The following is a 72,089-nucleotide window of genomic DNA, read 5'->3' on the forward strand; positions in this document are numbered from 1 at the left end:
GACAGTATTGCCATACCACCTGATACTTGACACACTGCAGGTCTTCCAGTACTGAGTGTGAGTTATGCACATCCATGTATGTATAAATGTCCCCGTATTATGTCCACACACAACTAATAGTAAACTAATAGTGAGCTCATTCTCTGAGTGGGGGTCCGTATGTATGGCACCATCCGCACACAAGACAGAGGTAGTGGTGGGCATGGGAAAATCCCAAAGTGTCCAGAAGTACAAATGATCTTTGGGGAAAACCCTAAGGAGGTGAGGTAATCCCACCCACCCCCCAAAAAACAGCCAAGTGATGATGGAGCATGCTCAGTAGCCATGGAATGCTGACTTTGTATTGGGGAAAACTGGGAGGTGCAGAGGGAAAATGGAATGGAATATTGAACAGGAACACTTGTAAATACAGGTGCAAATTAGAATCCTCACTGTCCCTATAACCCTGCACTTTTATAAAGCTTCAGCCATGTTACCTGTGATAGCTGATGGCTAAAGATTTAAACTTTGGTTTGGATTTGTTTTTTTAAAAGGTTATTTATTTGCAACCTGAGCCCTGGTGTACAACTGAATTTCGTGAAAAAAATGTATCCAACAGGAGTGTACAATTCGCCAAGGCCACCACATGTAGGAGAAAGTCCCTGCTTTCCTCCATCCTGACTCAGAAGTATGGGACCTATGACCCTCCAGATGCTATTGGACACCAACTCCCATTAGCTTCAGTCAGCAAAGTTAACAGATAGGCTGATGGGAGTTGGAGTCCAACAACTTTGGTAGAGACATGGGTTTGCCATCCCTGTGACAGTGACACACAGTATTGTGCAGGGGCAGAAAATATATGATGATATGTTCAGTGCTCCTTAACTACAATTGGCAAAGAAATTGACACAGGATTGTCATTATCAGCACTACATCCAGTTAATACCTAAATATCCTTCGGATTGCAGACATTACAAGACTCCAGGCTACCATTTGCAATGTTTTGCCCTGCCTATGATTGAAACTGAACTGTTCTGAGTAACAGCTGATCTATAAAAAGAGCAACATGGCGTGTGTGTTTCTCATTGACGCAATTCCATGAAAAACGTTCAAAGCAGCCACCTAAGGTAGATATGTCTGTAAATGTAGGCGCTCAGTTTCCACCCAGTGTTGCAAAACTGTGTGGCATGTTGCAACTTTGTTTGAAACAGTCGACTTTTGCAAAACATGTATTGAGTAACCAGAGTATATCTTTATCCTTGTGTGTACATAGCAACCTTGCCAGTCTGGTTCATTTGGGGGGGGGGGGGAGGATGAAGAATTTGCCCTTGGACAGGAGTTTAGCAAGACACCAAAGTGAGGGGAAAGAAATTGTGAACACAAATTGGCAGTTCACAGAAGTGTAAGATTCCTGAGCTGGAAGGTGCTTTGATTGACGTTGTGTACAGCTGTTTCCAATTGGGGTTCTTGCAGATGTATAACTCTGATTGCAAAATCGAATAAAAATAAAATAACCTAGAAATTAACTGAAGTTTTTAGAAAGCAACAACAAAGCAATGGTTGGGTGCTGTTGCAGAACATGCGGTTTATAAATGTAGAATATTTCACAGAAGCAAAATGACAACTTTCATCACACCCAGTTCAAAGCTAATGGATCTAGTCCCAGGAGTAGGTCTGTTTTCTTACACGCACACGCAGTTGAGACCTGCAGCATCAAGTAATGACTTGCACATGTGAACGAGAAATCCCAGGACAAACTCCATAAACAAAACTCTCACATTGCCCCAGAAACACTGCTTTCAGTGCAGTCAACTGAGAGGCAATATTCAGCCTTCAGGCATTGAATTATCAAGTGATACATAGGCAGCTCTAAAGCAATTCGTATCATTTGGCAAGGACCCATGTCACATGTCGCAATGTGAATGGGCACATATTGCAGACCAAGAATAAAATCATGTTGTTGAGAATCAGTTCCCACGGTGCACATCATGGGAACATGCTGTGAGAAGAGAACTACTCTCCAGTTCATGTTTCCCAATATAAGGTGTTTTCAAATATGGGTAGTGTGTAATTTTGAGAGATGTGGTGGCTCTAACTGGTACGCAATCCAGGTCTATAGCATATATCTGTTAAAGAAGCATCATGCAATAAAAACTGCTGCCTACTAGATGCATAACAGATAGTTAAAGGTTTTCTACTGCTAGGGCATCAAGTGAGACACATTATTGTGTTGTTTCATTCACCCAGGTGGTAACTTTCTTAGTGGATATAGGTAGGCAATTATTATTTTTATTATTATTTACCCCACCCATAGGCTCCCAACAGAGGACTAAAAACAGAATAAAACTTCAAACATTAAAAACTTCCCTAAACAGGGCTGCCTTCAGATGTCTTCTAAAAGTCAGGTGGTTGTTTATTTGCTTGACATCTGATGGAAGGGCGTTCCACAGGGAGGGTGCCACTATCAAGAAAGCCCTCTGCCTGGTTCCCTGTAACCTCACTTCTCACAGTGAGAAAACCACCAGAAGGCCCTTGGTGCTGGACCTCAGTGTCTGGGCTGAACAATGGGGGTGGAGACACTCCTTCAGCTGTACTGGGCCAAGGCCATTTAGGGATTTAAAGGTCAACACCAACACTTTGAATTGTGCTCAGAAACGTACTGGGAGGCAATGTAGGTCTGACTGACTTGGGCTCAAAGCTTTCCTCAGAATTTTCTCACAGTGTTTGGTGGTTGTTGTTCGTCAAGAAATACCTGAAGTTACAGATCTAAAACACTCTTTAGCTTTGCATGCTGGAGGTCCCAGCTTCAACCCCTGACATCTGCAGTAAAGGGATCTCAAGCAGCAGGTGATGTGAAAGGCCTTTGCCACAGATCCCAGAGAGCTCCTACTGGCCAGAGAAGACAATGGAATTGTAGTACTCCATTTTGGTTTGAAGGTATGGGGCTATAACGTCCATAATTTTTCTCCAAATTCAATAAGCCGAGGATTCCAAAATGATTCAAAGATACTGGCAATGCAATCAAATGATGGGGCAAAATTACAAATTTTGCTGGAATACGAAATAAACTTCTGTTGAGGTGTAGAAGTTGTAAGCCTGGTGTGTCCATCATTTTTTGAATCATGTATTAGCTTTGGGTGTGCATTTGCCTGGCACTCTGCAGCCTCCCTGGCTGCTTTTGCTTTCTGATCTGCGAAAGACCCATGGAAGGCATTGCTTCATTGCATCTTCCCATGAGCTTTAATTGAAGTATGGTAAGACAGGAATACAGTGTTCTCGAAGCTATGAACATGAGTTTGACCAAGCTGCGGCAGGCAGTGGAAGACAGGAGTGCCTGGCGTGCTCTGGTCCATGGGGTCACGAAGAGTCGGACATGACTAAACGACTAAACAACAACAACAAAGACAGGAATAACTGAGATCAGTGTACTTAGCGATTTTGGCTGCACACACACCCTACATTTAAAGCAGATTTTGCTCCAAAGTATCCCAGGCCCTTACAGAGCTACAATTCCCAAAACCCTTAACAAACTAAAGATCTCGGGATTCTTTTGGAAGAGGTGCATTAAATGTGTGGTGTGTGTGCAAACTAAAATACAGCGTTACCTCGGGTTAAGAACTTAATTCGTTCTGGAGGTCCGTTCTTAACCTGAAACTGATCTTAACCTGAGGTACCACTTTAGCTAATGGGGCCTCCCACTGTCGCCACGCCGCCACCACGCGAATTCTGTTCTCATCCTGAAGCAAAGTTCCTAACCCAAGGTACTATTTCGGGGTTAGCGGAGTCTATAACCTGAAGCATCTGTAACCTGAAGCATCTGTAACCTGAGGTACCACTGTATAAAATTATCAACTAACTACCATAGTTATACCAAAAAAGGGAAATTCTGGAAATTTGTTTCCTTGATGTGCTATAACTTAATTAAGCTGTTATGTGGTCCCAATTTGTTTCCTTGATGTGCTATAACTTAATTAAGCTCTTATGTGGTCCCATCACACAATTAATCCATTCCCGTCTGGGTCACTGCAACCCCTGGCCATTATTTTCAGTGGAACATCTTGTGAAGGATGAGCAATTTACTCATGCCACCACTGTAATTATTCTCCTCCTTTCATATGTCTGCTAAGTGCCTATAGCTAGATAATCTCTCGACATGAAGCTATTACATTAACAGCTGATGTGGGCAGGAAACTTTGTACTCTCACAAAAGAGGGATTGACCTCCTGAACGTTGTGGGAGGCAAAGCACACATTAAATATGTCCAACTTAGCTCTTATTCCTGCTTCCCTCTTGCTTGGTCAAACCTTGGGCCATGGCAAACCTTATGCCACTTTATTATTATTTCTGAAAGCAGCCCTGTATAGGAACGTTTTTAATGTTTAATATTTTTATGTTTTTGTAAATTCTGGAAGCCGCCCAGAGTGGCAGGGGCAACCCAGTCAGATGGGCAGGGCACAAGTAATAAAATTATTAATATTATTATTACCTCTAAGAAAGCACGTACAGCCCTTCGTTTATAGAAATTCTGCTCTCTCCAAATTGTTTTTAATTTCTATCAATTAGCCTATGAATTTAACTCAGCCACATTTAATAGAGGTGATAGTTTTGCTGTCACAAATGTTTGATTAATATGGGGTTTTCTTGAGCAACAGAGGGGTTTTTTTTGCTCAAGACAGTTGTTACTATGGATGAGTACTAATGGATGTTTTTGATACAACTTTGTGAGGTTCTTCCTACCTACTGCCCACTGCATTGTGGGAGGCAATGACTTGCTGGGAGCAGCATGTGGGCTGGAGGCATGGTGTGTCAAGTGTGGATGTTATTGTCATGTTTTGTTATTATGTGTTGTATTTTGCATTTTTATACTGTGATCTTCAGATGAAGAGCAGTACAGTGGTACCTCGCAAGACGAATGCCTCACAAGACAAAAAACTCGCTAGACGAAAGGGTTTTTTGTTTTTTGAGCTGCTTCGCAAGACGATTTTCCCTATGGGCTTGCTTTGCAAGACGGAAACGTCTTGCAAGTTTGTTTCCTTTTTCTTAACATCGTTAATACAGTTGCGACTTGACTTCGAGGAGCAACTCATAGAACGCAGTGTGGTAGCCTTTTTTGAGGTTTTTAAAGACTTTGGTGATTTTTTAAGCTTTTCCAAAACTTTCCCGACACCGTGCTTCTCAAGACGAAAAAAATCGCAAGACGACAAAACTCGCGGAACAAATTAATTTCATCTTGCGAGGCACCACTGTATACTTCATGATGATTATCATGATAGTGATGCAAAGAACCATATGTGCACAACTCAAATCATACATGTTAAGTTGTGGGTGAACATATCAGACGACACAGCGATTCTTCAAACAGCTCTTGTTTATTCAAAGGCCAGAACAGAACTGAACTGAGGAGCTCAGTCAGCCTGCTTATATAGAGCTCCAGAACAATGTAACTGTAGCAACTTTCTAAAACTATCCAATCACTGAACGTCACTTTCGATCCTTCATTTGCATACAAACTATCCAATCACTGAATGTCACTTTCGATCCTTCATTTGCATAACTATCTACAGTATCCCCCTGCTGGCCCAGGGTGAGAACTTGAATACATAACAAGACATATGTGGCTGATGGCGCCCAGCCTTTCTTTCAGAAGACAACAAATGTTCTGTGGGTGGGACCTCTGGCAGAGGGCCTTTTAAGTCTCTACATTCTGCCCTCTCCTGCAGTTCAGTTCAGTGTAGAGTAGAGATCCCACATGAGGCCTCTCCCCTTCATGTAGAACAAGACACAGGTAGCGTCGTGGTCTAAACCACTGAGCCTCTTGGGCCTGCCAATTGGAAGGTTGGCGATTCAAATCCATGTGATGGGGTTAACTCCCATTGCTCACAGCTTCTGCCAACCTAGCAGTTCAAAAGCATACCAGTGCAGGTAGATAAATAGGTACCACTGTGGAGGGAAGATAAATGGCATTTCCTTGCACTCTGGCACTTGTCACAGTGTCCCATTGAGCCAGAAGCGGTTTAGTCATGCTGGCCACATGACCTGGAAAGCTGTCTGTGGACAAACGTCGTATCCCTTGGCCATACCCCATAGTCGCCTTTGACTGGACTTAACCATCCACGGGTCCTTTACCTTTACCTTTTACCTTTAGAACAAGAAACCTATTGAGGAAAGCCGTGACGTAGTCAACGCCTGTATCTTTGGCTTCTGCAATCTCTAACACAGACTAAGTGACCTGTGTCATTCTGAGTTTTGAAGGGACACAGCACTATAGATCGAACCCTGTTTGGCTGATAAGCGTTTCAGGTTGTGGGAAGAGATAAGCCCATTTATCACATGTTAAAACAAACAGTGAAAGGCTTACCTGCCTTTGAACCACACGATAAGCTATCTCCAATGGGAGCATTATGAAACCTGAGTTTCCATTACACGCACAATTCTGTGAATCACAGAGCATTCGAGCATTCCTGGAAAGGCTGCCTTTCTTTGCAAATCTCGGGCAAGAGTGACAGGTGGTTAAGGAAAGAGCTGGAAGCAAAACAAAGAGAAGGTCTTGAAAGCTTTAAGCCATAGTAGTGCACAACATAATTGAATTAAATGGTGGCAGCAACAGATACCTATATATCTAAATAGAGAGGGTTGGATCCAAGACTTAGTCATGCATAGAACAAAACCTTATCATATCAATGGTACTGATATTAGTCATAACTAGTGTAAGTCCCACCGATTTCAGTGAGTCTAAGTCAAAGCATGACTACAGCCAAATCCTAACCACGTCTAGGTAAAGGTAAAGGTAAAGGGACCCCTGACCATTAGGTCCAGTCGTGACCGACTCTAGGGCTGCGGCGCTCATCTCGCTTTATTGACCGAGGGAGCCGGTGTACAGCTTCCGGGTCATGTGGCCAGCATGACTAAGCCGCTTCTGGCAAACCAGAGCAGCGCACGGAAATGCCGTTTACCTTCCCGCAGGAGCGGTACCTATTTATCTACTTGCACTTTGATGTGCTTTCGAACTGCTAGGTTGGCAGGAGCAGGGACAGAGCAACGGGAGCTCACCCCCTTGTGGGGATTTGAACCACCGACCTTCTGATCAGCAAGTCCTAGGCTCTGTGGTTTAACCCACAGTGCCACCCGCGTCCCACGTCTACTCAGAAGTAAATCTTATTTAATTAAATGAGGTGTATTCCCAGTTCATGACTGCAGCCAAGGCTGGGATCAAGCCCAGAACATTCTGGGCAACAATTCTGATTATGGTTTGCTATGGCAAAGTTCAGTACAACCATGGGGTTTTCCAAAGAGTAACCCTGGGCTTCATAGCTGAGTGAGGATTTGAACCTACCTTTCCCATCTCCAAATTCAATATTAAATGATGATGATTATGATGATGATGATGATGACGACGATGATGATGATATCCCCCCTTTCCCCCCAAGGAGCTCAAAGTGGCATACAAGGTTCTCCCTCTTTCCATTTTATCATCAAAACAACCTTGTGAGGTAGCTTAGGCTGAGAGACAATGACTGGCCCAGACTCATCTAGCGATCTTCATGGCCGTGTGGTTCCTTGAACTGTGACCTCCCAGGTCATAACCTTTCACTCTGGGTCTCTCATTCTGTCATTTGTGACTCTGTTTATGCTGGACTCCTTTGGGAGGAAGGGTGGGATCTAAATGCAATAACTAATTAACCAACTAAATAAAATTATACTTATAACCTGCTCTTCTTCCTTGGAGCATTTTGCACTTCCTTACAAGGCCAGATTTGTTTCAGAGTAGAGCTGTGTTGTGTATTCAGACAATCTTCTGGGTCGTCTTAGCATACTCATTTTATACACTGCTATAAAATTACCTTTCTGGGCAATTCTCCTTGTGTCTGAAGTCGCTAATCTCCTCCAACACCCTTCCCCGCTCCCCAGGTTTCAATCACATAGAAATGTATGTGCAAATAGCACTCAGCAAAGGTTATTCTAGAAGCTCCCTGCTGTGTGGAATGATAATTCCGAAAGCAACACTTCTCAGAGCAATGACAGACAAGTGGTGCCAGGTCAATATTATGGGGCTCGCAGAGTAGGAGGAGAACTGTCAGTAGAAAGTGATATGTAAAGAGGAAATCAAAATGGCCTTGAAAGCTCAATAGTGACTTCTTTAGCTACCTTCAACTTGACTGGGTAAATGTGAATGTTGGGCGTGAGAAAGAGACCACAATTCCAGATTCAATCATGATTATGCCACAAAACAATGTTAGGACCCCATCTGCACTATGCATTTAAAACAATACCATACCACTTTAAACAGTCATAGAAGCAGCCTTTCTCAACCTGTGGGTCCCCTGATGTTGTTGAACTACAACTCCCATCACCCCTAGCTAGCAAGACCAGAGCTCAGGAATGATGGGAGTTGTAGTCCAACAATATCTGGGGACCCACAGGTTGAGAACCGCTGCCCTAAGGAATCCTGGGAACTACGGGAACTATGGTTTGTTAAGTGTGCTGAGAGTTCCCTTCACTGTGTTGCAGTTAAAAATTAATGGAATAGTTACTGGAGGATAATAATTAGTATATTTTGGAAAGCAGTGGTATGGTAGTGAGCTAGAAAGTTCCCAAGTCTTACCTTAGCCATAACATCAGCAGGTGCCATTATAGATTCAGTTCCTTGCCCATTTATAACATGGGTCTAATAACAGGGGAGTGATTTTGTGAGGCTGTTGTAAAATTAGGGCTGAGGAGCCTGTGGTCTTCCAGAGGTTTCTGGACTGCAGCTCCTCTCATCCTTGGCCATTGGCCATGCTGGCTGAGGCTGATGGGAGTGGAGGTCCAACAACATCAGGAGGGCCATGGGTTTTCCATTGCTTTTATAAAGGTTACCAGGACAATATCTGGGAACCCTTTCACACCTGAAAGTACTGCATCATGAACTACGAAGGATCAGCACAACTCCAGCAGAACCCCACAAGTCACTCCAGGAGGTACATTAGCCATAGGTGTCAACGTTTCCCTTTTTTTAAGGGAAATTCCCTTGTTCCGAATAGGATTCCTCTCAAGAAAAGGGAAAAGTTATGATATTAGCCCTGAGTTTTGGTCACCTCCTGTTGAAGGTGATTGATAAATTATCAATCATATGAAAAACTTATCATTAGTTTGGTGCTCCTTTTTTAAAAAAAATGTAATTTTAATTCGTGTCTTTCTTTGCTGACTGGGAAAAGGGGAGTGGGATAGTTAATAAATGACAAGTTACTTCAAGTTACTTCATGGTAGCAAATGACAAGTTACTTCCTGGTCATTGCTTGAAATCTAGTTCATGCAAAGTCCTTGCACATCTGAGCACTGGCAGAGGCACCATTACCCCCCACAGTTTTCATTCATTTTTCTTCAAGTTGGCTGATTTTGAAAAGTCGTAACAACAATTTGTTGCCTGTAATGTATAGGCTAGAATATAAACAGATGCTCCTTCTTCAACTATATACAAACACACCATGAACATTAAATAGAAAGTCGCTATCTAACATCACCACTTACTCTGAGTAAAGTCTGACCTTACAAAAGATTTTCTCTCTTCATTGAATGCCATTAGCTCCCCCCCTACCCACAAGGATGTGGCCCACTTAATAATTTTGTGGTGCTGTGGTCTAAACCACTGGACCTAGGGCTTGCTGATCGGAAGGTCGACGGTTCAAATCCCCGCAACGAGGTGAGCGCCTGTTGTTTGGTCCCTGCTCCTGCCCACCTAGCAGTTCGAAAGCAGGTCAAAGTGCAAGTAGATTAATAGGTACTGCTCCGGCGGGAAGGTAAACAGCATTTCCATGCGCTGCTCTGGTTTTGCCAGAAGCGGCTTAGTCATGCTGGCCACATGACCCAGAAAAACTGTCTGTGGACAAATGTTGGCTCCCTCAGCCAGTAAAGTGAGATGAGTGCTGCAACCACAGAGTCGTTCACAACTGGATTTAACTGTCAGGGGTCCTTTACCTTTGTTGTTGTTGTTTAGTCGTTTAGTCGTGTCCGACTCTTTGTGACCCCATGGACCAGAGCACGCCAGGCACTCCTGTCTTCCACCGCCTCCCGCAGTTTGGTCAGGCTCATGTTTGTAGCTTCGAGAACACTATCCAACCATCTCATCCTCTGTCGTCCCCTTCTCCTTGTGCCCTCCATCTTTCCCAACATCAGGGTCTTTTCCAGGGAGTCTTCTCTTCTCATGAGGTGGCCAAAGTATTGGAGCCTCAACTTCACGATCTGTCCTTCCAGTGAGCACTCAGGTCTGATTTCCTTAAGAATGGATGTGTTTGATCTTCTTGCAGTCCATGGGACTCTCAAGAGTCTCCTCCAGCACCATAATTCAAAAGCATCAATTCTTCGGCGATCAGCCTTCTTTATGGTCCAGCTCTCACTTCCATACATCACTCCTGGGAAAACCATGGCTTTAACTATACGGACCTTTGTTGGTAAGGTGATGTCTCTACTTTTTAAGATGTTGTCTAGATTTGCCATCGCCTTTCTCCCAAGGAGCAGGCGTCTTTTAATTTCGTGGCTGCTGTCACCATCTGCAGTGATCATGGAGCCCAAGAAAATAAAATCTCTCACTGCCTCCATTTCTTCCCCTTCTATTTGCCAGGAGGTGATGGGACCAGTGGCCATGATCTTTGTTTTTTTGATGTTGAGCTTCAGACCATATTTTGCGCTCTCCTCTTTCACCCTCATTAAAAGGTTCTTTAATTCCTCCTCACTTTCTGCCATCAAGGTTGTGTCATCTGCATATCTGAGGTTGTTGATATTTCTTCCGGCTATCTTAATTCCGGCTTGGGATTCATCCAGCCCAGCCTTTCGCATGATGAATTCTGCATATAAATTAAATAAGCAGGGGGACAATATACAGCCTTGCCTTTACCTTTACCTTTACCTTTACCTTTACCGGGGAAAGAGAGTCTTTCAACTTACCACTTATGCAACTGGCCTTATTAGGACAGCATGGCAATACTTTCAGTACCTGTGAATTTGACATTGCAAAGACATCACCATAGCCACAAGAAAACCAAGTCTCACACATCTAGAACTAATGGATAATATTATCACAAAGACAAAAATGATTATATAATTGAAGTCTATGAATCAGAAATAAAACCAAACCTTTCAGAATTGCTAGTTAAGGCTACAGTCCTGAGCATGGTTACTGGAGAGTTAGTTTCTCTGAAGTTTGTCAGAATTTTGTGAGAATTGTGAGAAATAAAGAAATTTAATTCAATTCGCCTTTTAATGAGAAACTACCTCATCCACAGGATGAACTGAAACACAGCTGCCTTTCAAAATTTGCACTTCTCCGAATTTTTCAGTGCAGTTCTCCTACAACCCAATGTATGCAGAAATGCATATATTAGAGGAAAGTTTACATGAAAATGCATTTGTTAGTGAAAGTATGCAAAAATGCTCTATATATGGGGGGATTGCTTGCAAAAATGTGTACATTCATACTGAAATGCTGATGAATTTTCATGATGATTTTTTTTTTAAAAAAAATGGCAAATTGGTGTGAAAATGTGGAGAACTGAATTTAAAATGGGAAGATGGGAAGCTGAAGAAACCAAAAATGACAGGCTCATCCATTCCCACTTCAGAGTAAATATACTTGGAATATAATGTTATATATTTAAATAAATTACTTACATTTCAACATCTTCAGGAAAACATCAGCATGACAAATAAGATCACAGAAATAGATTCAAGTTTAGATTCTAAGACGATTCAAATAACACCCAATAGTTATTTTCATCCCATTCCTAACATGAGATATTAGTACACTTCTGAGAATGTAAAATAAAACTTTGCAGTGATTTAATCATGTTGCATTATACTTTGAACTATGTAAAAGTCATGTCCTCAGATGCAGAGAATCTCATTTCTCCTGTCCTTAATTCAGACCAATGACTTTCTTCTTTCTGGTTCCAGAGAGAGAGAGAGAGAGAGAGAGAGAGAGAGAGATCCTAAGCAACTTGCTTGTTCATCACAGTAGAACTTTGCCGCTCCTGCTCCTGCTGTCTTCACCAACTGACTAAGAGGTTGAGTTCTCAGGTTTCATCTCCTGCTTTGAGAGATCTCTGCTTGGGCTTCTAGGATGCGTCATCATTTAACCTGAAATGGAAACATCCACCCTTTCTTTGCCACATTTACGTAGAGGCAAGCTTCCTAACTAATACAAACCAACCTGCAAAGCATTTCTCAAAATAATGCATTCAAACATCATTTTAAACTTATATCTTTAACACATCCTGGTTCCTGGTGATGACGCCCAAATGAAGAATTTGGGGGAAGGGGGCAGATTGTTAGGAAATTAATTCCTTCAGATCAGAAAACAACATGGCAGTATGAGATTAGACTAAATTTTCCCAGTGTTTGTGCCATGGCACCAAAACTCCCTGATGTTGGTCTCACCCACTCCTTGCTCAAAATAACATGGTAGAAGGAAGGCAATAAAGATGACAACTATGAGATTCCTCAAGCAATTCTTATGAAAAGCTTGAGATCCGCTAAGAAAGATGAAGCCTCCCAACCCTACCTACCAACCCCACCTTTCCCCAGATGTGGAGGCAAAGGCATAGTGGTCACATCCCACTGCCTTCAGGACAATGTTTTGATAGCCAAATGAATTCCCAGGTGGGCAGGGCACCACTCGACTACTGGCTTGAGTAGATGCTTTGTGAAATTCCACCCTGTGTTATTGATGGGAGAGCCCATCACTCAGTGGCAGCGCACACATTTTGCATGCAGAAGGTCCCAAGTATCAGGCAGCGTAGGGGTGGGGAACCTACAGATATGGCTGAACTACAACTCCAGCATGGCCAATGATCAGGGATGATGGGAGTCCCACAGCCCCTGGAGGACCAGAGATTCCCCATTCCTGAGGTTGTAGGTGGTAAGAAAAAGCCCTCTCTGCCTGAAAGCCACAGTAGGGAAGAACGGAAAGTATTAAGCTATGTGAACAAGCTGTTTGACCTTCTATAAGGCAGCTGCTGTTGCTTCATACGGAACCTGTTTGTGTAACACCTCCCTTAAGAAACAGGTCTGGAGAGACAAATGGGATGCCTCGGGAGGTCAAGGCAATGCAATGGTGGGGAAATATTTATCACTTGGATATCTTGGTGTTGTGCCACTGTTTAAAGGCAGAGGGGCCCTGCAGGGAGCTGATCGGGTGGGAGGGGGGAGCCAAGGAGTTCAACACTGTGTTTGGCAAAGGGAAATATCTAACCTTCCTCCACATTTTTATTTTCTTAGCTCTCCCACATGAGGAACAGCACCAAAATATCATCTCCCAACAAACGCAGCCTTAGAAAGGTTTCCAAAGAACAGGTGGTCGAGAGAGCTAAGAAGCCAATATCCCAGTACCCCACACAAACTGGCTGGGTTCCTAAACAAATGTTACGAGTCATTTCGGTGGGGCTCCATGGCTGAAAGTGCAATTATAGGATCACATCCTTTAAAGGAGTTTTGTGGAATTTTATGGCCTGGGCAAAATCCCAGTTTAAAAAAAGGAAGAAAAGAAAAACATGTTGATGACACCCAAAGGATTTAGTCTTTCGAGCAACATTCTCTCCCCCACCCCAGGACTTTCTGAAAAGAGATTCAAACAATCCTTTAAAATTTATGTTTTATTTCGCTTGCATTAATATTACTAGCCAACTCCTGACCCCCAATCTCCACCAGCAGTTCCCCCTTCCATTGAGTCCCTGATTCCATTTCATTTCTTACTTCAAATTACATCTTTTGCTCCTCCTAACTTTCTCCCTCGCCCTAGCCTTCAAAATATTCTAGGGCACAAAAGCTGATATGCATTTAGTATTGTCACTTTTTAACTAGCCTGACTCCTGAGTAGGGATAAGGGAGAACTTCAGTTCACATTTAAAAGCAATCATACTTGATTCGTAATTTCTGAACAACACGCAAATCAAAACACAGCTATCCCTTGACATTGGCACTTTCCCAAATCCTCCAGTGTCCTTCTCCAGCCATGTAATGTGTAAAAAAAGAAAAAAGCATTTACTGAGGTAAAGTGTGTATTTGAATGCATATATTAGTGAAAACAGCGTACGGAAATGCATTATATCAGGGGAGATTGCTTTGTAAAAAAAATGTGTGAATTGGGCAAAATTGCATGCAAAAATGTGTACATTGGGAGCATTTCTCACTAAAATGATGGTGGATTTTCATGAGGACTTTTTTTGTAAAAAAAAATAATGCAGACTGATGTGGAAATGTGGAGAACTCAACTTCAGATTGGAAAATGAGAAATTTAGAGAAACTGAAATGGACAGGTATGCCCTTCCTACTCTTGGGGCTTTAACAGCAAAATGGCATACAAAAAATGAGTGAGAAAATCTTTGCCCATCTCTTGCCCAGAGCTAATAATTTACAAAGCACCAATTGAAAATTGTGGGCACTACAATTTAAGAAGGATGTTGACAAGCTGAAACGTGTGTTGAGGAGGGCAATCAAGGGTATGGAAACCAAGGCTTATGAGGAACAGTTGAAGGAGCTAGATATGTTTAGCCTGGAAAAGGGGAGACTGAGAGGAGATATGATAGCCATCTTCTAATATCTCAAGGGCTGTCCTATGGAAGAAGGAACAAGTTTATTTCCTCCTGCTCTGGTGGGCAGGTCTCGAACCAATGGCTTCAAGTTACAAAAAAGGAGATTCCGACTAAACATCAGGAAAAAAACTTTCTGACAGTAAGAGCTGTTCCACGGTGGAGCGGTCTCCCTCAAGAGGTTGTGGACTCTTCTTCCTTGGAGGTTTTTAAGCAGAGGTTGGATGGCCATCTGTCATGGAGGCTTCAGCTGAGATTCCTTTGTTGTAGATGACCCTTGGGATCTCTTCCAACTCTACAATTCTGCGATTCTATTATTCTAAAAGGGGTTTCTTCTCAGCGGCCCAAGTTTACTTCTGTGCTCTCAACAACAGCTTGTCAGCAGACATGATGTTACTTATCTCCATGTAATGAAATTAGCTTCGCTTTCTCATGGCTTCTGAATGACCAGGTTGCTGCTAAAGGTTAACCTTTCTCTGACCAGTGGGTGACCTGATTTGCAACACAGAGACTATAAGGGGACTCCCCATAGCACTAAAACCCAAACTCCTTGATGCTTCTTCTTCAGTTATTGGCACTGCAGAGGAGTCACCACTGCCTTCTGAGGAAAATCTTTTATCCCTATAGTCCCTTTTCTGCTTTCCTTCCAAATTTGTTGTCCTAGAGGGAATGTAAAGCAAGCAACAGCAAGATGAACTAATATCGTACCCCCTAGGATGGCAGGAAATTAAACATGGGGGATAACTCCACTTGGTGCTGGTGTACAGCTCTTGTCAACAGTTCAAAAGGAAAACAGAACCTCACAAGGCTTTTACAGCTATCTCCTGAGGGAACATTCTTCCTCTGCTTGAATAATCCTTAAAGGAGAATTACTAAAATGTATGCCAGATGCACTGGACGGGCTTTGAAAGGGATGGTGTGATTTTTTGGGGGGGAGGGGAAAACCAAACCTCACCCTCTGCAATAAATTGAGGCTGGGTATGTTGGACATGGTCATCTTATTTCTAGTAAGTTTTGTTTTACTGTTGGGCCAAGCTTTCAGTTCCTAGGCAAAAATCTTTTGACCTCTATATACTAACTTGATAGAGTTACCATCATTTCATCCCACAGCATTGTCTGTATCAGTGTTTCCTAGGCATAATGGTTTAGCAGCTTTCTCCCTTGGTGACATTGTAAACTAGAAAATGGTGCTCAGATGTTATTCCTGCCTGTCAGGCCACTTGGCATGTTGGGGGGGGGGGGAGGATGCAGACTAAATAGGACATTTTTGCAAGCTGAATAGTTTGCAAATATGGCATCTTTAGCAGCAACACAACAGACAGAATTTCAGTAGGTGACCCTTCTAGCAGCATGGAAGCTCAACAATTGTGAAAGCTGCACTTGTTGAATTTCTACCTTTCAAACAACTAGTTTGTTAAGAGTAACTGCAGCGCTCTGAGCAAATAAAATACAGATTATTATTTTTGCCTGGGGGGGAGTCATGACTGTAAACATGGTAGAGCTTAAAACTTATGGTAAACCAAGACAATCATGCAGTATATTGAACAGGTGAATAGCCAATTTGGTGCAGTAGTTAAGAGCAGTGGACTCGTTATCTGGTGAACCGGGTTTGCTTCCCTGCTCCTCCACATGCAGCTGCTGGGTGACCTTGGGCCAGTCACACTTCTCTGAAGTCTCTGAGCCTCACTCACCTCACAGAGTGTTTGTTGTGAGGGAGGAAGGGAAAGGAGATTGTTAGCTGCTTTGAGACTCCTTAGGGTAGTGAAAGGCGGGATATCAAGTCCAAACTACTCCTCCTCCTCTTCTTCTTCTTCTTCTTCTTCTTCTTCTTCTTCTTCTTCTTCTGTCATGAGAACTGAATGAAATTCTAAAATTCAAGCATTCAAAAAAAAAAAAAAATACAAGGGCTTAAATGGGAGGGAGGATTCCCACTCTAACCACCACCTCTGCACTCACCTTTCCACAGTCAGCAGAAAGGTCTAAAGAGAGCTTGCAAGAGCATTCAGCTGAACACACAAGTTTCCTCACATCCAGGAACTCTCCTTATCATGGTTTTGGGGTCACAAGACTTGTAGACTTGTTCAGCTGAATGAAAGCATAATACCTCTCTGGGCATTCCCCCAGGAAGGTCAGGGATGGAGCATGCATGAGTAGGGAACCTGGGAATGAGGGCTGGTATGCAAGTGTCCACACTCCCTCCCTAGTGAAGTCCTCACAGGTTATTTGACTGCTTGGATAGGGCTGAGAACTACACAGGGTTTGTTTTGTAGAGCCAGAGAAAGCCAGCCCAAAACATTTGGCTGCCTAGAAAAAAATGGTGTCTCTCCCCACATCAAGACACACAAGGCAGGAAAAAACCCACAAGCACGTTCGTGTGGCAGTTAATATACAATAAACATTAACAGACAGATTGCCATTCTTTCAAGGCTCCCACAATCGGCTGCCTGAGGCAGCCATCTCTCTTTGCCCAATGGTAGGATCAATGCTGCAAATTGACAGCAATTGTTCTGACTGCTGATGACCAGAGAAAGAGCCAGTTGCAAACTTGCTACATGCCAAGCTTGCATAAAGTTCAGTATTCAGACTTAAATGGGAACTTGAGAGGGCCAATGAAAAGAGGTGGTTTCTCATCCTCTAGTTTAGATGGGATGCCAATCAAAGAATGGGTGAAAGGTTGAGTTGTGGCTATTTGAGCACGTAGCAAGTTAGCAAAGTTATGGAAAGTTTTCTTCTTCAATACCCTCTCAGCATTTCCTGTCTTCTCCAGGCGTATCACTGCAATGACAGCTTTGGATGTTGAATGCCGTAAATATATAGGATTTAGTACTGTCAACCATTTTCTTGGGCAGGGTTGTGTGGTATGAAAGGAAGAAATCTAAAGCACAACATTAGGAGACCAAAATGTTGAATTCAGTGGAATCAAGTTAGATAGGCCAAACTCTACATAGAATGGAAGCCTTAGAAAATGAAGCTTTTCCTGTCATTCCACTACTTTTCCAGGAAAAGCAACTGTAGCTTGCTTTGAGCACTCACCGTTTCAATACCTTCAACCTCTCTTATTTTCAGTCACTTTTTGCCCATCACTGTACCAATGCCTTCACTCCATTTGTTCCTGATGGAAGGAATCTTCCCATTAAATTGAAACTGTCAAAATTTATCTGAAATGTTCTCAACTTATATAATACAAAATCTGTCTCTCTTTCTGAAAAGCAATATTTTAAGATGTGCTCCCCGCCCCCCAGCTATAGTAAGTTTATGTTCTGCACAGATATAGTGGGCACAGCACAATTTTGTTGTTGGTGGGTTTTAATTTTTATTTTTTTAAAAAAATCACCCCTTAGTCTAGACAGCCAGCTCACATGGCATTAATGCAATTCAAATTAAATAAATATTGTTGAGAATTCTCAACGCAGCCCTAGTTAATGTTTGGCTCCACCAAAACATAAATTACAATGTGCATTTTACATTTGGTGAGTGATGGTGACTTCAGTGCAACTAATTCCAGTAAAAATTCTGTGTGATGTTTTACAGAGCTGGGTCTTAGGGAAATAATTCTTTCTGTTCTAATTTTGCATCTTTTGGCTTGATAAATGTTATAGGACATCATTTCCTCATGAATATTCAGATTTTGTCAAAAACAAACAAACCCATTTTCATAAAATGATTGAAACTGTTTTCAGTTTTTTTCTGGCAAACAAGCTGCCAACAGATGTCTGGTGAAGATCTTTGTGTTAACTTAGGTAATCTGAGCCTCTGGGAGACTTGGGTTCAAATCCCCACTCAGCCATGAAGTTCGCTGGGTGCCCTTGGGCCAATCACAGTTCCTCCGCTGTGAGGATAACATGAAGAAGGGACTGGGACATGAATTTCTCAGAGGAGAGGTAGGATATAGAAGTAAAAAATAAACCATCCAAAATTTTAATTATGAACTGTTTTCAAACTCCTCCTATTGGTTGCTCAAATGTTTGGTATCTGAAGAGTCTAAAACTGACATGACAGTGCTACAGTCTATTTATATTAAAATGTGTTTGCTACTTTTGGAGCCTGAATGTTGTAGAACCATCATAAAATATAATACACATACATAATCCTTATGTGTTATTGCCTTTTCTCTGAAACCGACTACAGTGGTTAAGTACTTAATTTGTTCTGGAGGTCCGCTCTTTAGGTCCACTTTAGCTAATGGGGCCTCCCTCTGCCGCCACGCCGCCAGAGCACAATTTCTGTTCTCATCCTGAAGCAAAGTTCTTAACCCAAGGTATTATTTCTGGGTTAATGAAGTCTGTAACCTGAAGCGTATGTAACCCGAGGTACCACTGTAATAATAATAAAAATACAAGTTTGTATTATTTAGAAGAAGCTGGCAAGTTTGACTTCCCATCATAAAACCAGAACACCTCCACTCTTTGGGTGATCCCAGATAACACACTACAAATGGAACCAATCAATTTCATGGCTTTTAAGCCCCTTGAAGACCCTCAGAACTCCAGTTTTGTTTTGTTTTTTCCTCCTATGCACCACCAATTATTCTGCCAGTCCAGCACAGACAGAATAACTTGAAAATGTGATGAAAGAGGTTATTCTATAACCACCATTATTTCTTTTGAAAGGTGTGAGGGTCATCAGTCCTAGGCTCCTCGGTTCAGTGGGTGGGGATACCATTGCTGACAATCTATGTCAGCAACTGGTGACTATTTTTATTTTATCTGCTTTCAGCACAATTGCAGGGCATGACAAGCTGTGCTTAGCCCCACTTTTGGAATAGTAATTCAGACAAGCTAAAGATACTTTGAAACTATATTGGTGCCAAATGCAATTTCATCCCAGCTTACAATTACATCTGGAATCTGAGAATGCTTGATTACTTCTGCCATTGCCAACATCCGTTCACCAGCAGTTATTAGGAGTTTCCTTATGCAGGCAAGCATAATTAGACTTCTAAATTAATAATCGTTCTACATTAGGCTTATAAGACTTCATGAGATCCGCCAAGCAGAATAAATTCCCAAAGCCATGTGCCACACCTTTCACAGCTGCCAAACAAAGGTCCAACCTTTTTACTGACTCTCTTGGACCAGTTGAGCATAAGAGACAGAGTTGGGAGTCATTAGCATACTGGTGATTCCACAATGCAAATCGTGAAATGACCTCCTCCACCAGTTTCATGTAGAACAGGTGTGGGGATCTACATGAAACTGCTGGAAGAGGTCGTTTTGAGCTCCTTTGGCTCTCCAGACTTGCATCTGATCACAGCTGGGAGTTCTACAGAGCTGGACCTACAATGCTGTATGCACAGCTCCTAGTAGAAAACAGTCCTGTGTCCAAAACATGGGGAACCACCATCAGTGGTTCCCCTGAAAACGTCCATGATCAGGCAAGGATATTAGGAACCAGTGTTAAGGAGAACTCATCAGGAGTAAATTCAACACACGCAATTTATTTCTACATAGATCCTCTTTCTATAAAAGCTCAAGATGATGTATAATTACCTTTTTCTTTTTTTAAAAAAAGTAATTAAAAAAACCATGAATGCAATACATGCAAAACTTTCAGCTAGAGCTGGCTCAAGAAATGTTGCTGCCTGAAGTGAAGGGACAAAATGGCGCCCTGACTGTCCACCAACTTGGATGGCTTGAAAAGTGGATTGGAGAAATTCATGGAGGATAAGGCTACCAGTGGCTACTAACCCTGATGACTATGTTCTCCTTTCATCATGGGAGGCATCATTCTTCTGAATACCAGTTGCTGGAAACCACAGGAGGAGAAAGCACTGTTGTGCTCACATCATGTTTGTGGGCTTCCCATAGACATCTGGTTGGTCACTGTGAGAACTGGATACTGGACTAGATCAGCCACTGGCTCTCTTTATATTATTATATTGTTCCATTTTTTACATTCAGGAAATGGCAGTGCCAGGAAGCTGTCTCTGCATCTCTGCCCCATGAGGTCTATCCATTCTTGACCATGCTGCAGAGAGCTGTGTAAGATCCCTGCCAGAGAGCTCTACAGAATCCGGTTTGATAAGCCTGTTATGTGCCAACAACTGCATGGATCCTGCATTCAGCAATGGAGTTTCCAATTGACAACACAGTGACTAAAAAATAAAAATAAAAAATTCCAAGCAAACTAGAGCTGAGCAGTTTGGGCAGGTGTTTCACAACTGTGTTTCCACTTATAGAAGTCCTCTGTCTAGAGCAGATTATCCTGGCCTATCTGGTACAAATCATACCCATCTGCGATTTGAGCTCTGTAATTTGGCACCGTCTGGATAACTTGTCACATGAACTATCAAACGGGGGGGGGGGGAGTATCTGAAACATTGAGAGAGGCATGTTTTTCACAGTCAGCCTAAAGCTGACAGCTGTAGGAGTTTGCACACAGAAGATGCACAGAGCATGCTGGCAAAAGAAAAAAGAAAAAGAAAGAAAGAAAAACAAAGCCTGAGTGAATCCATAATTGCAGAGCTTTGCTGTGGAAAAGAAAAAGAGAAAGTCTACAGTAGCTCTTATTTTAAGGAGGATTAGGAAGCTATCAAAACCAGGTGGTTTTGTTTGGCTTTAATAAGCATGAATCTTCCAACATTATTAATGGTGTTAAGGCATCGACTTTGCAGAATTTCTAGAGGAAATGGAAACCATTATTACAATTTTCATTGTGCCATGGAAAATAACACGGTAATCAAAATTGTGCAAGTGCATTACTGATATTGTTAGGGAGAGAAAAGTATTTCAAATTGGTGGCTGGGGCAGGGGGAAAGAACTTCACCTTCTTAAACTAATCACAGTACTGCCAGCTGAAATGACACATTTAATGAAGCAATGCCATTCCGATTGCTTCATATAATACATTAGAGTTTTAAGATGGCTATCTCTTTGTGGATAAAGTCAGAGCCAGCCCACCCATAAGAAAATGTGAGGTGGCCGTTTCAGATGGCAGGATCCATGGGGGCAACTGATCCTGATGTAGATTTTTATCCCATCATCCCTTGTTCCTGTTGTAGACTTTTACTCCCCCTTTCTTTCCTGGTGGGGAGGGAGGTACCATTTTATTGTTCACCTCAGATACCAAAATGTCTTAGGCCAACCCTGGATACAATGATACACCTTGAGGGAGACCTGTAAGAGTGAACACTGTGTTCTTCCCTTTTATCTCCCTCTTAATATTTATTTGCTTCTACAGTGGTACCTCGGGTTAAGTACTTAATTCGTTCCGGAGGTCGGTTCTTAACCTGAAGCATCACTTTAGCTAATGGGGCCTCCCGCTGCTGCCGCGCCGCCGGAGCATGATTTCTGTTCTCATCCTGAAGCAAAGTTCTTAACCCGAGGTACTATTTCTGGGTTAGCCGAGTCTGTAACCTGAAGCATATGTAACCTGAAGCGTATGTAACCCGAGGTACCACTGTACTTTAAAATTTCATACCCTACTTTTCAGCTGCCCCATTTGAAGGGAGACCCCCATGTGATGCAGTTGCAAAAGAAGTGGGGGGATATTCTGGCTACAGTGTTTCCTGTAAGGCAGAGTTAGGGAACCTGTAACTTTCCCATCGTCGTTGAACTCCCATCAGCTCCCGACAGCCTGGCCAGTGGCTCAGGGATGGTGGGAGCTGCGGTCTAACATCTTGATAAGGAAACAGGGTACAAGGCCTTTTTGAGGCCTCATTTGGAATACAGTGGTACCTCAGGTTACGAACTTAATTCATTCTGGAGGTCCGTTCTTAACCCGAAACCGTTCTTAACCTGAGGCATGCTTTCGCTAATGGGGCCTCCCACTGCCACCGCTCCACCAGCACATGATTTCTGTTCTTATCCTGAAGCAAAGTTCTCAACCCAAGGTACTACTTCCGGGTTAGCGGAGTTTGTAACCCAAAGTGTTTGTAACCCAAAGTGTTTATATCCTGAGGTACCACTGGATATTGACTGCGAACCAAAGTTTGATCTGCAGAGCCATACACGGACCCACCAGCACTTCTGAGGCTGTCCTCTCCCTGAGGTCTCCATTACTGAAGCTTCCTATATCCAAAGTCAGGGCAACAAATCCATTGATGTCCACAGATTATTCTTGGATATTGCTGGACTAGATGAACAATGGACCTGATCCAAAGGCTCTTCTTCTGTTCTTAGTCTCTCTGGAGTACGAGCAAGAGTGCATTTTTACTTTGATGCTTTACTTGTGATCTGGAGGGGCTCCCTGAATTATGATGTTGCTCTCCTTTTCCTCTGGAGCTGCCATGCAGACATGTAGAATGTGGTCTTCGAAAATCTGTTTGAGATATGCTCCACAGATTGCATTGGTGGCATTCTCAGGATTCAACCATAGCTGGAATATGGAAGAGACATTTTCTACATCACATTAGTGAGTTATCCTGGTGGTTGTGTTGCTATCTGCTGTTGATCAGAGCTTGGCTAATGTGCTTAAGGCCAAGTTGGCATGCTCAGTGGCTGGAGTGGTGATGTATATGTAGCAAGGGAGCAGGAATGTAAGGGATGCAGGTGACGCTGTGGTCTAAACCACTGAACCTCTTGGGCTTGCCAATCGGAAAGTTGGCAGTTCGAATCCGCATGACAGGGTGAGCTCCCACTGCTCTGTCCAAAAGTACACCAGTTCGAAAGCACACCAGTGCAAGTAGATAAATAGGTACTGCTTGAGTGGAAAGGTAAAATGGCATTTCTGTGCACTCTGGTTTCCGTCATGGTGTTCCGTTGCACCAAAAGGGTTTAGTCATGCTGGCCACATGAAGCAGAAAGCTGTCTGTGGACAAACACCAGTTCCCTTGCCCTGAAACGAGATGAGCATCGCACCCCATAGTCGCCTTTGACTGGACTTAACTGTCCAGGGGTCCTTTACCTTTTTACCTTACCTAGTAAGGAAGCAGATATGTATAGTTATCTGAATTACACAATCTTTCCCCCTCACAATATAAGGTGTATATAGATTGATGTGAAGAATCTTTGGCTTGAATGCACTGCCTGTCCAACAAATTACTCACAGACACATGAACAAACCAGTCTGCACCTCCATTTTGTGTGCAGGACACCCAGCTACTGAGTTTTGTAGATCAACTATGACTTATCTGGAATGATCTACTTCACCCATGCTTTAGTACAATATACTTTGCTTGCTCTCCTTCCCTGCTTTGAAGCACATTGTAATTTAATTAACTTATTGGATGCCAATGCTCTGAATATTCTGTGGTGTTCTGTGTTGTATTTTGAATGGGAGGGGAAGGGCAGTCCTATGAATCTTCACCTAAGGCAAGCCCTCCTTTGCCATTTCATCGAAACTGAGATTTGGAAAATAAAAGGCAACTCATTCAACAGGCCTTCCTCAGCCTAGCACCCTCCAGATGTTTGGACTAGATGGTTGAACACCAGGTTGACAAAGACGGCATTAAGAAATTAATCCCTCTCACGGATTTCATTACCGAATCATCCCAAAACAGAAATGCCGGGGCATGAAAATAAGGAAATTCCACACACGAATGAAGTTCCATAAAATTTGTATTCAGTTTCAATCCGCTTTGAAAATGCAGCATGCTCGAATTTGGTTGTGTGTGCTGAAATAAGCGGACCAAATTAAGGGGCCTAAATCTGTCATAACAGCTCTGGAAAGCCATTTCCTGTTTCTCGTTGGCCATTCAAGGAGGGGATTCTGGAACTGAATGGGATAATCCCTCACAATGAATGTCAAACAGGCAGGGCCGATTCAGCCATTTTCTTTCAGTTGCTAATATGATTGGCGCTAAGAGCTTATCTGCATCACTTCTAACCATTTAAATTTGAGATAGGCTGCTGCAAAATCAGGGGAGAACGGGGTTTAAATTGCATTATTAACAATAGGCTAAGTCCTGGCAAAGCTGATTAAATCAGTTACTCCCGATAAAATCATAATAGGGCCCATCTGTATCTATCTGACATGAAACATGTCATTGGTAATGTTTTGTGTTGTCTTTAATGAGTCTGATTGTCATCTTCCAGAGGGCGGGGGGGGGGACACAAAAGGCACCTGCAGGTCTGCATGAAAAGAATCACTTATCGATCGAGTTGTCAGAGCTGTCAGGCACTTAGTAACAGCAACACTGCTACATAAAATCAATGTGACAGCATGTTTATACGGCAGCTCCTTAAGACTCGTCAGAAAATGGTCTGTTTTATATATCCAATATTAGGAGGAGAAAAATAAGGTCTTGCAAGTGAAGCAAGACAACTCCTAAATAGAACCTAACATGAACACATCTGAATTGCAAATAAAATATCCGCCATGAATAACCTGGATATGGAGAAACATTGGCCTTCACTTTCTCCGAGACTGGAACATAGGAAGCGAGCCAGTCTGTTGGTCCGTCCAGGTCAGTATTGTCGACACTACACTGATGGGCAGCAGTTCTTCAGTCAATATTTTCCACCCCTAGCAAAGATGGCAAGAGATTGAACTTAGGGGTTCTTCTGCATGCAAATATAACATGGAGCTATTGTTAAGCATAATTGTTTAATTGTACACTGAAAGGGGAAATAACTATATGTGTCTGTATGTATGCTGCTGGAAGCATGCTATGGGAACTTCCATGAAGCAAAACAAAAGAGTTGTACAGTACAGAGCTGCAGTGTGCAGGGGCGTCTTACCCATAGAGGCTAGTGGCTTGGGGCGCCAAGTTCTGGAGGGCGCCAGGGAAGAGGTGAAAGCTGGACGTGGCACCTCCCGGCATCAGCTGGCTGGCCTTGTCTGGCTCTGCCATGTCGCGCCGAAGCAGCACCGCACCCGGAGCCTCCATCTGCTCTGGCCACCATGGCACGAAGCGGCCAGCTGAGCCAGGAGGCACCACGTCCAGCCTCCGCCTCTTCCCCACCGGAGGAGCTGCCCTCCAGCTGCTGCCCACCTCCTCCAGCCCCACCAGAAGCACCGTCCTCCCTAAAAAACTCTGGGAAATGGGGGGGGGGCTGGAGGGAGCTTTGCACCATGGCGCCATATATGCTTAAGATGGCCCTGGCAGAGTGCATTATGTATACTGGAAATAAAGGAAAATACTAAGGTAATTGTTTATAAGAAAAAGCTGGCATTTCTGGTTTTGCCCTCATTATTCTCTCTCTCTCTCTCTCTCTCTCTCTCTCTCTCTCTCTCTCTCTCCATCTCCCCCATCCTTCTGAAACCCATCTAGTCTTCCAGTTGCTCGTCTCTCGCCACATCTCACTTTCTCTCAGTTCTGTGCTATATTATCATCTGTGGCCACTTTTTTGTTCCTTATTTGTTCAGGATCAAGTCCATTTCTATTTTTAAAACAGTAGAACTGATAGTTTTGAAGGGGAAGGATTGCATTCAAAGAAGACAGCAACTCTGGCATTTTGTAAGTGTTCCCAATCATTTGAAAGAGCCCAAGAAGTAGCTTAAAGAGTTCAAAAATCCAGAGAGGCCAAGGCTTACAGTAATTTTGCAAAAAGTCCCAGAGACTGTGATGCTGTGCCAATTTGCTTCTTACATGTCACAACGGGATCTTCATGTGCAGAGATGTGGAACTAGATTTATCCCTTATTTTGTGTGTGTGTGTGTGTGTGTGTGTGTGTGTGTGTGTGTGTGTCCACTACAAATCACTCATACACACTTTTTTAAAAAGAAAAAAGATGTGGACATACAGTGGTACCTCGGGTTATAGACACTTCAGGTTACACGACTTCGGGTTGCGAACCGCGCAGAACCCAGAAGTACCGGAATGGGTTACTTCCGGGTTTCAGTGCTCGCGCATGCACAAAAGCACTAAATCACACTTTGCACATGTGCAGAACCATCGAATCATGACCCGCGTGTGCGCAGACGCGGCACTGCGGGTTGCGAACGGTGCTGGTTGCGAACGTGCCTCCCACAAGGATCATGTTTGCAACCCAAGGTTCCACTGTATACCAAATAATTTTGAGCTATTCACCCTAAAGCAATATAGTTTAAACTGGGCTTACCCAGCAGCAATGTAGAGTGGACCAGTGCCCAGTAACAGCCATATTTTATCTCCCACAGGGTTGTGTGAGATAGCATGGGACAGCATTTGAGATAACTTTTTCTTTTTCTTTTCTTTTCTTTTTTGTTCAAAAGTTACATTACAGCTTTGTCCACTGCCATAATATCACAGAATGATCATTCCATGCTTCAATCCCACATCACTGTCATGTTGGCTCGCTGAATATCCTCAGGAGGGACCCAGCTACCGATCTGGTTGGCTAGACGTTTTCAATCAATATATCCCCTCCACAGACACTTCTGTGATGAGGATGGCAAAATAGAAAATAATTAAAAAATGCAGCACTAGATTATAGCACTGATGCTTCTGAAGGGAGAGGTTGGTCATGGCTGCACCACCATTTTGGTGCACAAATGGACCAGGTTGGTGGGGAATTCTGCATCTTTGGCAGGGAACCTACTCAGGGGAGTCTGCCCAGGGCCCCCCAAAATCTGGATCTGAACTTGGCTCACAGTAAGTATTCTGAGCTGAAGTTGTTTTCATATGCTCAGAACTTGTGGTTCATATACCTGGGTCACAATTAGGTAACATGTCCATCATATCCCATCAATGCAGTTGCCTGAAGAGCTGAAATCAAAGCAAAAAATAGGTTAGAATTGGGTCAAGTGTATGCCTAAAGAGACCCTCACCTTTGAAGACAAGACATTCATCCTCAACAACGACTTACCCAGTACTCTCTGCAAAGCAGCTATTGTCCCCTGTGGCAACCCATACGTAAACAAATGCTCATTTTCTGAAGTTTGTATGTTGGGGGGGAAGGTAGGTGTGCTCCTCTGATTTTTTAAGCTTTCCATTTTAAAAGAGAAAGAAAATGTAAATGTGGCTGATAGGCATCCAAAAGAAGGAGCCAAGAGATTAAACTGTAGCAGAACCTTTTGCAGGAAGATGCTCTAGTGTGTTTTAACTGTTCCCCTGTCTTACTGTTTAAACAGGGGTGGGGAACCTGTGGCTTTCCAGATGTTGATAGACTGCAACTCCAATCACTTTCCCTGGCCATGCTGAAGGAGGCTGTTGAGGATTGTGATCCAGCAACATCTGGAGTGCCACATGTTCTTCATCCATGATGTAAATGTATGATATCTTGCATCCTAACATATAACGATGCCTTCTGCCCAGGTGAGGAGAAACTCCTACCTCCTTTGACCCAGGCCTGGTACTCTGTAATACACTTTGAGGTGGTGGACTCAGATGCTGCAGCCTGTGCAGGTCTCATTAGGCAAAAAGAGCAATAAGAGGGGACATTTCCCCCATCACTGTTCCTCCACCACCTCCAATAGCCTCTTTCATTGAGAGTTCTCAAATGAACAGTCCAACCATACATGCAAGATCCAATGAGGAGTGCACTGATGAATCTGTAGTGTCATTAAGAATTAAGGTGGTTAAGAATGTTTTTTAACTATTGCCTTCTTTTACTGCAGCATATAAGTATTCAAAATAAATCAACGTACACCATATTAAGAGGGCCTTGGTGAGGCTCCCTGTTGAGTATACGCCCTTTGTCAAGCATGTGCTTGTTGTTTCGTAAGGAAGAAAATACCCCTTCTAATTCTATAAAGGCAGCCTTTTGGATTAAACCAATATGAAGGCTAACTTTGGAATGGCTGGAGCTGCAATGCCAGAACAGCACAAAATATAACCTGTCATTGATGGAGTTGATTTGCTGAAGCCAAGTGTGAGTGCACGTCTCCCCTTATCGATTTTTCTTTTATCCTAATCAGTGTCATATATCCCATTATCTCCTGATCTATGAACTTGCCTCCAACTTTAGCATGAAAGCATCTATGATTAAGCACCACATTAGTTTTTGGCACAACTTCACGATCTTGTCCACTTAAGTGCAAGTGGACATAGTACCCGACTTCCTGAGTCTGCCTACCGCCATTGAGATGGTTTGTGTGTGTGTTTTGATATCTCCAACACCAAATGTCTCATGCAGGAAGCCTTCATTTGTCTCTCTAAAGCATTTGAAGTTATGCAATATAGATGAAAAGTACTGTAGAACTATTATTACAATCCATTTGGGCATATCTTGACAGATTTCATAGTTCTGAATTCTCCATCAGTGGTGAAACTCACTGGGACTCCATTAGGGCATCTTGAACATTGACTAATTTTAGTCCTGAAAATGACACATAATTCCATCAGATGGCTCTAAGATCTCTTAGTAATATCCGAGGGCTAGGCGGGTTGGGTGCCAAGCATGACTCATATCCTACAGAATTTTCAGACATGCTTCTCATTTCCTAACTAAAACGATATAGATTTATTATCACAGCAATACCACCATTTGTCCCTGCCTTGATATTATTAAATATATCTTCAATGACCTTTTGCTAAATTTCCACATGTTAAACTTCCACTGGTGGATGATATCACCAACATCACCACCATTACTTCTTTATTTAATCATTTTCTTATGTCTCCTTAAGGTCTTAAAGGGGCAATGCAAGGAATTAAAATATAACAATTTCATGCACTAGACCATAGTAAAAAAATATAAAGTAATAATGCACCCCTTCCAACAATTAGTTCTCTCATTCCCCAGGTACATTAGCATGATCACCCTTAAAAAGAGCAAAATAACAAGAACCATCAAATAGCAGGATATAAAAGGAACGATCAAATGCTTGAGAGTAGAGGAAAGTAAGTTAAGAATATTTGTCAAAACAGCCAGAACTTTTTGACTTCAAATTAAATACCTTTTAAAATAAATATCATCTCCCAACTATTTGATCAGGAAGAACGTTGCGACTTTGATGGTCATCTTGACTCACAATATTGTATTCAGCTTCTGAACAGAAATGGATCCTGCACTTGGACAGTTGATCACATTGAGAGGTTGACTGACTTGACTCGTATCCATACTTGACTCGTATCCATTGAATGCATGATGGGAAGAGTACTATAATGCCCATAGTCCCTACCCTCAATTTCCATGTGTCCCGAATCCCATTTCCCAGCATCCATATGTTCAGCTGGAGGTGAGAATGGAGTCTACGTATGAACAACAGTTGGTGTTTCTGGTTGTGAATAAGGGCCCTAGAGAATACACACATACACCTAATTCTCTACTATGGCTGAGTGTGTGCAAGCCAAGGGGTGGGCACTATCTCACTCCCTATCCTTGCCTGCATGAGAATACCGTTTTACCTTCTGTATGTTGAGAGCCACTTTGTCTTCACTGAATATGTAAGCTTACATTCAATCTTTTAAGACTAGATCAGGGACAGCTGAAAGGCCCAGAGGTTTTCTGGAATAATGTGTCTGTTCCCTACTACCTGGCCCTTCTTGGAGGCAGAGGAATTAGCAGGAAGAAGGCCCTTCCCTGTTAATAAACAACAAGGGGTTTTTCTTCTGGGTGTGCAGGACACAGCCCGTGAGACAAATGGCCCACTTTCCACCCAAGAGGGATGCCTTCCAAAGGTGCCTTTTCCTTTATATATATATAATTTTTTATTAAATGTTATTTTAAAAAATGACAAAACATCCATCTTACATATAATATATAAAAACCACTTGGTCATCTTGGCCTGAGACTTCCCTCCTCCTCAACTAATGGTCTTCCTAATTATACTCTGATATTGCATTTTGTTATTATTACTATTACCCTTAAATCCAAATCTTAAATACACCATTTAAACATCATATTGATAACAATTGATATCTATGACCTTACAAAACTTCTTGTAGCCCTACTAATGATGTCAATTGTTTACAATTGTCTCTCAAATACAATGTAAATTTATTCCAGTCTTTCAAAAAGGTCTGGTCCTGCTGGTTTTGAATTTTCCCAGTTAGTTTCGCCAACTTGGCATAGTCCATTATTTTCATCTGCCACTCTTCTTTTGTTGGGCTCTCTTCCTGTTTCCATTTTTGGGCAGATAATATTCTTGCTGCAGTTGTTGCATACAAAAACAATGTTTTATCTTGCTTATGTATTTCTCTACCTACAATACCCAATAGGAAGGCTTCTGGTTTCTTTACAAATGTATATTTCAACATTTTTTTTAAGTTCATTATGTATCATTTCCCAGAAAGCCTTCAGTTTCTTACAAACACACCACATATGATAGAAGGTACCCTCTTTTTCTTTACATTTCCAACATTGATTATTTAGTCTGTACATTTTTGCTAACTTCACTGGTGTTACATCATTTTCATTACATTTTCTTTGAGCGAACTGCAAGCTGTGAAATTTATTCAATCTTTCCAAAGTTTTCCCCAATCCTCTAATTGTATATTATAACCAATATCCTTTGCCCAATGTGTCATAACCGATTTAACTTCCTCATTTTTCACATGCCATTCTAAAAGTAATTTATACATTTTTGACAATATTTTAATTTTAGAACTCAACAAATCTACTTCAAACCTGGATTTTGTATATTCAAATCCATTGTTTTTCTTATCTCCTAAGGTACCCATGCATCTTCAGACACAAGTTGGGAGGTTGGGCTTGCACCCATATTTTCTAAAAGGTCAAACAGGAACTGTACTTCCTGCTCCTTCTTTCTGTATCCATTTTCCAGCTGTGTCTGTATCCACTCCTGATTATTTTATTCCTGGCGTGGTATCTGATCAGCTTTTGAAACGGTTGAGTCCCACAAAAGAACACAATATGGATGGACTGAATTGTCCCTACATTGTACGGGACAGAGATACGTCTCCTTTGGCACCCTCTGGATATGTGTTTTCTCTTTGGGCTATTGTTGGGTATCTCAGTGTTGGAAGCTTACACTGAGTTTGCTCATTCTGCCATCACTCATAGCTGTTTCACATGCACTGCTTTTGCAGAAGGCTATAAATTGGTTGAAGGGAGGCACGGCTGTATTCTTTATTCCCTCTCAGTAGGAGTCTGTAAATCATACTCAGCAGGTACTTTACTGTATTCAGAACACTCTGACATTCTGTTCTATCAATACTGCCATCAGTTGAAGATACCTTTTCAGCATGTGTGTGTGTGTGTGTGTTTGAGGTAATACTTCAAGATGTGTCTCTTCTATTTAAAGAAAAACTAAAATCTACAGCCAGAGAAATTGATCGCCCACATTGTCCCAACACCTTATGAAGAAACTACTGCAACCAAATGAGGATGTTGTTTTCCCCCCAGTTCAGTATGCTATTCAATCAGCATCACATTTATCATGGCTTCAGAATGCTGCACCATACATTATCTTGGTACAGTTTTCTAGAAGTGCACTAATCTGGGACGGGGGGGGGGGATTCGAATTATGTTTTTCGCCTGTCGTAATTACTTCTGTGAGAGGAGGTGTGAACAAAATTGTCTTAATCGTGTTTGTGTCCTTTGCACTTGAGTAGACAGGCAAATCCATGCCATCCAGTGCCTGTGCGGATTTCTTAGGCAAAAAAAAAAAAAAAGGACAAGCCTACTTTTACAATGGAAAAGGAAATTATAAAGCACTTATGAGGTGGTCCAAGGATTTCTATGACTCTTTTTTTTCTTTTTTGTAAACAACAACCATTTCTAGGAGTTTGAAGAGCACAGAAACCCCTATTCTTGCCATGCTGCTCAATGAAAAACTTTGAGGAGAAAGCCTCTGAAAGTAGCATTATGTTATGACATAATGAGAAAAGGATGCTGGACCAAGGTGGGGCATTGGCTTGATTCAGTCCACTCTTCCTTATTTTCTTACAATCAAATGGTCAGAAACTACTATTTCTTGAGCTAGACTAATAGATGTGAGAGTGAAGGTAGGTTAGCTGCTCAGGGCTGTCTTAAGCACATGCGGCGCCGGGGTGCAAAGATCCGCCCGGCGCCCCGCCCCCTGGGTTGCCCAGTCCCAGGCATGCAGGAGGGCAGAGCCAACCAGAGCAGTCGCCCCTGAACTCACAGCTCAGAGCCACCCACAGCAGAATAGCCTGCTGCAGCGCTCCGACCGATGGGCGGGTTCTTCCCCAGACTCAATTCTTGGGCCCCGGACTCTTGGCCTGGTGCCCCTGAGAGCCCGGCGCCCGGGTGCCCTGCACCCCTAGCACTTATGGGTAAGATGGCCCTGTAGCTGCTAATAAGAAAATAAAAATGGTGACCTTGTGGTGTTATATGTAGTTCTGAAAATGCATAATGTAGCATCATCCTAGGGTAAGGAAGGGGGAAAGTAACATGGGACTGATGGGGCTGGTAGCTGATGGTTCATTGACACAGCTAGTTCCCTCCTCAGAGGACCTGTATCAATTAATGTGAAAGTTACATTTTCAGCCTGAGCCACATTTACTCACAAGTAAAGTCTCCCTGGGCTTATTTCCATGTCAATGTGCTTAGGAATGCAGCATTGCCAAACTGAAACAAACCCTAACTAAATTAAAAGAAAGAAAAGAGCTTCTTGGGAAGATTTTTACACCTAAATTGTTAAATTGGGACATGATCTAGAGAACACTGAAGCAACTTCTATTATTCTGCATCTGCTGTTGTACACCATCTGCATGATGAGAGAGTAAAGAGGATTTATGATTACTGAAATCCATTTCACAGAGTAGCCGTGAGTGTATTTTCCCCCTTGTTCTCTATCCAGATGGGTGGAAAGCTAGTAAAACTCTGAGTTCAAACAAAAATAGCTTTGGAATTCTGGATTTTTACTGTGTGTGTGTGTGTGTGTGTGTGTGTGTGCGTGTGTGTGTGTGTGTGTAAAAGTATAGATAGCTGAATAGATTCTGCTTAATTTCTGTTATGCAATTTTAAAGGATCTGCATTTTGCACCTTTTTCAAGAGAACTGGGGGTGGGTGGGTGGGTGGGTGTGTGGGTGTGTGTTTCACCAATTCTCTTGAAAAAGATATAAAATGTAACAGAAATGCACCAGAAATCATCAAGTTTACTTAAGAACCAAGGGCAACATGATGCCCACATAACTGCAGATTCTCACTATCACAGTTAATCTGATGTTCATTTATTAAAAATGCATACAGAAATCAGAGGCAATCTTTTCTGAATCGTGACTCTTTAGGAGCAAATTAAACTTAGCAGGTCTACTCCAGCTTCTTTTGGTAGACTTCTGGGGAAAAGGGGGGTCTGTTCTAATAAAAATCCAGAGTGGATCTGGATTCTGAGGGCCTCTGGATAGTGGCAGAGCACTAGCCCGGTGTGGGGTTGCAATGGACCTCCCTCTGCATGCTATTTCTGGACCACACCCAGAACCTCATTTGGTGAGCTACAAGTGCCATATGGAGTCCCAAATGGATTGCTTCAGGTCGGCCTGACTCAGTTTGGGATCTAGGAATTGGCCAAACCATGTGTTATCAACACTTCTCTTGTGTGGAGATCTATGTATATACAGTGGTACCTCGGGTTAAGAACTTAATTCGTTCTGGAGGTCCGTTCTTAACCTGAAACTGTTCTTAACCTGAGGTACCACTTTAGCTAATGGGGCCTGCTGCCGCGCGATTTCTGTTCTCATCCTGAAGCAATGTTCTTAACCCGAGGTACTATTTCTGGGTTAGTGGCGTCTGTAACCCAAAGCGTCTGTAACCCGAGGTACCACTGTACATCACTACATGAGTAAGCTCCCTTTTCTCCGTCACTGAAAAGGTTATTGGTAGGGTGGGGACCAGCAAGGCTAACTCCTGCATTGCAGTGGTCCCATCTCCCATCATTCAAAGCATATAAGGGGGCTTATCTGAACCACCATCAATTTTTTAAAAAAACAATATTTGTTGTATTTATTTATTGCATTCATTGTGTTTAGATCCCACCTTTTCCTCCAAGTTGTTCAAGGTTGAATAGATGGTTCTCCTCCTCCTCTTTTGATCCCCACAAGGTAGGTTAGACTGAGAGGCAGTGACTGGCCCAAGTTCAACCTGTGAGCTTCACGGCCAAGTGGGAATTTGAATGCCGTTCCTAGTCCAACACTCTAACCACCATACCACGCCAGCTCTCTTAAAGGGAAACTAACTTTTAAATGGTAAATTAACTTTAAAACTAACTAAACTTGTTTTGCAGTGACTCTGTCTACTGGTGATACTCGTGGAAAAGTGACAAATTCTCGTCACCTGTGTTATTTGTGCTACTCCTGAGATGGTCAGTGGTCCCTCCAGAATCGGGTGGGATGTGTATGGTTGCTTGCCTTAATGGAGCTCTGCTCACACAAGGTACTGCCAGCTGATTTTGGCCACTTGACCATCCCACTTTGTTCTGCCAGTACCAGTACCATTTAAAAGGCAATAATGCCATATAGAGAGCTTGCGCAAAGTCCATTGCACTATAACTACAGACTAGAAATCGGATTGGTAGGAGCACTTGAGATGAGGTATGAAGGGAAAGAGAAATAAAAAATACCAGCCGCCAGGAAAACTAGTTATGCTATGAGCAAGGGTACAAGGGTAACTAACCCATTAACCAGAGGCCTTGGAAAAGGTGAGAAAGTGGTGCAACCTCAAGTTATGGATGTGAAACTAGGGAGAGGGCCTTCTGACCCTCAGGAGTGCGGTTTAGAAGGGCCATAATGGGAGAAGAAGGCAGGGGGGGCCTCAACAACCTTTCTTCGTCTCACAAATCTCAGGTTCCAAACCAATGGCCCTCCCATATCTCCATTTGCTCTCCCCTCTCCCTTCTCCTGGTTATTTTATCCATGGCAGCTGTCTCTCCATGTTTTCCATTACCAGCGTATTTTGTTGAAGCACAGAAGACCTAATTTAGACAACTAGGCTAATGGATGCTCGGATAATTGGGGCTTCGCATTTATAGCCTTGTGTCTGAAAAACCCCACTCATCTTAAATGAGCACTTTTCATGGGCATGATTAGTGCATCCACCCACAGTGTCCTCTGAGCAAATGTGTCCGGTTTCACCATCCTCTCAGAGTTGGACTTCACATCCAGTTAATAAACTTTCCCAAAAAGAAAGCTCATAACCAAGACAGAGGAAAGAGCCCTTGGAAATTACCGAGTGAGCCTTTCACTTTTGATGTTAGCCTAATTAGACATGAAATGAATGTTTTTCAGCTAATTGACATGCTTTTTAATGCTTGTCTTAATTATCACCTAAGATAACAGTTTAGTTAACATCAAACATCAACCAACGATTTTGTTGTCACTATCTGAAAAAGCCCTAAGCGCCACACTCTGGTTAGCACCAAGTTCCTAATGACTTTTTTCCTAATAAGTTTGAGTGTTTTGCTGAGTTCTTCTTCCATGCTCTGTGCAACCCAACCTGGACAAAGAGATTTCTTCCTTGTCTTTGACCCCTTCTTGAAGGCCAACTCTAGTCTGCATCTACGGTTGATACAAAGGGAAATGTGAACACTAATCCTATGATCTCTCCAATTGCTTTGTCCCTCTGTTCACTCTCCTCCAGTTTGTGGCCCAATCTTCTAGGCAAGTCCCCAGGCCAGACACACCTGCCAGCATTGCATGACTGGCCCAAGACATTTTGATGCCAGTAGTACTAAACAAGATGACAAAACCCTCTCCCACCCACCACCAGTATTATTACAAGTCAAAAATGGGGAAATGGTGTTGGGGGGGGAGCTTCCTTTCTTCCCCTCCCCCATAATAGTGAACCAGAACAAAATTATGCTTCAGTTTTCCAAATTGAAATTTGGCCTTGGACCATGAACTGAATCAGACAGCCTTCAAATCAGTTCGGTTAGGACCAAACTGGGCTGATTTTCAAAGTGTTGAATTAGAGTCTTGAACTGTGATGAATGCACACCCTGCCAGATATGAGTAGAATATGGATTTACTTTGGTTAACTGCTGTAGTTTATTTATCTGTTTACTAAAGAATGTCCATTCCACCTTTCCATTTCCAAAGAAACATCCCAGGCAGTTCGCATCAAATAAACAATAAAAAAAGCAATCTAAACAAAGCAGTCATAAAGCAATCTAAACAAAAAGCTTGAAAAGCCGCAGGTAGAACCTTCAACAACAGAGAGCCCTCAAACAATAGATTCAAGTGGCAGACAGACCAAAAGCTTGCTGTATCAGCATGGTCTTAAGCAATGCCAGAACAAAAGAGGGGCAAACCAACTTCCACATTGCCATTGTGAAGCACTGGTTTTGGAATCAAATGACTTGCATGGTAATTTGAATGGAAAATGTTTCTTTTCCTTTGTTGAAAAAATGGCTCCACATCCCTTTTGTTTTCTTTTTTACACAACCTCCCTGTCCCTCACATATAATTTATTTATTCATTTGTTTATTATATTTATATCCCACCCTTCCTTCAAGGAGCTCAAGGTGGCGTACATAGTTGTCCCCCTTCCTATATTATTTTCACAACAATCCAGTGTGGTAGGTTAGGCTGAGAGCGAGTGACTGCCCCCAGCCCCAATAATGGCTGAGGTTAATTATTGCTGAATTGTTATTGATTGGTATGTTGCCTTTTCCAGCCCTGTATGCCACTCTGAATATTTTAAACTTTAAGGGTGTTCAGATAATAAGTGTAAAAATGCTCTTCTCCTGAACCTTCTCCTGACCTGCTTCCTCTGATGTTAGGACCAAGAATGAAACATCTTGTTGATTGCTTATTTTAATTACCCTGTTTCCATTCTTCCATCGAGAGCCAGTGTGGTGTAGTGGTTAAGAGTGGTAGTCTCATAATCTGGGGAACCGGGTTCGCGTCTCCGCTCCTCCACATGCAGCTGCTGGGTGACCTTGGGCCAGTCACACTTCTCTGAAGTCTCTCAGCCTCACTCACCTCACAGAGTGTTTGTTGTGGGGGAGGAAGGGAAAGGAGAATGTTAGCCGCTTTGAGACTCCTTAGGGTAGTGATAAAGCGGGATATCAAATCCAAACTCTTCTTCTTCTTCCATTTATTGAAACTGAAATTGTTCTCTACTCAGGGTTGGGTTTAGTGGGTCTAGTCGAAGCATTGCTAAGTCTGGATCTATTTCTCAAATGTTTCTAAAGATGTACAGTACCCCCTGAAATTTGTGAATCCAAATATTCATCAAAATGGAATCCAGAACTGGCCAAGGATATACGTCAACATACAGCAACAAAATGAGCTTAAACCCATTTGAGTTGCCAGGGTGTTATTCCCTACCAGGAACAGAATGAGTTTATTTTAAGAGTGTTAGGCTGCTGTTACATATTCCTTTCCGTGATGTAAACACGAAACAGTATTTCTCAACTGAATGCAATTAAAGGTTTAGATTTCTGGCTTGGACACAATTATCTGACTGTACATTTTGCAAGTCTCATTTTTTCTCTGGAAGCAAATGAAATGGAAAAAAAACACAGCCTTCCTCCTCTTGAGCAACTCATCTTTTATCTTTCTTTTTTCCTCTCCTGTTGGTAGCTCAGTGCAGTTTGCACACAAATACCTATGATGAATGCATCCAAAACAGCGATATGCTACGTTAAATATATCTCAACTCAAATTGGGGCCGGAAATGATTTCTGCAAGAAACTCCAATGCTAATGATACAACCTCATGCATCTTAAGCAGCCTGCAGATTATTCAAAGAGCCATCCCTCCCAGGTACCCAGTCTTGACAAAATAAAATTAGACCAGATGCCCCGACAACTGCATACATTTTAATAGTAAATAAATGAGTCCCCAGTAGTTCTGCTGCTGTTAGCATGGGAGTTGGTTTCCAGCTGCTTGTTTTTGTGCTAACAGCTGAATAAATATGTTTCTGGTGCAATATGATTAGTTGGTAACTCAAACTTCAGATATATGTCACCTACAGTTGTTTATCTGGAAGCAGATGGGATATAGCTTACCTACTTTCTAGTAACTTTTAAAACTAATCCATGTGGTGAGTCAATGTCAGAACCACACACATACACAGCCGCACACTCACACATGCACACTCATGCACAGATACTCTCTGAAGAGTAACAAGTAGTGCTTCCAATCCATCTGCCAAAGCACTGACATGGGAGGAAAAAGTCCTCTAACTGAGTAATCCCTACTGAGCAAGCAGATGAATTTGATCTCCCCATCTCAGCGCTGAGCACCACAGCACTGAGATCAGGAGATAAAGGCTGGCAGGACACTTCCCCTGTCTTGGCAGACTGGATCTGGCCCATGGACCACGAGTTTGCCACCACTATCTTAGCTACTAAGCTATGTCAACCTGGATGGTATGAAGGTTGGGATGTCAAGGCACAAACTCTAGGAACTCAGGTTCTAATTCCACCCAGTTACATAGCTGTCAACTTACAGATTTGAAAATAAGGGACCAGCAGCCTCGAACATAAGGGATCAGCAGCCAAAATAAGGGATTTTAGTCAACCAGCTGAAATACAAAGTTAAAAGGGACCAGATAATTTTGGAGAGCAGCGCCGGTTTTTAGCCCTTCGTTTCCAGAGGCTGCTGCTCAAAACACCAGCTGATGAAACACTGCAATTAAATAACTACAAGCAGCAACCACTTTTCGCGCAAAACGAAGACCAAGCTACGAAGATGCTGCTGCAGTTGTGTATCTTTTCTCTCATGCTCCATCTGCAGCTCTCAGTTCCATCAGGCAGTGCGGGAGGAAGAGGGGGGGAAATAGTGCCCGAAGTAAACCCGCAGATCAGACCATCTATGCTAGCCTACCACTACAAATCTATGGGAGAAGCGCTTGCAGTCCTTCCTCCGCTTTCCCCCTCTATGGTTAGCCCTTGGAACACCTGCCCACACCTTTGCCTCCTCCTCCTCTCTCTGAACTGTTTTCTCTATGGTTGCCCTCTCCTCTCAAGGCTCCTCAGCAATTCATAGGCCACGCCAGGCTGCCTATCTCATCCTGGTCCTTCGGTGGCGCAGCCGCAGTACGGCCTAGCGAGAGTGGCGGCAGCAGGCAGAGGGGAGGCCCCAGGCAGAGATGCTCAGTTCTGCAGCCGCAAGGAGGATGGTGGCGGAAGGGCCCGAGGCTCCCGCCAGTCCCGGCAGGGAGGGGCTCCCAGGGGCTGAGGCTGGTGAGAGGAGGCCGGAGGGGGGCGGGCTGGGCAGCCAAGCAACACAGTTGGAGCCTCCCTCCTCCCTGGCTGGCAGGGAGGGAGGGAGAGGAGCTGCTTCCTTTGAAACCCGGGAAATTTAAGGGACATCATAAATAAGGGACAGCAGCACTGGGATAAGGGACTTTCCCGCCAAATAAGGGACGGTTGACAGCTATGCCCAGTTATGAAGACCCCTGGGTGACCGTAAGCCACTCACTATTTCTCCACCTGACCTGCCTCACAGGGTTGTTGTGAAGAAAACATGTGAAAGCCCTAGAGGAAAGGCAAGTAAATATATAATTGGTGGTAATCATTGGCACTCGCTTCTCAAGGAGAGGCAGTTTCTCGCACAAGCATCTGGTAGCTGGTTAAAAGAATATGTTTTGTTTAGATTTGTAGTAATTCTAATTTACTGAACAGTTAATTTTTAATGTTTTCTACCTTTCAATTTCTGCATTGTTGGTACACTTGTTGTTTTAAAAAACGTCGGTACCTTATTGCATGCTCTTTTGTTTTAATTATGTTTATAATACTTTCTGCACTGTTGTGAGCGCCATTCTGTGCATAGCTTAAAATGTCAAAGCAAATGGAAAAATAAAATCCTGAAAAAAGCAAAGCAACACTACCAAAAACCCACCTTGCCAAAATTGCTTGTTGGCTAGGCCCTGCTCAGAAGAGGTTTTGGATCAAACCAAAGCCTATCTTGTCTACTCCCTGTGTTCCCCAGTGATCAACCCCTTTCTTCTGGGAATCTACCATCAGGGCACAAAAGGGACATCCTTCTCTTGCTTTTGCTCCCCAACAAATGGTATTCAGAGGATACTGCTGCCCCCTATTGGAAGTATTGCGGGAGGAAGCCACAGCTGCCACCAAGGACTGCCCAGTTAGCTTGGAGTTGAAGAGCACTCCCAAGTTGTGAACTTAATCCTTGAGCAATCCACTCCAAGACTGGTTGCAACCCTCCATCTTTGCTTTTGTTTACTATATGTCAGGGGGAAGGCAAAATGATTTCCTTTTTTGAAATATGCTTCCCTTTCCTGAGCTTGTTTACATGCATGCAATTTTTTTTCCCCTTTCCAAATAGCCAGCTTAATGGATAGCATCAGTTTTATAGCTTGATGATCCTGAACATGACAGCTCACCTGCCTGGGTGTAAATTGAAATGCAAACAATCAGGATGGAAATTATGAATCACAGGATCCATCGTTTACGTACAAGCCGCCTGAAGTCTTAAAAGCAAACACATTTGGCATTGATTTAGACTGTAGCTTCCTGACTCAACGTGCATGAGCATAGGCGAAGGAAATCGTGTTTGAAACTAAGCCCTTCCAAAACCATGGATTGCACTTGGCAAGGGTTTCCTGGGATATTTCAAAGGGAGTGTTTTTATTTCATTTCATCTTTATTTGCAGATGATTAGGGGTGACTTTCGCAGAAGACTAGATGCGGCCTAAGGTTTGACAATGCTATTGTTTAACCTGGTTCATGGTTTTCTGCCCATTCAGGTTAGTGAATGGAAATTTGTCTCTGCACAACAAAGAAGTGTCATTTCTCTTCACATACAAGGAACAAAACGTTAAGTACCTTTTCTTCTCAGCCTACTAAAAATAGATACAGCAGGAAGAAAATGAAAGCACTTTCCAGCCAAACAAATGCACTGCCAGTGATGCTCTACAGACAAATGCCTGTTACAGAAGATAGTGGGGAAGAACCTGGACATCAAGACAAGCTATAGACGGTTCATCAGAAGGAAAATCAAACTGTAGCAGATGCCGTTTTAAATTCTTATTTTTCCATACCTGTGACGTGGATTATAGTCAGTAGAATAATACCCTTGGCATAAAGTTAACGACAAATTTCCCAGCTTCAATGTATGTGGTTCTGAGTCAGTGTTATTCTGTATGAGCAGGGCATTTATATCCATTCATTTATTTAAAAATATTCTTATACTGATTTTCAATTAAAAATTGCAGAAGTGTTTTGCAAAAATTAAAACGTCCCCTAAGTATGTTAGGGCTGGGGGCAGGGAGGGAGACACACGCACACACAGTAAATAGTTATTTAATAAATGAGTTAATGGAGGGAAAATAGAAAAGCATTTGCAAAGGAATTAAAAATAGAGGCACATGTCCCAAGGACGCCCCAAAGTGCTGGGACGGCAACAATGACATAAAAGGCTATGGTTCTTGTGATAGCCTCTGCATGGAGATGGAGTTCAATCCTAGAAGGATCAAGCTGATTCAAGCACTTGAAAAAGGCTTGACGGGGCTCCTGTCAAGTACCCAGATCTGCCACTTCCCCCTTCCCCACCCCTTGGTCCAAACACCCAACTTTGGATAATGAAGCAGAACAGAGCAGCCGTGGAGTTTAAAGCCCCTAGAACCCTAGCAGAGCATATTTTCCCAACAGGGACAATACTGGGACCTTGGGTGTTCTGAGAAATACTGCACTGATGTAAGCAGCACTGTGGCAACCCCGGAACTATGGAAGGTCCTGTGGAACAAAAGGCCCTTTGCCTTCTCTCCATTCCCAACCCTTAAACAGGAAGAGTTAATCGAAGTGTCTGCCAGCACAAGTCATGCCTGAAGTATAATTGCTTTATGTGAATGATCCAGTTCGCACGGCAAGAAACCACATACACAAACAGCTGGATCCTGTGGCATCACAACATACAAATCCCTAGTAATTTTATTCCTTTTACTCTGGATATGTTACTCTGAAAAGCTCAACGTAATACTCATATTCCTGTCTACTCTGAATTAAGTCCCAATGGGTTCAGAGTTGAGTTTACTCCCATGTAAGCATGCTTAAGAATGCCTTACGTGTATTGTAACTCACAAGGGATAACTCTTCTCTGGTAAATGATCTTCAATATGCTCTTGGCCATTCTTGAGTAGTGAGTCCTTTTACTGTTCTATACTACTTTTAATGGGTTAAAATGATTTTATATTGCTGAGCATAGTCCTAATATTTTGAAAGAAAGTGATATATAAACATTTTTATTAAAAAATTAATAGTTTTCCTCCAGCTTTCCCTATATGTAAAAAAGGAAGAACAATCACCATACTTATCACTGAACATTAAAGGTAAAGGGACCCCTGACCGTTAAGTCCAGTCGTGGCCGACTCTGGGGTTGCTGTGCTCATCTCGCTTTATTGACCAAGGGAGCTGGCATACAGCTTCCAGGTCATGTGGCCAGCATGACTAAGCCACTTCTGGCGAACCAGAGCAGTGCACGGAAACGCCGGTTACTTTCCCGCCAAAGCAGTACCTATTTATCTACTTGCACTTTGAGGTGCTTTTGAACTGCTAGGTTGGCAGGAGCAGGGACTGAGCAACGGGAGCTCACCCCGTCGTGGGGATTCGAACCGCCGACCTTCTGATTGGCAAGTCCTAGGCTCTGTGGTTTAACCCACAGCGCCACCCGTGTCCCTTTCACTGAACATTACCCATATATAATTAACCAAGGAGAGACAGAAGGGATGGAGGTTTGAGTCAGAGTTGTGGCATAAAGAATCAGATCAAATGCCCATCTTGTCTCATATCTTGTTTCCCACAGTGTCCAAACAAATGCTTCCAGAAAGTCCATGGGCATTTCTCATATTCCAATTTCTGGAAAACATTTCTTTAAAAAATATTCATTCATCACACACATACTTGCTCCAATGAAATCAGAGTGACTTGGGAAATGCAATTTGGACAATACTAAAATGCAAGACCAGATCTGAACTTCAGGCAGGCTTCAGAAAACTTCGGCAATTAGAAATTTACTTGCCTCTGGTTTCATCATTTCACAAAGGCAGATCTGCAAAGCCAGAAACAATGGCCAACAGCCATCTTTTTCTGATCCAGAATGTTCAGTTCCTTTCTCTTAAGAACATGGCTCACTGGACATTCTGTGTGTTACTACAGTAAAGATTGTCAGGCAAGAAGGGTGAATTCCTTGAGGACAAACAATGGGGTAGGTTAATAATATTTCACTAGTGTAAACATAGAGCAACCAGGTACAATTTCTCATCCTGTTGCCAGTTTCTAAAACAACACAGCTAGTGACTTAAAGTTTATCTTTTGCTTATGCCCTCGGTCAAATGAGTCCAAAGAAATTACAGATTATTAAAGGTTTGGCTGTTAGATTTCTACAAATAGGATGATCACTGTATGGTTTTACTTAAGGCAATACCTGGACAAAATCTTAGATCCCAAGATCAGGTGATGTGTCTCAAGGCAACCTAATTGGTGATGGTTGCTGTTTGATATGCAGAGCTACTCTGGGATGCTTTGAATTGTAGAAAACCAAACAAGGAAGGAGCACACTGTCTCTCTCTTTCACAAACACACAACCTAAGGATGAGGTGCTCCAGGTGTGTGTTTGCGTGTCTCTGGGTGAACAGGAACAAAGGGAGCAGACTGCAGCCAAAGTTTGTGGAGGATGGCACAGGGAAGGAGTGTAAGTAATAGAGGGCTGCCTCTCTAAGGGTTTGAAGTCAACCAGTGACTATGGCTTTCTTTTGCAGTGGTTGTTCCACCTCTATTCTACCTGTATATGTGTAAATCAACTCAGGGGCACGGGTGGTGCTGTGGTCTAAACCACTGAGCTTCTTGAGCTTGCTAATCAGAAGGTCAGCAGTTTGAATCCCCATGACAGGGTGAGCTCCCGTTGCTCTGTCCCAGCTCCTGCCAACCTAGCAATTTGAAAGCATGCCAGTGCAAGTAGATAAATAGGTACCATTGCATAAACAGTGTTTCTGTGAGCTCTGGTTTCCATCACGGTGTTCTGTTGTGCCAGAAGCGGTTTAGTCATGCTGGTCACATGGCCCAGAAAGCTGCCTGTGGACAAAAGCTGGCTCCCGTGGCCTGAAAGCAAGTTGAGCACCGCAACCCTATTGTCGCCTTTGACTGGACTTAAGCTTCTAGGGGTCCTTTACCTTTACCAAATCAACTCATACTCGAAAACTACAAAACCCTCAAGTGCTGGATAAATCAGTTTAGGATCATGGCACAAATGTTGGCATCTTCTGAGCCAATAATGATTTCATTTACTGCTTTATGCACGTCTATATTTTGCTTGACACTTTGCTTCCAGATCAAGAAAGCATGGCAGTCTTTGCTCCTTCCCTTGTTAGTATACATGCAAAGATGAGAGAGGAGATTGGTAGCAATTGCTGTTGATGTCTTAAAAGAACTAATGGCTCAGCCAAGATTTAGGAGCAGTATCCCCAAGTGGTAGATTGCCCACACGCAGTCTGTGACTTTCCTTTGCCCTTAAGCTTTACAACATATGCAGATAATCCCATCCATACCAGCAAAGTGGTCTAGGAGGCGAAGCAGCCGTAGATGTATGGGACATTATTTGATAAAATAATTGTATCTCTATACAAATAAAGAACTACAGTGCATTTTTCTGCCTCGAAAAGGATTAAGCAGTGGGAGCAATCATATCAACAAGCTGTTTCTTGTAGACATATGGGCTTCCTAAAAAGCTGTCCAATTATGAGAGCTCTGTCAAGTACATTCTACAAATCCAGGTACAATTGGCATCTAGTATGTTCTAGTTGAATGCAGCACTCGTCATAATCTTGGCTTCACGTGAAATCTCATAGTAAAGCACAGTTGCTTAAACCCATGCATTTCCATATCTTTCTCTTTCAAAAACATGCTTGTTTCCATATTAACTACCTGCACAATGAGCGCCGCAACCCCAGAGTCATCTGCGACTGGACCTAACAGACAGGGGTCCCTTTACCTTTACCTTTTACAATTAATTCAACAATGAAATTTATCAGCTCACAGCAGTACCCATGGCATGCTGTGTCTTTCTGTACCTATAGAGAGGATGAGTCATTTGGCTATTCACCTGCCATTTTTTGTAAGTATTGCTCTATGCAACCTTATAGATGTCTTTGCAACATCTTGCAGAGGCGGACTTAGGGCAGCGCAAGCTGTTCCCCCGCACTGGGCACTGAGCCAAGTGGGGGACACCACAGGGTGCCACAACTATGATATAGTGCACGTGCAGAATGGAAGGCAAGAGGCAGGGGGCACTGAAATTTGAAAGGCCTAAGTCCACCCCTCCATTCTGGTCTGTCTCTCATCAAAGATACTTGCCCCAAACTTGGATCTTGGCATCCAGGAATTCTTCTATTATATACCTCTTTTATTTTTCCTTGCCAACCAACACTAACAGCATTTGAGTTAAACGTTTCCTGTCTTTTTTGATACTTCATAAGAACTATAGCAAATTTCTGAGCAAATGACAAAAGCTTACCCCCTCTTTTTATGTAGTCGTCGTGCAGAGACCAATTTAAATGTTTATAACAAAAGTCACTCAAGTGTTAAGAAGCAGAGGTGCTCCTGAGGAATAATCACATCTGGTCTGAAGCTTGATTGGGGAGAGGGACCTTATTCTGTCCTTCCATAAATGACAACTCTGTCTAAACATTTCTGAGATTTATACATGCGAGATTGTTTTAAATTTTTCATAACAAAGGCAGATTGTTTCCAAGGCTCTTGCAGTCTTTGGTTGGGGAGGGAGATATATTTCACCGCACTGTTATATATGGCAGGAACCAAGGAGGCTGCCATACACCAAGGCTTTGGTCCATCCAACCTAGCACTGCCAACACTGATGGACAAAGTTTCTCCAAGGTTTCAGATGGGAACCAGAAAAAGGTATTTGTGATTGGTTCATCATTATTCCAGACCAAGGGGTCCAGGGAAAGTTTCTTTATGAGTGACTGAATCATTGCCCCTGATCCAAACCATCAGCCCCTCTCTGCTAGATTTAATAAGCCAAGAGGGGCAAGGGTCGAGAGGGCACGTGGCTGAGCATATAGCCACAAGCACCTTGCCCATATCAGATGACGACATTGCGCACGACATCACCAACCCTACAATTGAAACAACTACAGAGTTAAAGTCACTCCAATGATGAGCAACTTTATCCTCAAATTGTGTAGCCAGTTGATCACTGTGGGTCATCAATTTTTTTCAGAGGACAGTTCCCCCACAGTGGAAGTCAGCAGCCCCCAGACTGTTCAGAATAACCCTGCTGGTTGACTACTAGAAGATGCAATGCAAGCTGCAAAATGAGCCTTCTTCACAAGTCACACTGCCACATGGCAGGTATGATTATGTGTGCTAACCGGGGTTCAGTCGATTTCAGCATGAGACCACTTGCGCTCTAGTTTTTGTCTGGCTTGCTTCATAGCCCAATGTCCCCCCCCCCCCAAAAAAATACCAACCAGCTATTCTGGCTCCACAATCCTGCAGAGGATGCTCAGGAGTGTTCATGTTAACATCCCACTTCATTTATCCATTCCATTGTGAAACCAGGGCTTCAACAGAATCACCAGGTTTCTCGAATGAAAAATCACCCAGAGGCTTTAGGAACACATCATATTCCATCGGTCTCCAAGGTCAGGCTGTCCAAACGGGTCCAAACCATGACAAGGGAGTGCACTGCACACATACCCTACCCTCAGTTCATCCCAAATCACTCGAGGTAAAGACTACATTGAGGATGTCCAATGATCAATTATTTGGGACAATCCCATAGTTGTCATGAAATCCATGTAATTCCGTGCTGGCTAGCCTCCACATGGATGTTGAAGTCACCCAGAACTATTGTCCTGAGGTTTTCCAACACCGCACTAGAGATCACCCTAGCCAGCTTAGTCTCGTTGCTGCTGGGCAACAGAGTAGTCAACAGACCAGCAGCATCTGCAGCCTGGCTCTTTGACCCCAAACCAGGTGCAGGCCCTCTGAACCCATCCCATGCTTAAGAGGATTTCTGGTAAAAGAGATGGTGCATCTATGGACGATAGCAATGCACACACCCTCAACCCCTGCATTTATCAAATGGAAACCCAGCACAGCTGCCTGCCTGCATGCTTTCAATCAGGGATGGGCCTTCCAAATGTTCCGGGACTATAACTCCCATTATCCCTGGTTATTTGCTACGCTGGCCAAGGCTGTTGGGACCAAGATGCCTTAGCAACAACTGGAGTGCCCAGGCTCCCCATCCCATATATCCATCACCTCATTTGTCTCCTGACTGGTGGAAAATGTGTCATCATAGGCATTTCTGTATTTGAATAATACCATTTGAAGAATTTTCTCCCTTCTCCGCAGGCATGGTGCTTGAGCCACAGCCCCTTCTGTTCCTTCCTCGCCCCCTCAGTACTGAGTCACAGTAAGATCCTGTACCCTTTCCTACAAATTGGTTTGTTTTGGCTAGAACTGGGTGGACACATATGTTGCCACCTGCTGCAAGTTCTTAACTCCGCAACAGCTTGGTTTTTGATCTCTGAACAATTTGTTCGGTGGAGAAGGTAGAAGCTGCAGGCAGTGGGGTGCTCTGTGCTCTCGATACTGAGCAACAGTAGGGCTCTTCTTCCCAGATAAATAACTACCAACTGTGGTCTAATACTAGACATTGATCTTGTACACAGAGTAGGTTTTGTATTGGAGATGCTGAAGGATGTTGCCCGTAATTCTTACTATCTTACCTGCTGCTTTCCATGGATGACTGACCCTGTTGCCCAGACACCATTTTTTCCACTGGCTGTCTAAAGGATATCTGCATATATAGTAGGGGCACATTGCTCAAAGGATGCTGTGCTATAGGAACAGAGGAAGCTTATACCATAACAGATCATTGGTCCATCCTGTTCAGCACAGTGGTACCTTGGTTCTCAAACTTAATTTGTTTCAGGAGTCCCGAAATGGTTTGAAAACCAAGGTGCAGCTTCCAATCGGCTGCCAGAGCTTCCTGAACTCAAGCGGAAGCCACAGATGCCATGTTGGAAGTTTGGCTTCCGAAAAACGTTCACAAACCAGAACACTCACTTCCGGGTTTGCAACATTTGGGAACTGATTTGTTTGGGAGCTAAGCTGTTCAGGAACCAAGGTACCACCATACTGTCCTCACTGAGTGGCAGCAGTTCTCCACGGTTTCAGACAAGGGACATTCCCAACGCTACCCAGAGAGGCTGAGAATTGAACCTGGAACCTTCTGCATGCAAAGCCGCTGAGCTACAGCTCCTTTATAGTTCAGAGGTCATGTGCCCACATGCAATTTCCAGGCAAATTATTCCACCTAATATTCCTGATACAGGGTCAAAAAGAAGTAGTGAGAATGGCAGTAGTGTGTCAGGAAGTACTGGGCCTGTGTGTGGTGGACCTTTGAACTATCAGCGGCAGCTTCTTGATGAAGTATCTTCAGCCAATCGACCAATTCCGCCCACCCAATGCTTAGCCCTTGGATCCTTTGGCATGAGAAGAACTATACAAGGGTTTCTGTTCCAGCTGTTTCTTGCTTGAGCAACATTATTTTCCAGAGCTCTGGTGTGCTCCTGTATTCTCAGTTATTCTGCAATCCTGAGTTATGGCTTGCTCCTCGTTCCTGCCTCCCGATTTACCCTGGCATACTCACTGGCCTAGATTTTTTTTTATTTATTTATTTATTTATTTATTTATTTATTTATTTATTTATTTATTTGCTTATATCCTGTTTTTCGCCATCTTGGGACTCAGCTACACAGCTGCAGATAAGTGTGTTGTGAAATGCAATATACAAATGTGCCGCTAGATGGCGACAGTGAGCTATGGTAAATTCAATGTATTTTTCAAAACGTTTTTTTAAAAAGCATTTCCACAGCATTTTTTTATGCATGTGTAGATTCCACCTTGGGCTCAAAGTGGCTTACAATGATTAAAAATATATAAATTTATAACATAGATTAAAGGTAGCTTAAGCTCAGAGATCATGCCTGGCCCAAGGTGGCACCATGAGCTTCATGGCCAAGTGGAGACTGACCCACCACTTTATTCCATATTCTAGAAAGCAGGCCTATAAGTAAATAAACTGGAGGAAGTTAGCTTTTGTGTCAATGGCTACTAGCCACAATCTCTATGTTCTACCTCCACTGCCAGAGGATGTGTGCCTATGAATGTTCTTAGATTATTAGTTTTATTCATTAAGAGTTTAATGCTTGCTTCCTCCTATCTGGCTTCATGGTAGAACTGGGGGTTTGAACCTAACTCTCTCTGGCAGAAGTTGAGCACTCTGCTCACTTTGCTACAGTCTCTCCTTTCATATTCAACTATTTTAACAACCTTCAATATTTTACTTTAGGATCAGACAAGCTTCACTGAATTGCCTTGCCAGATATATGCAATATCTGTTTTAAAAAAAGAAGAAAAGGGAGACCTGTCTGGGAAATGTAAATTGCAAATCCCAAAGGTAGGCTCTGATATGAAGAATGAGGAAATTGCTTTCTCTATTTTGGCATGACCTTTTCTTCCCCTTGCATGAATTCTATGGGGTTTTTTTTAAGGGGGGAAAATGAATCTCGTTTTATTTAAACAGGAACCAACTGAAGCCTGTATGGAGCTCCTGGAAGTATTTAAATATGTATAGAGAAAGCAGTGAAAAGCACAAGGATTTTAAGACTAGGGTCCTGTTCCTTCGCTATGAAATCTAGTCTTCTCTGACCCTGAGTTTTTTTTATTTAAAAAACCAGTTTATTCATTTATCAGCACACTGTGTCAGTTATGAAGGAGTCTGTAGGGCTGTAGGACTTAAAACAGGGGCCATGTTGTTTCCCTGCTCCCACCTCAGCCATACTAAAAGGATTAACAATAAATGGTCATAAATAAATGGCAGATTCTCTTAAAAGTTGTATCGGAGTTATTTAATTCCTTGCCACCAAGTTCTATTCACAACTTTCCCTATTCATGCAGTTATTTGAATCAATAGCCATCACAGCAGAAGTTCGGAGTCAGTGGTGAGCAAGTCAATGCTGTTGCTTAACTGTATCCTGACTCAACCCATTCGCTGCAGGATTATCTAAGGGGATTATGGGAGCAAAGAAGGTGTCCTAAGCCTGAACAAAAAGTAAACCTTAAGTAGTTGTCTGGAAGCTGTTGATGCAGAGGACAACTCTGATGGGAATGTATCTCCAATGGGAGGGAGTTGCATATTGGGGTGCCAAGACCAAAAAAAAGGGCCTCATCTATGCTGTCATAAATTGAATTTCAGCCATTGATGGAACTACAAACAGGGCGTCCCTAGAGACCAGGCATGGGTCAGCAGGTATGGGAGAGGCTGCCCTTCAAATACTTGGGCCCCAAGCCATATGGGACCTGTATATCAAGATGAACTGCTTAAATTGGACCGGGTACCCAACAGGCAGACAGTATAGTTCCCTAAGGATCAGTGGCACGTTATTGAATTAATAGCCTGGTAGTTGCATTCTTGACCAGCTGCAGCATCCAGACTGTGTTCAACAATAGTCCCATGTGGAGTGTGAGGTTACAAGACCATGTACCACTGTGGCCTGAGCATGTATCAATGCTTTAGGAGTGCCCCAAGCTATTCTTTCAGGAGACTGCAATTCGATACAGAGCAAGCCATTAGCTCATTTCCCGGACCCAGAGACACCCGCCATGAGTGCCCCCATCTTATCAGGATTCTATCTCAGGTTATTGGACCATCACTGCCTCCAGATTCTGACCCAACATCTGCACAGCTTCTTCTAATTCAAATGGTGAAATAGAGCTGGGTGTCATGCACATACTGGTGACATCATACTTGCAACTACTTGGATGACAGTTCCTAATGGCTTCATATAGATATATAAAAAGCATGGAGAAAAGGATAGAAGTCTGCAGACCACCCTCCTTTGTAGGGTAACAGTTGTCAAGGAGCCTCCTGGTGCTTCTCCCTGGTTTTAGTCCTTGAAATAGGAGTGAGACCACCATAATATGGTGCGCCCAACTCTCAGCCCTTTAAGGCAATCAGGTAGCATGCCATAATCAATAATATCAAAAATTGCAGAGATCAAGCATTCCTTGCTTCTCCACCCAAGTGCCATAGGTGGGGGCAATTTTCTGGGAAAACTCAGATCTTTTCCCCTGAGAAGAGCTTTGGAAAGCTTACCCATATCTAGTTTCTGGATATATTAAAGATTAAATCCCCTCCTTGCCACCAAAAAAGAGCAGAATATTTTAGGAGTTTTTGCTGTGGTTTCTTTAGTGTATCTCATAATAAGCAGAGATGCAGGTTATTCCCCTCATGAACAGTGGTGGTGCACTGTTCCCTCCTTGAATGGTGTCCCCAATTTCCAGTTTCCAAATACCAAATTCCTTTTGTAAAATTATTTTTATCATGTCAGATGAAAGTGTCCACCTGGGTGACATGAAGTCCACCCAGTTGCAAAAAGGACTTTCAGTTTTCCTGCTTCCTCCTTCAACCCCTGGTACACCTCCAAAACCTACACCAGAGGGTCCCCAACCAAATCCACCAAACAGGTAGGTGTCTGTTCTGCAATTTGGTGCAACAACACCACTTTCTGCTCCAGCATGTTGGGTTATCCACTGGAAGTGGTGGTAAATGTTTCGTTATTGTTGGTACCCTTGCAAACTATCCTACCCCCCCCCCCCAATAACTCAGGAGGCACCGGTGGAGTTATAACATTTTGTCCTCACAACAATCCCTGAGATGTAGGATTAGGCTGAGAAAACTACAACTGATGCAGAGAATTCCTTTCTCAGCTTGGAAGGTCCAGCATGTTGGAGAATTTATGTGGAGAAGGTATTTGTGCCCAGGTCTCCAGCATCAAAGTCCAACATGCTATCCATACTATACAACCGTCACAACAATCTCACAATCCAGAATAGGGCTTAGAGAGATACCATAGGTTCAAGGTGGACCTTCCAAGCTGAGAAAGGAATTTTATACCCTGGTCTCTGAGATCAAAGTCCAGCATGCTGCCCTCACAATCCTCCTCTTCTCCTACGACAAGGATGGGTACCCTTTGGTCAACCAGAGGTTATTGGACTCCAACTTATCTCAGTCCCATCCAGCATGCCCAGTGGTCAGAGATTATGAAAATTGTAGTCCAACAACCTCTGCAGGACCACAGGTTCTACATTCTTTCCCTTCAAGAAAGATGAAATTATTTAAACAGGATTCATTTGACAGTGGTAAACAAACAGCACAAATTTCCCAAAAGCTTTCCTTATCTGTGTGCAAATGTTTTCACTAGTAATCTGTGCTTACCTTTTAAATTTAAACCTGCATTCAGTGATGCCCAAGGTAACTTTATTTCCTACTAAAAGCTCTTTAGTCAGCAACAAGCTATTTCAGATGGATGTGACTCAGTGTAAAACGAGCAGCATGTCTTGAGAGCCCTCCCTGAATATTGCTCCAGGCTAACAGGAATAGTGGATGATATGGAAGTCGGAATTGACGGAGAGACTGTTTGTTTTACATATGGATATTAATTACAGCGCAAAATCAGGCAAGTGACCTGAAAAACATTCAAATTGGGAAATAGCCACTTGGCATGCATTCATGAACTGTGACAAGAATTACAGGGAGATTGTTCCCCCCCCCACACACACACACACAAACACACAGTTTTGTGAGGGCTTTTTTATTTTGAACACGAAGGAGAGTATGCTCTCTTGACTGCCTGGCTTTTAAAAGGCAGAGTAAGCTTCACAGAACTACATAATTAAGGGTTAGACATCCCTGCAGAACTTAGGCTAGAAGCGGAACAAGGCAGATTGTCTTGAATTAAGCAGTGATAATGGATTCCACCAGCCCCCGCCAGCCGTTTACTTCTTTCCTTTAAATTTTCTCAGGACATCAATTATTACTTCCTGTGAAACCATATTTTCTGTTTGATTGGGAAATGATGGCTTTTGATAATTTCCTGGGCTTTGAAGGTAATGGATAAAGTGGCAAAAGGACCTATTACTGTGCAGATTCAGATATTTATCTTCCAATAACATCTCCCAGATCATGTTCCTGTGCTGGGGACTGAGAAGCATTGCAGACTCAGCCTGACAGGTTTTCCCAAATGCATTAAATATAAAATCCTATTCCCACTTGCCTGGGAGTACTCCCCATTGAACTCAGCAGCTTTTACTTCTGCATAGACATGTGGCATCATTATCCTTACTAATTAAATTTCTTTACCGCCTTTCATCTTAGGATCACACCGCAGTTTACATAAATGATTGTACTAAATTTGTGTGTGTGTATAATGATTGCTTCCAGATTATTGAATATTGAACCTGATTTGTCTGTAGGGATGTTGGACAATGTTCCATGATGTTGTGAGCCACTCTTTGCTCCCAAAGGTAACATAAGGCAGCAAGAACATGGAAGATGGAGATTTTGCAAATATCACCAGCTGATTTCTCACTGAAGGGCAATGCTGTATTTCAAGACAGTGGAAACATAGAAAGGATGTGCAAGCAGACAGATGCAATTGTTATCAGTACTGTAACTGCGTCTAGTATGGTTTACACTGTGCTGACCAAGGTTCCACTCTTAATCACATTTTTGCAAGGAATTTTCCCTACTGCGATGCAGTTTTATATGTACTTTCCCTGAATATATATTTTTGTCCACTTTTTTTTTTTGATAGAGAACAACATTTGGAGAAGTGTGAATTCCGAAGAATAGCTGTGTTTTGGTTTGTATGTAGTTTCATGAAGTATGCATTAGCTAGATTCATATTAAAATGCAAATATCAATCCCACGCCTTCCAAATTCTGCTTCCATTAGTGCAATATGCCCATAGTGCAATATGCCTATATGCCCTTATGGAGTGAAAACTCAGGATCCAAGCCAGTGTGCTTCCATTAAATCTGACAGCCTGTTTATGCTGGTTGAAAATCTTGACTGTTGCAGTAAATCTTCTTCTTCACTCTGTGTGTGTTTTCCTCATTCCTTCAGACATAGCACCAGTTGTACAGCTTGCAAGCAAAACAATTTTTTTAGAAAGAAAAAAAAGAAAAGAGAGAGAAAAGCAGCAGGAAAAAAAGAACCTCTTAGCTTTTCTCCCACTCCTGCAGAAGCTACTGTTACTATTCCACTCATCCCATCCTTTCAGCGAACGACAAACCGCTTGAAGTACAATCAAAAGGCTGCCCACACATGTACCGGCTGACTTGCTTTACATAGACCCAACATACCTCCCCCACATTAGCAGCACCAGAAGCGGCAGCCTCTTCTGAAATGACTAAAAGCAAGACTGAGCCGCTGCATGTAGGATGTGAGATCCAAAGCAGCAATACTTAAAGGAATAGGCTGGGGGAATCTATCTACATTAAAGGAGATCCCCACCCCCACCTCTTTCCCACCAGAATGCCCTATAGAGTACTGCTGGATTGCATTGCCCCAGGGAAGGCTTGAGTGCACTTTTAGTATCTGTTCAGTGGCAGTCTCAAAATATGCGGTGGCTTTTCAGCAATGTTTAGCACAGGCAAGGGGTGGGAGGGAATTAAGTGCACCTATTGAAATGTAGGCAGTGCAGTGCTGGAGTATTAGGGACTGGTAGTTATTCTGCATTATTTAAAGGAGGAAATCATGTACAGTGGTACCTCGGTTTTCAAACATCTCGGAAGTCGAACATTTCGGTTTTCGAACGCCGTAAACCCGGAAGTAAATGCTTCGGTTTTCGAACACGCCTCAGAAGTCGAACATGCCACGCAGCTTCTGCTGGGTGCAAGATCCAGAGGGCTAGCTGTCGGCTCTTGAGTCCTCAGTTTTTGAACGTTTCAGAACTCAAATGGTCTTCTAGAACGGATTACGTTCGAAAACCGAGGTATCACTGTATTGTGTGAAGTCTATAGGCCATGTGGCTAGCATTCTTCGGAACGAGGGCCACATTGACCCATGGCCAACCCTCTGAGGACCACATGTTAGAGGTGTAGCTAAGGTAGAAAAGTGGCTGTTGCAAGAACTGCAGTCAGGAATTGGAAAAAAAATATTAATAGACACATATGTGGGGCATCATGGTAGTCTGTGGATTCTCCTCCATAGTTAGTTCCACTGCCATCTTCATTCCTGAGGCCCAAGAGGTGATAGAGGAGAACATGGGATCAAGGTGGGGTTCAGGTTGGGGTTGAATGGCTTCATAGGTGGACCAGACAAAGCACACATGAGATGGAGTTCTTCAGGTTTCTCTTGCAGATGGAGAACTGCAAGTTCCCTCATTTCTTCAGCTGGAACAAAGTCCTCTGCAGGGTGACGCCCCAAGCCTGTTCCTCCAAAGAGGTCTCCTCAGGGTCTGGGTCAAACCTGACCCTGACATGTCAGCTAGAAAGTCCCTCATTGGCCACAGCCATGAAATCACTAGATTGCCTCAACTGGCAACTGATATGTTGCTTTATATATTCTGGTTTATAGGTCTTCTGGAAGGCTTACCAAGATACGTGAAGTATTTTTTAAATACTTAATGAACTATATGAATGAAGAGTGTTTATTTTTTGTGTTTTTTTTAGATTGTAAGCCTGAGGGCAGAGTTCCTTCTGTTTAATAAATATACTTAGGAAGTTTAAGGGCATAATAAACCATCACAACAATGATTATAATAATAATGTGTCACTATCAGAGTCTGGTGAGGCAACTGCCTGAAGTAAAAAATGGAGATTGCAGAATGCACTAAAAAGTATACATTCCCACAAAAGAGACACAAAACTTTTGATTCCTGAGTATGCTAAAGCTATCCAATATTAGATGTACTAGGGAAGGCAGCAGTATTTTGTATTATTTTTAATCACAGGTTTTTATGGGCATTTCCTTTCTACACATTGTTTTTCTCCCTTGTATTCTTGCTTGGAGATCCACATCTGCTGGAATTCTGTAAGCGTAGCAAATTGGGTATTATGCACCTTGATTCTGAGGGAGAATGTGACCATTTGCTATTCTTTCTCAGGCAGGAAATTATTTGAGGACAAACCCAGCTGCCATTATGCTTCATTTTTTTAGCTGTGTCATGCCAGCACCAAAGCAGAATGTTTTACTCAAATCTGCAAATCTGCCACATCTCCCCACCCCTGCATACACATATCTCCTGCTTCCTTGTCAAAAATCTTTCTTAGACAAAATAAAAATGAATAGGAAAAAGCGTCAAAGATTTGAAAATCAGCCTGTTGGACCGGCACGGAAATCAATGGAAAGCCTTAAGCTATCCAAAACGTGTGTTTTTTAAACCAAATAGATTTGTCAGTGGCTACCTCACTCCAGAGTTTTGATGGATTTTATTTGTTGCAGCATAATTGTGAGCAGAGCTCACCGTCTGAAACTTTCAAGGCTAGAATTATCTTTGACCTCCACTCTGAGGGGTGAGGTGGGCAGAGAAAGGGAGGCTCAAACCTTGATTCACAGAATGAAATACAGTTTTAATATCCTTCCAGGAGACAAACCTCTCAGATGATTCTGTATGTATCTGCGCTCAGGTGGTGAGTCATCCTGAAGGCCAGCAGAAGCAGCACAATCATCAGTAAAGGGCATATTTTAACTAAAAGAAGGAAATGGCTCTAATTATCATTAGAACCGCAGAGTGCCTAATCGTAATAGCGGCACCGGACAAAGGTCTTCCTGTCGTCTTAAATGTCACGCAAAGCAGAGCTCGCATTTGCCACACGTTGTCAGAGGAGAACAAAATAGTTCTCTGGTTTACCTTTTCTGTCACGTCGTGTCAAACGAAGCACAGTAGCATGACAGATAACAGACAAAAACAGGTGTGTTGAAAAGTGGGGGTACACATGGACAAGAATCCAACATGCTCTCATTTTACAATTCGGGCACATTTTGAAAGGTTGCTTAGCATGCCTGCCAAAAGGGGGGAGGAGGAGACAGAGTGCAGTATGGTGGTTAAGATACTCTAATCAGAAATACTGACTTGAGGGGATTGGTATAAGTAACTTCACATACATCCCATACCATCCAAAGCTTCGAGGTGAAAAACTGGGGTGTGAATCTTCCAAGGCCACACTCTCACCTAAGTTGCATGAACCACGTGAGATTGTGGCCCCACAAAAAACAAGTTCTTCAGGGCGAAATTGCAGTGAGAAATCATGCAAGATTGCAGTGTCCAAAATGGCCGCCGTGTTCTTGTGTGAAAAAAATGAGATGTCCCTGTTACCGGGACTGTTGAGAGGTATGGCATCCTAGTCAATTGATACAGGCCACATTCACACCAATGCATCTAAAGTGCTATTGTGCCACTTTAAATAGTCAGGGCTTCCCCCCAAGGAATTATGGGAGCTGTAGTTTCTTAAGGGTTTTGAGAGTTGTTAGGAGACCTCTCCTTCCCCCAAAGAGCTACAATTTCCAGAGTTTCCTCTGAAGAAAGTTTGACTGTTAAACCACTTCGAGAATTGTAACTCTGTGGATATGTATATGTGCGTGCATAAGTATGCAATAAACAAACACAATCTCAACATTATAAGGGTGGAGGTGACAACCCAGGACCATAGCTATTCAACAGCACAGTATCCATATACGTAACAATATAAAAGTCACATGCATATTGTGTGCAACCCCTGCTCACCTCACTCACAAACCCCTCCTATCTCTTTGCCCTTCTCCCACACCTGACCAAACCACCCCACCCTTTATTTCCCACCCACCTCCTTGCCTATCCTATGCTCATTTTTCTTCAAAAGGAAGGACCTCTCTGAGAGCTTCCTATTTTGCTGAATGTGGTTTGTAGGCCACATTCAACTGAATTTAATTTCCACGGTCACTTAGTTTAATGATTCAGCAACAACAAGCAGAGCCTATTTACATTCTATGCAAACCAGTACAACGTATTTGTCAAACAAGTCATAACCTTTCATTGTCTCTGCAGTCACTGGTGAAATGAATCAATGGCTACTGATAACATTTACAGTGACACAAAGACAATTGAGTCAAGTGGCTTTCAGTTTAAGCAGATTTAATTGTTTTGTGTGCTGCTCATTATAACTCAGTCTGCCGCTGTTCTAAGGCTTAGTAACTTTGAAATCATTCTGTTTTATTAAGCACTACTAAGTGGAAGTGGGGACCATTATATTTAAGAGCCAGTTCTTGGAATTTTGACTTGGTAGCATCTGTACTCCGATGCCCTTTGTGATCACATACTGAGGACCAAAGTAGATATTCAGTAGCAGATATGAGAACTGGGGGTGATATCCACCTAAGCACTTCTGCTAGTTCAAAGACTTTTAGCTGTGCTGTGGAACTTTTCTAGAACTCTGTATTGCTATTGCTAATGCATGTATTTTTATGCAAAAAAAAAAGTATCCATAATGTGGCAGAAGTATACATTACTCGACATAATACTCGGCAAAGGAATTGCATTGCAAAATTTAGAGAAATGCAAATTTCAAAGGATGGGTATGTTTTGGTTGGCATATTGTTTCAGAAAATGAGAATTACGTAGGTTCACCTTTAAATATGAACTGAGTTGGAATTTTTCCCCCATCCCTAGTCAGGAGGCATTGGGAACTTTGCCCTTAATGTGTAGAACAGGCTCCCTCCAATTTGCCATCTTTCCTCCTTCTTCCTCATCTTTGTAAGCACCGGGGCTTTTTTTCAGTTGGAACTCACCGGAACTCATCTTTGGTACCTTTCAGATGGGTGCCATTGCCATTATAAGAGAACAAGAGAGGCGTTCATGGTGAGTTCCGGCACCTCTTTTTCTAGACAAATAGCACTGGTAAACACATTGAGGGCAAGGGCAATGGCACATGTTTTGTCCATAAAGGGTTCCAGGTTCAATTCCTGACATCTCCTGTGCAAACGTTTCCTGGGAGGTGGTCTGGGAAAGACTTCTGCCCGAGACATTGGCGAACCACTGCCAAGTAACCCTGAGCCAAATAATGTTCCAGCTCAGTAGAAGGCTATTTCTATATCACTCGAAGGCTTTCATAATCCATAGATTCTGTAAGATCTACCATTAGCTATTCTTACTTTACCTTTCCCCCTATCATTTCCCTTTGGGGGGGGGCTGGGAAATGGTAAGGGATTTAAATCAGGTGCTCTAAGGACGATCCACATAGATTAATAGACAACAACAGGAACCCCCTTCCATCTTGCGGGAAATGTGAAGTCCCTCATTTTGATAAGGCTATACAGAGCAGAATACTTTCTAGCAAGCAGCAGGATATACAGAGACACAGTAACAGAAGAAGCGGGACACATTGTATGCTGAAGGATCAATGAAAGGCATGCACCCAGGTGTTTCAATTTGCACTTTCTGAGGCCATTCTGAGAACATGAATTAAGCAAGAGTGCCCCCGAGGCTATTAGTCTACTATATCCATACCTGAACTGTCATTATTTTTTTCAATTATATTTTCTTGTTTCTTTCTCACTTAAGTTATGGAAGCAATAATTTGCTTTAATTCACAGCTGCTACTAGACATGAGGAGAATTTGGGTCAGTTCCCCAAGACACCGAACATAGATGAAGGAGCATAGGAGCCAACTCCTAGGGGGCATAGGGGCTTTGCCCCCACAATAAAATATTTAAGGCCTCCCACCAAAGTTGATGGACATTGCCGTTCAAATGGTGTGTGTGCACCGTATCATGTGAATGATTATGTGAGGTGGGGCTTATCAGGGCCCCCACAATATGTTGGTCAAATTAGCACCTCTGTTAGGGAGAGTAACAGTAACATCTTAGATCAGGAATGCTTAGACATTTTGTTTCTTACCTCACCATGTTCGCTTCTGTTGGACTTTGTCCTAGAGGTTTTGCATAAAAGTGCCATAGTTGGATGCACATGCTCTAGAAATGTACTCAAACGAAAGTTGATGGTTTGGGTTGCTTTTAAAGGCTGGAGTTATACTTTGGGAGAAGGGAGAGATAAAAAGGGGAGTATATTGCTGATCTAGTTACTTAGCAACTATGCTAGTCAAGAAGCTTGAAGCACCCTCTTTTTAAGGTGGGCAGGCAAATCACTGAGGTGATGGTGGATGTGTTATTAACTGTTTACAGCTCTGTTGGTCTCATGTCTGACCTATACCCTTTCGTGGAAACGTTGAGATTCTAAAAATGAAAACAGGCAAAGATCTGGGGGGAAAACATAACAAAGGTTTGTTGTTTACCGGATTATCTTTCAGAACAAATAGAGATGTCAGTGACATTCACTATGCTTGGGCCTAGAAACAAGCATGGATTCATACCGCTTTCCTCAAAAAGAAGAGAAAGGGCTAGGAGCCCCCAAATTATTTTCCAGTTGAGATTAAACCTAGAGCTGGAGAAGATTTATTGATGTCATAGAATCATAGAATCATAGAGTTGGAATAGACCACAAGGGCCATCGAGTCCAACCCCCTGCCAAGCAGGAAACGTGACTCCTTTCAAAGTGACTCCTTTGCAGACGGACGTGCGGGGGCTGCTAAATGCCCCCAATCTCTAGCGGCAAATCATAGACAGCTCATTTATCTAATAGGGTGGCAAAGAGAGGGCGATCCCCGAGATCCCCCCAGTGCATGCAAGAGTAAGCCCAACACCATACGTTTTATTTGAAATCTACTATATATTTTGGAAAGTTGTCTCTCTATTATTTCTGCACTTCTTAAGATATTGTAGCCAGACTTTGCACAATGGTTTACTTGTTCATTTATTATTGCATTTCCACCCCACCTTGTTCTCTAGGGAGCTCAAGGTGGCAAACATAGTTCTCCCCCTTGTCATTTAATCCCCACAACAACCCTGTGAGGTAGGTTAGGCTGAGAGGCAGTGACTGGCTCAATGTCACACCAAGTGAGGATTCAAACCCTGGTCTCTCAGGTGCTAGTCTGACACTCTAACTCCTCTCTCTCTCTCTCTCTCTCTCTCTCTCTCTCTCTCTCTCCACACACACACAGGATTTTTGGTGTGCTTTTTTAACACAACAACAACAACAAATGATTAATGTGGAACAGGATAGAATGAGCATATGAAAGCAACAGATATATCCCTCTCCATTATTTTGGGATGCAGATGAGTTTCAGGATAGATGGGTGATAGGTTAGGTCTCTTAATTCAGGCTGCCTCAGAAATCAGAATAGCTCCACACCCCAGCCTTAACCCTATGATGATCAGGAAGCCAATTGTCTTATGTCTGAGCCAATCTGACATGAGCCAAGGGAAGCTCACCTATCACTAAAAATAAGCAACACCTGTGTATTATGTCTCGGGCTTTAGCCCAACACGATTTAAGTTTCCCTCATGCAATGACAGAAGTTTGATTCCTGTACACAGAGATGGTGTAACAGATACAGATTCTAGCTCTATACTTGAATTGCAGTTGCCTTCTCCAGCTGGGCTGGCTGAGGCTGGTGGGAGTGGTAGTTTGCAGAATTTGGGGGTCACTGGGTTTGGGAAGGCTAACTGTCAGCCACCGTCGGAAAGTCTGTCCTCAGCAAACTACAAAGCCAATCAGGGTGACTATGGTGATGCAACTATACATTTCCGTTCCTAACATCCCACAGCCAGGAAGTGTCCTAAAATAAATCTGGGTAGGTGTTTTGCAAGTCATTTCTAGACATCACTGGCAAAAAAAATAAAAAGTTAGTGGGTGTTTGCAAGTCATTTCTAGAAACTCTTGGCAAACAAATGGCATTATACAACCATTTGCATCATCTCCATCAGACCTTGAGGGTTTACTTCTATTTCTTATACAGCATTATTCATACATCGCACTTGGGAAATAGCCAGATTTACTGCAGCAAAATTGTCGTTTCAATTATTTTCCCCATTTCGTATAATAAAATGTATACTAGCTGTGAGTCTGAAAAATATGCTCTTTGGGTTGTGGGTGGTTTTTCCCCCCCTCTTCTTTTTTAAGAGCTTGTACTTGGGGGGAAAGGGCAAGCTTTGCGTTACGGCAAACCATTTAAAAGAATGTGAAGATTGCAATCTTAACTCTGTGCCCACTTACCTAGAAGTAAATTCCACTGAGCTCTGTGGGATGAGATGTGTCTGGGATTGCACTGTGAGAAAAGCTATCTTGTTTCCCTTTAGGAAACTTCCCACCACCACCCCAGCATATAAGTTAGCTAAATCATTGTTTAAAATAGTATTCTGAACGCAATCACTTCAAGACATGGTCCCCCTCTGCATGCTGCAGACTCCAAATCCTACCATCCCCGACTACTGTCCATACTAGCTGGAGCTGATGTAAACATCTGGAGGTCGCCATGTTAACAAAGACTATATAGTCACATTCCTGCCCCTTGTTATGTTTTGATCAAATACATGTGTCCTTCTTCAAAGTGGTGCCATTCAGCCCATACAAGTCTATAGTTTCTTATGGTTTCTTATATGTGTTCCCAGTTGTTTGGAGTCTGGGATGCTGCACCCCAGTGATGCTTGCTGACATGATCTAGCACTGAATCTTAAATTTATAGTGTAGACAAAACATGTTGTGAATGTCCAAGAACAGGGATATTTCTCTAAATAAGCATATCAGCTAACAAAATTGTTTGGGATACACACACACACCCAAGAGGGTCTATAGTGGATTCATGTTTGCACAAAATAGTTTCCAATCAGATTCAATTACTTTTATTTTCAGATATATGAGCAACAGGTGCTGATGGATGAAATGTTTGGTATAATGCCATTAAAGCCAGCCACTTTTGATCTCACTCAAAACACAATCCATTGGGTGGGATGTCTAGCAATCAATAAGAAATCAAGACAATTGTACAAAAACAAACCACGCAAGCTGCTTGACACTTCCAAAAACATCTCACAAATTAAATTTATAAATGGTTTTCATTTTAGAGACTCTTTCCTCTAGGAGGGGAGAGGCTGTTCTTATTTTTGATGTATAGCCAGCTCAAAGGTCATAGTATCAGTTAGTTCTATATCAGAATCTAGATGTTGTCAGCATCAACAGGTTGGTTCTCATTCTATTAGTTAATTACGTTTCCTTGGTAGTGTGAGGTATTGGAGAGTCCACAACCTCCTAAGGGAGACCGCTCCACTGTAAGTCACCTTTCTTACTGTCAGAAAGTTATTCCTGATGTTTAGTCTTGTAACCTTTCTTGTAACTCGAAGCCCCTGGTTCGAGTCATACCTTCCAGAGCAGGAGAAAACAAGCTTGCTCCATCTTCCATGCAACAGCCCTTGAGATATTTGAAGATGACTATCTCCTCTCAGTCTCCTCTTTTCCAGGCTAAACATACCCAGCTCCACATGTTTATATGTGTATATTTTCTAATATTTCCATTGCATAACTCAAGAGGCAGTGCTCAGAGAATTTCCAGTCTATGAGACTGAAATCAGTATGACAAAAGCAGCCTCTTCCCTCTGCATGGCAGCAGGGAGGCAGGGCAATGACAATGAAGTATGTTGCTCCACAAAGGTCATGCAGACACATAAACACCCCAAATCAGAATATGTGGGTAGGATAATCTGCCAAGACATAATAACTGCCTGCTGCTTATTGCACTGTTAGGAAGTCAGGGTCATCCCTTCTGATTTCAAGTGTAACAAAGGACAGAATTTAACCAGGCATTACTAAGAGTCTGAATTATGGATATTATATAGATATTTGACAATCCCAAAATGTAGAAAGTTCCATCCTGACTATGAGAGTTCAAAGGGACTTCTGGAGTGTGTTTGGCAATTGCTTTTACTGTTGATATCCCGCCACGACCTTCAGGGCTAGCCCTTTCCAATTTGTCTCAATAGATTCAACTTCTGACAGCAAAATTCAAAGACAGCTCTATCCTCTTCTATGTGATTCTAGCATTATTCTGAGCCATTGTTGTGTATGCTATTATTTCCTTTTGTGCCGCACATCATGGTTCCCAGCAAATTTGCCACGCAGCTCCATAGAAATCGCAGGCGAGTTATTCAAGGCATGAATTTGCCTTGACGGTCCTTTAATGGAAAAGCCACATGACTGCTCTACTCTTGTGCCTTCCTGAACGGTGACTCATCTCTCTTTGTTTTAGAAATGGGGGTAGGAACAAAGCACAGGGAAGGTGTGGACTGAGCGGGATTGTGGGGGGGGGGGGGAGAGATAGACCAAGCAAACGCAGAGCGTGTCAAATAGTTGAAAAGCTCTGTTTCATCAGAACAAGCATTTCAACAAACTGCAAATGAATGAGGATGGGGAAGCCATGCTTTCAGCATTAAATCTGCCTATTCACTTAGCAGCGTTGATAACTGAATTGCCCATCTGCCCGAGAGAACCAGATGTTTTCCATCCGTGTCTTGATGACTCTTATTTTCATAATCAACTTTAGTTCCTAGTAAAAACAGCTTTTGGGAAACCCTCCTCTTTTTTTTTTTGCCTTACGTTGCATCCCTCTTGACCCGTCAAAATTATAGATTGGTTTATCAAACCATCTTATTTATATAGATATACTTCCTTTGATGGTACAAACAGCATTCCAGAGTAAAATAATAATAATCCCCACATCCCTTTGAGCAATGACACCACAAGCCTTCCTGGAGCAAGGCAGAGGCACGCTCTGTCTATAATTTGAGCCTCCATATGCTGACATTGAAATAATTAGCTCCTGCTTTCCCCCATGGATTTGGTGGTAATGAATGGCTTTGAGCTCTCTTTTTGATTCACTAATTACTTTCAGAAATGCCGTTCCGATGTCCACTCCCTGAACAATAATTTCCATTCACGTAAACAAAGCCGTAGTCACGTGGGCTGGAATCCTAGAAAATGATGTGCACACCTGAATTATGAGCACATGCATAGCCTAGTCTTTGAAGATTTCATCCACTTGCATGGATGAAGGGGCGAAAGGAACGCTAACCTGAAAAGTGACCTACCCATTTGGCAGGGCAAGCAGAAGCTGTACTAAAAAATTCAAGAACCATTTTGAGCGCGAGTGTGGTATCCTCTTGCATGAGTTCATAGCTTTCCAAGTTGGCAGATATGCCTTTTAGACTTGACCATATGACTCACTGATAACAACCAAAGGAAATGTAACAAGTCAAGTAGTAAAATGCAAAATTAATATCCCAAGCAAATTCCCTATCCCTACAATTGTAATTTGTTTGGGTAACACATATCATCATCATCATCATCATCCTGAATTCTCAAGGGACAGGTGGTGGGTGAAGCCTAATGCCCACAAACATTCGTACATAAGTCACTTTCTCTCTCTCTCTCTCTCTCTCTCTCTCTATATATATATATATATATATATATACACATACAGTGGACCCTCCAGATATGAATTTAATTCGTTCCAGGGGTCCATGCGCACCCCTGAAATTTCGTAAAGAGAGGCACCGCTTCTGCGCATGTGTGTGGTGCGATAGAGTGCTTCTGTGCATGCGCAAGGCATGCAGAGCACTTCTGTGCATGTGCGTGCAGTGAAACCCAGAAGTATACACTTCTGGGTTTGCTGTGTTCACAACCCAAAAGTTATATATACAGTGGAACCTCGGAAGCCAAATGCCTCTAAACTTGAATGGCTCCCGAACAATTGAAATGCAGGAGCCACGCCTTGGAAGTCGAACATTTTGGAAGTCGAACGGACTTCCGGAACAGATTCCGTTTAACCTCCAAGGTACGTCTGCATGTCAATGAGGGATTGATTATGCCAGTGTGTCCATACTTTTTTCAAAGAGGGCCAGATTTGACGAAGTGAAGGGCCGTGAGGGCCGAACAAAGGGCCAACGAAAGTTGTTGAGCTTTTCTTAGGATTGAAGTTCTTGAGGTTTTTTTAGGATTTTACCCAAGGAAATAGACTGCCACAGGGGACAGATTAAACTGACTGGTGGACCGGATTAGGCCCCTGAAACCTCCTTCCCCCAAAGGTTTCAGAGCCACTTCCATCATCGCCCCAATTATGCCCTCATTTCTCAGACAACAAAAATACGCCTCTTCTGATTTATCCTAAACTATACCTCCCCTCCCCCCCCGGCCTGAGGTGCCACATCCTTAATTTAAAGTGTTGGTCCTCCTGGAGAAAGGAGGATTGGGGCAGAAAAATGTATTGAGCCAGGCTTACTGACTACACTGTGACCATGTTCTGTTTCTGAAACAGTGAGTATCAGTAACCTAGCCATTTAACTGGCTTTAGACAAACTGCAATCAGTTTCAGCTGCTTGCAGCAAAGTGGAATTTCTAGAGCAGCAATGTACTTCCTCCCTCCTCAGGCAAGACCTTAGGGGATGATGTCAGAATACTGTAATGTCCTTGTTCCTAAGTGATAGTAAGGATGTCAAAATATACATGCAGTCACTGGGTAAAAGTATACCGAGATAGCTTTATACCCACCGGGAACTCAAGGGCATACCGACTATAATCTTGTTACAATTACACTGTAGAGCGGAATGTATTCCAAAAAAAGCCTTTACAGTCATAAATCAAAATACCTTTGCATAAACACATCTAAATTCATTACATATTGCTGAGAGAATGCCCTATATATTTCTGCCTTGAACGGACTGCGACTGTATTTTGACAGCAATGCAATTTGTATGGCACCTTTTATTAAAGGGCTCATAGAGTATTTTATTCACTCGAGACCATAGTTCTCTCCTATCCATTCTTCTAAATAATGCAAGCCTGAGACATTTTTGCACCTGCAGCAAATAAATATATATATATATAAATGATGGCACAATGTTCTCGGGGCTGATTTTGATCCTTTTAATATATATATATTTTTACAACATCAAAGACAAATAGTTTATGGGTATTCTGTTAAAGGAATCTGGCGGTCGTGGATCCTGTCCGATGCCCTGCTGGTGGCTAGGGCCATGGCACGACCCCTGGTGACATCAGGGGTGAGCTTATAGTTGTATTTGCATCAACAGGCTCCTCCTACTGGTGGTTAACCCTTTTTAGACTCACCCCTTCCTGAGGGGGTGGAGTCAAGCTCTGCTGTTTTATCCAGTGCCTAAGCCAATACCTCTCACATGCTGTAATCAATAAAGTTATGGCCTTTTTTAGCCCATTAACCTAATATACTGTGTCCATGTGACTTTCTTATCCTCAAGTGGGTGGTGGGTCCTCCAATCACAAATTGTACCCCATTAGAACCTTAATGGGGACAGGAGGTACAAATGACTGCTGGTTCCACTCTCATCACTTATCTGGGAAATCCAAAGTGGTTCTAAACCAAAAGTTAAAACCAAAACATAAAAAATAATTATCAGTACGAATCTTGTTCCAGGAATCTTTCAGACGTTCTCAGAAATTAAGACAAGCCCTGCTGAATAAAAAATAACAACCCCGAACCCATTAAGTCCAGCATTCTGTTCCTACTGAGGCCAGTGCAGGGTTTTCAGATACAGCTTGCATTTATACTGAAGTTAAATGCCTTCATAAGATTCAGAATAACTGAGGCTTCAAAGATCCTCCATTCTTCTTGTCTGCCATTGAATAGTCTTTTTCCCCCCAGACATTTGATACAATCTGTGTATCAAGCTAAGTCTTTGATGTGCATGTATTAAATGTGGGGACCTTGGAAATATTTTCATGCTTGGTGGGAATGCAAAATCGTTTCTATGTTTTTGGACCAGGGTCTTTGATATCATCTCCAAAATCGTTAAACAACCTCTCTCACCAAACCCAGCCTTAGCCCTGCTTTCACCAAACCCAGATTCCAATCATACTATCCAGCATAAAGATTTAATTCTTTTTTCTACTGGCAGCCGCATGTCACTAGAAATCCCAGGTGGAGCTACCTCTTAAGACATGGTTCAATAATGTTTGGGAAATAGCTAGTCCTGAACAACTAACTAGCCTTAGATGAGTTGCAAATGGGGTTATAAATGAAAATACCTTTGATGAAACCCAATCTCCCTTTTCTTCATACGTAGGGGGGAAACAAAGTAAATCTCTTCTCACAAACCTGCCTGTGGAGAACTTATATGGACTGTCAATGTTTTAAGACCATGTAAAATGGGCTTGGTGCTATGTTCTTTTCTTTGCTATGTCTATTGTATAATAAATATTTTAATTTTTTTAAGTTTTGTTTAGATTCATGCATGCTAAAATTCTTTTATGGTATGACTGGATATTGTTCTTAAGAATCATTTTATTAGCGTCCATTATGTCTGTTTAAAGTTCCCGAAGAAGGAATATTGTACTCTGAAACATGTAGAGCTCAAATCAAAGTCTTCAGCAGTAAGCCTAGCCAGAGTCCACTCTCCTCTTTGTTTTGAGCCTACAGTGGCAAACCAGACGACTCTTGGGAAGACCACAAGCAAAGCATGAGTGCAATAGCCATCTCCCACTATGGGTCTAAGTAACTGGTACCCAGAGACATGCTGTCTCTGATACAGGAACATCAGTATCCAGTAACATACTGGATACACAGCCATCATGGCTTGAAGTCATTGATAGGCTTATTCTCCATGAAAGTATCTAATCCTCATTTTAAAGCTATTCAAATTGGTGACCATCACTGCACCCTGTAGTAACAAATTCTGAACTGCTATTATCAGAAATGGTTGCATGATCTTCTATGTTTTTCTACGGGAGAAAAGTCACAAAAGCAATAGGAGAGGGTTTTTTAATGCCCAGGTTTGTTTTTCTACTAATACCTTTCTTGAAATTCAGTTTATCTACTGATACAATGCCTTGTGTAAAGCTAGAGTAAATACAAATCTATCCAGAGTGTCGAGAGGATAAGGTTCTTAAGTCTGGCATTAGGGGAGGATATCCAGCTCCCAGATTTCCTGTATAATGGGTTAGCCATGAATAGATACTAATGGAAACATTCTAACGTGGTCAGAGTTATTACCCTGATTCACAATAAATGGCCACAGATGTAAAACCTATCACTGATTCTGGAAATTGAATGATTTTAAATTTTACATCAGTGCTGTTTAATGGCACTTGGCACTGGTTAGCAGAATAAATATGATTTTATTTTTTTTACAGTATATATTCCCACAGGCTCTGTATGACCTAGGTCATATATTACCTGTTCCGTGCTTTTCCTCTATGCTGTGAAATACAGGAATATAATGACAAAAACATTTGCTACTGTAGAATGAAGTGCTTTGGTAAAAGGAGATCTTCAAATTCCATGGTAAAAACTTGGAAACTCTTCTCGCTGAAACTCCAGATGGAGCGTGCCTGCAGCTAGGTATACACATGGCATTGAATCCACATCAACTTGCTCTGTCTTGTTCCAGTGTGAGGTATTAACATGTAGAGGCAGCTATTTACATGATTCCCCTTGATGCGGAAACTTTCTGTGCCAGGGGGACTTATGCTTAATAGCAGCTGATGCTGTCATGGAAACTCCACACTAGGAGAGAGAATTGTGGGGCGAGAGATGCTACCGCCATTCTCAGAGTCACTACCCATTAACCATAAAAGCCAGGGCTGGCCCCAAGACATTTTGGTATCTGAGGCGAACCACAAAATGGTGCCCACTACCCGCCAGAGAAGAAGGGGTGAGTGAATATCTAAATCAGGAACAAGAGGTTGAATCAAAATCTACATTAAGATCCACTACCCCTATGGATCCTGCCACCTGAGATGGTTGCCGCACCTTGCCTCATATGTAGGTAGGCCAGCCCTGATAATAGCCATTGTCCAACAGTGACCACTCAAGCCCATTGAACTCAAAACAGCTTAATCATGTCTACCTCTGCGCCATCTTGGCTGCAAGTCCTGAAAGGCCTGCTCCTGGCCAGAGGCGTTCGGGCAGATCTTCTACTGAGACAGGATGCTCCTTCCTGCCCAAGATATCTCAAGGGCTGTCACATGGAAGAGAGAACAAACTTATTTTTTCCTGCTCTGGAGAACCAATGGCTTCAAGTTACAAGAAAGGAGATTCCGACTAAACATCAGGAAGAACTTTCTGGCAGTAAGAGCTGATCAACAGTGGAATGGTCTCCTTTGGGAGGTTGTAGATTCTCCTTCCTTGGAGGTTTTAAAGCAGAGATTGGATGGCCTTCTGTCATGGATGCTTTAGTTGAGATTCTTGCATTGCGGGGGGTTGGACTAGATGACCCTTGGGGTCCTTCCCAACGCTGCAATTCTATGAGCCTATGATTCTAAGAGAAGTCAATGGCAAGCTTGGAAAGGGAGAGCTTGTCTGGATCTGGAAGACTCTTCTCTGAGTTGCTGTAGTCATACAGTTCATGACATGGGACAGGGGTCAGCGGTTCAGTTGTGCAGCTTACCATATGTGGTCAAGAATTCCTGATTAAGCCAGGGGGAAATTGGTACAGAGATCCCAGAAAGATGCTGCCTGTCACAGGGTGATGGGGGGGGGTCATTTATCTAACAGTTCAGTGGCTCACTATGCAACACCTAACCCCAGACCTAACCATAATCATTTCTGGTTCATAGAGTTATCTAATATTAGAGTTAATATTTGACTTGGTCAAGCTGGTGAAAAGTTCTTCCTCTCTCATGAACAAAAGAATATGACTGAAGGTATTTGCTTTGCTTAGTAGGTTAGGTGAATACCCAGAGATCTAAATAGTGGGGGACACATGATACAAATTTGCACATAAGCCCATGAGATTTCCTTGCATCTCTTCTCTCCCTGGCCCCCAAAACATCATAGAACACATTCATACCTTTAAGACAGCCAAAGAGAAGTGCATTGTTTTCTTGACTTGCTTTTGCTCTAGTGGTTTTAATTGGAAAACAAATTTGGCTGTTAGGCAGTGCTGACTTCAACAAGACAAATGTGTTACATTTCTTGTGAAAGAGGAAGGAAACATTTATCTTTATATAAAACAATAAGCCGTACAATAGGAGTGAAGCAGCGTGCTGACAAAAATAATCAATTGATGCATGGTTTCCTTGAAGTTATTCTTTGTCTTGCTAACATTAATTCAGCATCACAGAAAGAACTGTATGATGTGTTTATTTATTGTTTAGCTGTAAGGGGCCATAGTAATCAGTCAATTCTTATTGAGTTGCGCTAGCTGTGCATTTGTTCCTGCCGATTTTTAATGGATACCTAAGTTTCCAGGTTTTTTTTTGGGGGGGGGGTCCTTGGCAAAGTGTCATCTGCTGGGCACTCTCCCGGGTCAGTGATCCTGCTGAGCTGATTTGTTGGGCAGTGGTGGTAGCAGCACTCTGATCAGCTGCCATTCCCACAGCATCCCAGAGCAACACTATATCAGGGACATTGTGGAGAATTGCAATGGCAGCCTGGTGCCGAGTGGAGCATCCGAGTGACCAATACAGGAAGCAGCAATGGACCCTGCTGAGGCATCAGGGATCTTGCAGGTGCCCAGTGATGTCAAGTGCTGATGCTAGGCCTAGCAGTTTAGCCAAGTTCATTAATGCAGAGACAGGGAGGCAGTGGCCTTTCATATGTTGCCAAACTCCAACCCCCATTAGACCCAGGCAGCACAGCCAATAATCAGGGATAATGGGAGCTGTAGTCCAGCAGCATCTGGAGGGCCAGAAATTCCCCATCCCTATATTTGGGTAACTAAGTTTTCATAATAGCACATAATGTGCAGCTTGTGAAGTGGAACAAACTGACTGCCAAAATAATATTCAAGGAAGCATGTTCTGAAGATGAGACATTAAAAGTTGAGATCTCTTGTTCAGAGATTTAACAATGGCAGTGGGGCATGCATCAAGGCTTCTTGTTGGCCCCTGTCACCGAGGAGAGGGGGGAATTAGATTCAGTTCAGATTTAAAGGTGAAATTATGTAGTTCACGTGTTCCAAAGCAATAAGTATACCAAAACACAACGATCTTTGAAATTTGCACTTCTTTGAATTTTGCAGTGTAATTCTCCAGGCAAGCATTTGTACTAAAACGTCTATGCTTTTTCCTTTTCTTTTTTACTGCATACCCTAAATGAGGTCTGTCTTGGGACCTCTGGAGTCTTGAGCATCCTCTTTTCAATTCTGCTAGGGTCTGCTTCCCCAGCATGTTCTCTGGTGCAGCAGACCCCTTCAACTCACCCATT

This window comes from Podarcis muralis, chromosome 3, assembly GCF_964188315.1.
Source record: "Podarcis muralis chromosome 3, rPodMur119.hap1.1, whole genome shotgun sequence".
Taxonomy (NCBI): domain Eukaryota; kingdom Metazoa; phylum Chordata; class Lepidosauria; order Squamata; family Lacertidae; genus Podarcis; species Podarcis muralis.